The sequence below is a fragment of the Benincasa hispida genome, chromosome 5 (assembly GCF_027475165.1).
Source record: "Benincasa hispida cultivar pf3 chromosome 5, pf3_genome.v1.1, whole genome shotgun sequence".
NCBI classification, from domain to species: Eukaryota; Viridiplantae; Streptophyta; class Magnoliopsida; order Cucurbitales; family Cucurbitaceae; genus Benincasa; species Benincasa hispida.
In genome coordinates, this window is record NC_143482.1 from 56382646 (window position 1) to 56454734 (window position 72089).

General features: G+C 35.4%; 3 protein-coding genes, 2 long non-coding RNA genes and 1 pseudogene across 7 annotated transcripts; 3 read left to right on the top strand and 3 right to left on the bottom strand.

The window, feature by feature from the left end:
- Positions 1–36845: 36845 nt before the first annotated feature.
- LOC120077836 (pentatricopeptide repeat-containing protein At5g48910 pseudogene) lies at positions 36846–39288 on the top strand (annotated as a pseudogene). Its single transcript, XR_016529654.1, has one exon. The product of XR_016529654.1 is annotated as a pentatricopeptide repeat-containing protein At5g48910 pseudogene (transcript).
- Positions 39289–39428: 140 nt separating this feature from the next.
- Positions 39429–40815, bottom strand: LOC120077838 (chlorophyll a-b binding protein 151, chloroplastic). Its single transcript, XM_039031904.2, has 2 exons — positions 40616–40815; positions 39429–40209 (listed from the first exon to the last, which is right to left on the bottom strand). Exons 1-2 carry the CDS (start codon positions 40759–40761, stop codon positions 39558–39560), a joined length of 798 nt encoding a protein of 265 aa, XP_038887832.1. The 5' UTR covers positions 40762–40815; the 3' UTR covers positions 39429–39557.
- On the top strand, positions 40370–40829 carry LOC150036272 (uncharacterized). Its single transcript, XR_016529655.1, has 2 exons — positions 40370–40508; positions 40595–40829. It is a non-coding gene; the product is annotated as an uncharacterized LOC150036272 (long non-coding RNA).
- Positions 40830–42645: 1816 nt separating this feature from the next.
- Positions 42646–46382, bottom strand: LOC120078491 (calcium-transporting ATPase 12, plasma membrane-type-like). Its single transcript, XM_039032763.2, has 2 exons — positions 45857–46382; positions 42646–45465 (listed from the first exon to the last, which is right to left on the bottom strand). Exons 1-2 carry the CDS (start codon positions 46166–46168, stop codon positions 42814–42816), a joined length of 2964 nt encoding a protein of 987 aa, XP_038888691.1. The 5' UTR covers positions 46169–46382; the 3' UTR covers positions 42646–42813.
- A 4452-nt stretch (positions 46383–50834) lies between these two features.
- LOC120078490 (putative calcium-transporting ATPase 13, plasma membrane-type) lies at positions 50835–55310 on the bottom strand. Of its 2 annotated transcripts, none has more exons than XM_090313765.1 (3): positions 55180–55310; positions 54691–54950; positions 50835–53804 (listed from the first exon to the last, which is right to left on the bottom strand). In XM_090313765.1, the coding sequence occupies exons 2-3, from the start codon at positions 54934–54936 to the stop codon at positions 51054–51056; spliced, it is 2997 nt and encodes a 998-aa protein (XP_090169891.1). In that variant the 5' UTR covers positions 54937–54950; positions 55180–55310; the 3' UTR covers positions 50835–51053. The 2 variants fall into 2 exon arrangements, with proteins under 2 accessions (XP_090169891.1, XP_090169892.1); XM_090313766.1 differs by lacking the exon at positions 55180–55310 and adding an exon at positions 55057–55128.
- Positions 55311–64082: 8772 nt separating this feature from the next.
- LOC120078126 (uncharacterized) lies at positions 64083–66369 on the top strand. Its single transcript, XR_005481926.2, has 2 exons — positions 64083–64585; positions 66110–66369. It is a non-coding gene; the product is annotated as an uncharacterized LOC120078126 (long non-coding RNA).
- Positions 66370–72089: the final 5720 nt, after the last annotated feature.

Here is a 72089-nt window from a genome sequence, read left to right on the forward strand (position 1 = left end):
AGATTTTGTCTATGATACAATTGATCTTGATTTTGAAGGCGATGAGATTACACCTTTCAAACAGGGATCAGAGATTGATATTTATTTGTTGGAAGCGAATGTTAAGAACGAAGGTGATTTTGACATACTTCAATGGTGGAAGAGGAACAGTCATTGGTTTGAGGTTCTTTGTCGTAGGCTAGAGATATTTTGGCAATTTCAGTATCTACTATAGCATCTGAGTCGGCTTTTAGTATAGGAGGATGTGTTGTGATTCATCACGTTGTTCATTGGCTCCAAAAACAGTGGAAGCTCTCATTTGTACTCAAAATTGGCTAAATTCTAGTCCAATAGATCTTGAAGTTCAGCATGACATAGAAGAAGCTTTATTATTTGAAGAAGGTATTTATTCATCATTTGTATTTTGTAGTTGTAACTTGTTAGATCAAAATCTTAATGAGGTTGTTTTTCTCTTCTTAATCTTAATTATATAGAATTTAGAGCGGTTATGGACAATGGAAAAGACATTCAAGACCTTCTAGATTTTCCAAAGTTGTCCGTTAACAATTAAGCATTTATCATTTGATTTTATTATAATTGGGTTGTATTTGACAATTGACTTTATATTTTATTGTAATTGGGTTGTATTTGACAATTGACTTTATGTTATAATTTCTAGTTTGATTGTATTGTATGTGAGTGTGACTATGTGTCATGTGACATTTCTATTTGTGACGTACACTCTCGGCTCTCATATTAGTTTTGTTTTCAATTATATATGTAATATGTATTAAAGGTTCTTTAAGTAATTAAGCGAAGCGAGCAGTAACTGTAACACAATCCCAAACAATTTACATGTTAATTGTTAAATATTAAGGGTTATCAAATCAAATCGTATCAATATCTTATTTTTAATACCTCTAGGCTAGCTCTATTTCATAAGTATTAAAATAATAAAATGTGAAATAGTATCTTGAATTTTGACTCACAATCACAAATTAAAAGAGAAAACTAAACATGATTGATAAGGAAGTTAGTAAATAGTTGGTTTTTTTTTTATTATTAAAAATTACTATTTATAACGACTTCTACCTAATAGCCAAAAAAGTTTATAACGATTTATAATTTATAATTGCAATTTTCTTAGAATTTTAATAAATAAATATAATTTCTTTTAAATGAAGAAAAAAGGCAAAAACAAAAAAAATAAAAAAGTATAACTCTAACCCGATAAAACCGACCGACCGACCGACCGATCGTATTTTCGTTCATTTGTCAGGCGGGACCGGTTTGGATATATTCCAAACCGATCCTGGTCGGTTCGCGGTCGGTTTGGTCAAAAAATCGACTCCGACCGGCCGATGATCACCCCTACTTTTTAGTAAAGATTGGTACGTCTGCAACTCGTTGAGGAGAGTTGTAAGGTTATATTTCACTTTTTTAAGAATCACATTGCTAACAAAGTGCAGGAAGCTCTCCGACAAAGAATGCAAGATTATACTAACTTGGCTGCCCTCATCGATGGTAACCCCTCGTTTTCGGTGCCAGAGTCCCGGCCTAATGCGCTTACTGTAGGGAAAAGATAGATTAGGACAAGAGACTAAGTTACCTTATCCTCTTACAGGAGATCAAATAAAGAAACGCACAAAATTGCCATCCTTTAGGGGGACACTCCCAGGGTTCCTCGAGGTGATGTGCAGTAACTTTATTCAACCTAACGAGGGAGACCGAGCGATATGCTGTCGCACTTCCCGCTTCCACTTACTATGAACATTCTCTCCATCCACCTTGATATTAACCTACCTAAACACCAACCATTAAGGGGAAATGCCAAAGGTGCTGTGAGGCCGAGGATAGATCTCACGGTGTGGACTATTTAGGAGAAAAGTGAAAGGTTTAAGTGAAGCATCTTATGCCCCAAGTTCCTCCCACTTAATGTTCTACCTAGGGGTTCATTAACCTAGACAATCCGGCTACTGATTTTAGTTTAAGTCGTCTTTTTAAACTCTGCTCATAAACAACGCTTGTCTATGAAATATGAACAAGTTCAAGTAGTCACATTTAAACAGTTTAATGGATTGTCCTTAACTTGCATGCATGCATCAAATCTATCTAATTCAATTTCTTAGGTAAGTTCCCAGGTAGGGATGTTACGTTTCCATCAACTTAAATACCCCAGCCTAGACAGAACCCGTCTTAGACAAAAGGTCTCTAATAGATAGATTTGCTACACTTTAACCTTTTATTAGCCAATTTAATCCTATTAAACTGATTAAAAGATTAAAGCCTTGGGGTTGCTAATCATATTAGAACCGTGATCTTAAGTCTATGTGATCCAAGTTTTAAACATTTTAAAACCATGAATTAAACCTAAGTGAGCATGCATGTCTTTTTTATTTCTTTTAGTTCTAATTTCTATTTAACTCTTAAAAAGAAACAACTAAAAAACATTGCGCACAATGAGGCGTTTATAACATTTATAAAATAACCTATGTGTCATGCTTCATGCAATGTCCGGTCATTACTATATAACTTTTATATAACGCATAATAACCAAGCAAACATGCTATCATTCACCCTTATACTATAACAATTAAAATATAAAGATGATGCTTGTCAATGCTTTTTATGCATGCATAAATATAACTCCTATATTATATGATGCATGGACATGCTCTTACATAATTAAAATCATGCTTCTCTAAATTATAACGATTACAATAAAGAGATGATGCATGATCATTGCATAACCTAAGGTGGGATTTACTATATATGCATACCATATGACATATAAAACATACATCGCATGTATTAAACAAAGGATTAATGGATCGGGATGAGCCTTTACACAAAAAATCGGAATGAAAAACCCTATCTATTACATTTTTCATCGAGCAAACCGATTCACATGCGAACTGGGTCTTGAATCGCCAGGAGGTCTTCATCGTGTAGCAAACTCTAGTAGGTAGACGATCATTCAGCGTGCACTAGACGATAGGAACATAAGTAAACGATCGCATAGACGACGACGAGGCTGCAAAGCTGGTGATGGAAAATTAGAAGTCAAATTATTCAACAACTAAAATCCCTTGGATGCGATATGCGATGCATGTTCTTAAAATATGCATTGATAGTCATGCGTCGACGGTCATGCGTTGGAATGAATATGCGTTAATAAAGATATGCGATGACCATGTGTCCTGTCACAAGTTTTCTTGCGCTTACGCCAAGTATAACGTGAACGCAAGTTTCTCTGGTGATCCGAGGTCGAACTCAGGAACTTGTAGCAAAATAAATGAGGTAATGTGCATGCGGCGGTTAAATAAAAGAATGTTGGAGGGGTTGCTAAGTTAATCCTACTCCTATCTAACAGACAACGCAATGAGAATATGCATGAGAGGTAGAAACACGACAACTCTTGACATGAAACAAATGAATGGAAAAACAAATAAAAAGTGGAGATGTTTTCATTGCAATACTTAAGAGTGACTACAAGGGCAACCTTAGTCAATGCAAGCCATGCGATCAAGCAACACACATACAATAGTAAACCACCTCTCGGTGCGAATGCTACGGCTTCTAATGCTAAAACACATGTGATGTACATGCAAAGGTGCCTATAGGGCCTACACATAAGCCTCTAATTCTTGTCTATGCGATGATACACAAATAAGGTGACCACATATCATCATACCTATCTCTAGGGTGCATGCGATGCATGTTGACAAACAGAGCTTATCTCTAAGTCTCTATCTCTTGCTTATGTAGGTCTAATCTTACTCTTTCGAGTCTAGATTCTAACCTAGCTCTCTCGAGTCATTAGGTTCTTTCTTTATACTCTCTCTTGAGTAGCTCTAAATGGGTGTTGGGCACAACATAAAACAAGACAATCGCATGAACTTGGTTGACACAAGATTATTCCTATCTCTAGTGAACAATGCAAATATTGCTTAATGCGACCAACCACTTATCCTCCCGAGCAGTTGGTTGTTGCTGACTTTACTCATAGACAAGCAATGCGTTAGCCTATAGACAGGCGTTGCCGCAGTTTCACACTAAGAAATATAAGGTTACTCACACACTCACGCAACGCAAACCTCTCAGTGGATTGCTACATGCTTCATATCCATAATCCACATGACTAAGTATGTGATACCCAAGCAATTTCATCAAGTGTTGCAATGAAAGTAAATATGCTAGGGAAAGAAGATGGCGATGAAGTCGAAGGAAACAGAGAAATGCATTGAAAACAAATTGTATTAATTCCTTAATCACAAAATGTCATACAATACAATATAAGAAAAGAAAGGAAAATGAAATGACCAGCTAGAAGCAAAGACTTGCTTCCAGTGGATGCGCATCAAGGCTGCCGGTGGTGCTATGGATGGGCGATGGAGCTGACTTTCCCGAGATCTAGCTCCGGTCGAAGGCTCCGTGTAAAACCGGAATCCTAATTACGTTAAGTAAGAGTAAGTAATGAGATGTTTCCTAATGAGCTAAATGAAGCCTTGTCTTAGGAAGGATAGGAGATGGAAGCAAGAAGAAATAGGCTCTTGGGTAGCTAAGTGTAAAAGTAGGACAAAACTCGACTAGGCTAAGGAAGGTCATGTTTGATGATGGAATGCATAATAAGCATATGAATGAGACCATACTATTTAATGAGGTGTAGTGCTGAAGTAATATTGTGAGTGAAGTTAGCAAAAGGAAATTTGGTAAATCTTAGCCCTTCATCACCAATAGTGGGTCAGATGGCACAAGAAGGGTTCATGCTGGATTTTGGGCGGTAATATAAGCAAGAAGGTCGAATTCATTGGGTCAGTTTAGACAAATTACTTAGGCTATTTGTGTAATTTTAGTGGCATTCGAAAGCTCTGTAAGTCTATTTTCTGTGACTAGGCTGCTAGAAGGAAAACTCACCGGAATAAGGCCAGAGAGGCAAAATGAAGACGAAGGGTTTGTTTCTTGGGTGAATCTAGGCCATCAGTGAAGAATTGAAGCTCCAGGACGAATTACGAAGCATTTTGAGCTAAAAATTCGAGGTAATATTGTTAACTAAGTTATAAACAATTTGTAGAATAAAACTTTTTAAGATGAGGCCTGAAATTCGAGTTATATAATTTTGAAGTTTGAACTAGAAATTATTGAACAAGCAGGCAGCTTCTTGAATTAGAGCCAACGATGAAATTATTAATCTCCAGATTAAAAGACGGAGAATTTTGAGTTGAAATTTTAAATTAATGTTGCCAACTCAATTCTAAACATGTTTGTAGAAGGAAGTTTCTTCAAAAGAGGGCTGGAATTTGAGTTATGAATTTTTGAAATTGTAATAGAGGATCTGTGCATATGTAGATAACTGCTTGGGAAGAACAAGCAAACAGCTCATATGAAGAAGGAGGATCTCGCTTATGAAGGAAATCTCGCTAGAAATTAGGCTGAATCTCGCTAGAAATTGGACTGAACCTCACTGGTATCGCTGTAAAGTGAGTATCGCTAGTATCGCTTGTATCGCTGGTAAGGGAGTATCGCTAGGAAAAACTTGATCTCGCTCATGAGGAGAATCTCTGATGATGAAATTTCTGTTAGTAAATGAACTATTTGAGGTATTTTGCTAAGAATTCTAAGTAGTTTAACTGGAAATTATGTTCTTTCAGGCCAAGAAGAGCTAGGAGAGGCGTATAACCCATTAAGAGACCAACAAGCTGCGAGTGACTATGTGATGAATTAATGTTTTAACAATTTAGAAACCATGATTTCCTTGAAGTTATTTCTCATGCTAAGTGTTAGAAACTATGATATCTTTGAAGTTATTTCTCATGCTAAGTGTTTAAATGAAGTGCCAAGCAACGTGTTTGTGAAACTGATTCTCATGCTAAGTAAAGCATGTTTTCCATGGAATTGATATGATTTAAATATGCTATTTTGTCCAAATACTTTCAGCATGTTTAAGTAACTTCATTTTTATGATGAACTAGTATGATGATTTGAGCACTAAGCCTTAGTGTTCAATAAATGTTTACGACTAGTTTTACTTAAAACGTGATACCAAAGGACATTTGAGAAGGTATCCGCCCAACTAGATGCCGAAGGACATTTGAGAAGGTATCTGACCAACTTGGTACCAAAGGACATTCAAGAAGGTACCGGACCAACTTGATACCGAAGGACATTTGAGAAGGTATCTTAGCAGCTCAATATTGAAGGACGTTTGAAAAGGTATCTGAGCAGAAGTACCTAAGGATACTGAAGGACAATGAGAAGGTATCCTAGTCAGGTACATAAGGTAGAACGGTACTCAGTTATAACCATGTGCACGTATGTAATACAACGTCGAGGGACTGAGCAAAAGGGGTTCTCTCTGACTAAGGTTGATGTTGAGGGTTAGAACTAGTAGTTCACTCTCAACAAGGATAAAGGCAGTCGTATATTCTTCTTGGCTAGAAGGATAGTTTGAAATTTCTAATGCTTATGAATGTTTATCAACACATGATGTTTACTAATGTTTGATTTTTCCAAGTATGTTTTCCATGTCTAACGCATGCTAGTGGTTTTATATGCTAGTTCAATATGTTTTAAGCCAATTTATTTCACAAAGTATGAAACATGCGTTAGGGTTAAAGCTAAGATTGAATGAAGCTTAACGTACTATGTTTTAAATACCTCAGGTTGCCAAAGTACATGCGTTGGTATTTCTAAACATAATGGATAGGAATACTGAAGGTAGGGAAGATATCTGAATAAATGTACCTAAGGTGTTGACGGTACATAGTAAAATCCATGTGTATGTAAGTAGGTCTGAGTGAGAGGCCAAGGTATGGGTCTTTTGGCCGATAATAGACGTTGGGAGCTAGAGCATTGTATGCTCGTTCTCAACTAGGGAATAATGATGATTATTGATGTTTAAGAGTTGTTCAGCGTTTATGTTTTAAGGATGTTGCTTGAGATGCCATCGATATGTTTAAAGAGACGTAGAGATCTTTTCTAGCCACAGTTTAATGTGAACAGGATAGGTAGAGGTTTCATCTGGCCTTGGCTTCACGTTGGGAATTAGAGTTGTGAATGTTCATTCTCAGCTAAGATTCAGGTTTCAGATACATTGGTTTAAATGATTTTATATACACGTTTGCTTGGTATATTTTAAGTCCCAATATTATGTTTTCAAGCTTTCAGCTTAAGCATGAGATTTACGTTTTATCAAGTCACTCAATGGGCTTCTAGCTTACGTTTTCAAATGTTTTCTTTCAGGTAGTGGTCAGTTCCCAAAAGACTATTATGCTGCTGCTCTGCCACTCAAGACACAGGTTGAAGGAAGCGTAATTGAAGACTTATATTAGTTAGTACACATGTGCTGTCTAGTGACTAGTATTCTTGATGGGGCTTACTAGGTTGTATTATCTATGTAAACAATGCTGCGAAACCCTGTAAATGTAAATGTATTAAGTTCTAAGTTATTATGTATGTATTCAGGGTTTGAGCAAGATTTAATAGGTAAGATAGGCAGTAAGTGCCAACAAAAGGGTTGGTAACTGCTGCAGTCACCATTCCATCCAGGTTAGAAGGGTAATCTGGTACAGGGTGTGACAAGTTGGTATCAGAGCAAAAGATTTTTTGAAGAAAGGGAAAGGTTTATATATATAAGTCTGAGTTTTGAGTCCTTAGCATGTGTACTACCTAAGCAAGAAGAAGATGTCAAGTAAAAGTGACAAGCAGAGCAGACAGACAGACAACCCTGATCGTACCTTTAGAAGTTCTGAGGTTTGAGGGAATTCAAATGTTAGTGAACGAAAAGGTAAAGACCCAGTAAATCAGGAAACGACTTCAAACAGGGAGTTAAAGATTCCGCAAACAGGAACAGATCCTCAGTCAGAGGACAGAATATTTAACAAGATCGTCAAGAGGTTGGCAAAAAGTGTCGAATCCATTCTGGCAGATTCGGAAAGGAAGTATGGTATTGAGAATGACCTAATAGGTATTGATAAAGGACAGAGAGATACAAGTCAGCATAAGGTAGGAAGGAAGAAGCCAAGACTTGTGGTTAGTATGGATGAAAGATCAAGGTTTTGGCATCCTACCGAGCTGGTAGCTGGTACGGGGAAGGAACCCTTAGGTACGAATTGTGATAAGTATCATTGAGAGACGTGTTATAAAGGGAAAAACGTATGTTTCCAGTACGGATAAGCAGGACGTTTCAAGAAGGGATGCCCAGCTAGGTCGAGGAGTTCAGATAGAACATGGAATGACTTTACAGACGATAGATAAGCCTAGTGGCTCAGGAGCTGAAGAAGGGATTTAAGAGAAGAAAAACTAGAGAGGAAGCAGGACGATCTCAACGGTAGGGCAGGTTTTTACGAAGTGTCCTACCGGGAGGCAGAGAAGTCACCTAACGTTGTGAATGGTAAAGTAACTTTATGTACCAGTATATTTATGAAATAGTTATTTATGGTGCTATACCTCTATTGTTATCTAGCATGTTGCACTGCTTGTAAGGAAGGTTGTAATGGTATAAGAGTTTTACAGGCTCTGAAATAGTTGTTGATAAGTATAGTTATGAAGTGATTCCATTAGATTTTCTGGAATTGATGTCACTTTATAGCATGGATTTTCCGAATAAATGTTACAACCGTATGAATTGTTTTAAGGATGGATAATGTTCGAGAGATTTGGCAGGCAAGAGATAATACTTGTGGGAAGCAAAGGAATATTTTTAGGAAGCCTAATATCAACAGTGAAGGCTAGAAAACTGCTAAGTAAAAGATGTGAAGCCTATATAGCCCAGGTGACGGTTTCGTAGTGTGAGAAACTAAAACCTGAGGATGTACCAGTTGTACAAGAGTTCCTGGATGTTTTCCCTGAAAAGTTATCAGATTTACAATCTGACAAGGAAGTTGAGTTTACTATCGATTTAATTCCAGATACAACACCTATTTTTCAGGTACTATAAAGGGTGGTGCCAAAAGAACTTAAGGGGTTGAAAGTTCAAATACAAGAATTAATAAACAAGGGTTACAAACAGATCCAGTGTGTGACCTTGATGACATATTGGTGTATTCAAGCAGTGGGAAAGATCACGGGAACCATTTGAGGATAGTTTTGCAGACACTGCGAGAGAAGCAGTTGTATGCCACGTTCAGCAAATGTGATTACTGGTTAGACCAAGTTGTATTTCTCGATCATATGATTCCAGCAGCATAAGCGAGTGACTCTAGATGTTTTAGATGTTTTAAGTAACTTGCTAAAGCTTATGAAAAGCAATGTATGCTTCCTGAAAGCTATTTATGATAACTATTCTCAAATAGTTACCAAACAACACACCTTACATTAAAGTTGTATTTATGCTATGTTTTATAATGACTATGAGGATGCGTTAGTAAGGATTATTCTTGGGCAACTAAGTCATTGAGAGATAAGAATATGCAAATTGAGTATGAGCAGCCCGATAGTGAAGTACACGGAGAAGGTATATGGGCAGTAGTACCTAAGATATGATGGTACTTGAACTAGAATTGTACAATTAAGGGAAAAGTTGTGATTGATAGTGTCGAGAACACTCCATTTTAGCCATGAATTGATGTTAAGGGATTGAGTCTAAGAATGCAAGTTATGATTGTAGGAAGAGAACAAGAAGAGTTCCTTCCCAGTTAAGTAGTAACGCAATAAAGAATGATAAGGAGTGAGCAAAACGGCCACTCTAGACTAATAGACTGACATAGTCTAGTAAAATAGGAAAAGCACTACGTGATGTTGACTTGTCAACAAGTGAAATCTGGAAGACAGAGGCCGGCATGATTACTCATGTAAGCCTTTGTTCTTTTTTCTCTTGTTTATGCTTAGCATCAACCTAGATAAGTGAGCTTATGTACTTAAATGAATAACTTGGATTGTATGACCTAAGAAAGTTCTAATTCTATGTGTTGGAATTAAAGTTGGAAATTACTTAATAAATGCAAGTTTTTTTAGAAATGTACTAATACATGTTATTATTGGAACAATTTTTTCATGATTGGGCACTTGTATAGTGAACATGATTTGTTATTTGCTAAGGGTTACAAGGAAAGAAAGAACAAAATTTGTAGGAAATGCAAGTTGGCCAATAGGGGTATTGAAGTGTTTTTTTAAAAAAAAAAAAAAAAAAAAATTCTTGGATTAATTTGCTAAAATCTAAAATTAATTTAACTAGATAAGTCTTGTAAGGCTAAAAAGGATAAGGAAAATAAATAAAAATCCACGTATTAGGGAAAACAAGCAGCTGGGTAGAGGACTTTGATTAGAGGAAAAAGTGTGCAGCTTCGGCCAGAAATTTAAGTTATGAATAATGTGATGGTTCTCCCAAAATACTCGTGCAAAAGCTTCCATATTTAAACCAGATTAAAGCTTATTGTTTTTTTAGTATATTCTATGGTTGCTTGAGAGATTTGGGATAGGAAAACTGAAGAAATCGTGAAGAAAGTGAAGGTTGCCTAGAAAACTGGAAAATCCGAGTAAGGTATAGTCCAAGAGAGATTTTGAGCTATGGAATACGAGTTAAGAGTTGTAATTTTGAGGTTAGTTAGCTTAAAGGTTTCTTAACATATTTCATGAAGGAAGTATGTGTAAATTTTTGCTTTAAGTTAGGTTAAAAGTTGGTTAAAATGAAACCAGTATTTTCTCGAATAGGGCATGCCTCCTTCCATGCCAGCGCCCCTCAGCATGCCTCACCCCGTCCAGCCCTACCCACCCACGGCCAGCCTCGCCGACCCACGCCCACAGCCTGCGCCCATGCCCATTTCTAGTGCCCAATTGCTTGGTTTTTTAGCATTTTGGGTGTTGGTGAGCATTTTTGGATCCCAATTAATATTTTCTTGATATTTTGACCCTAGAATGAATACTTTTGGGTTCAAAACTGATTTTTGGGCCATTTTGGGTAATGTGAGGAAAGTGGACTTAAGGAGCAAAATGTGAATGTTTAGGTGTTAAAATGAGTTTAAGTGGTTACATTGAATCATATGGGCTGTTTAGGGTTGATTTGACCTCTTGTGAGTGTCTAGTAACCTTGGGACTTTATTTCAGGCCAAATTGAGTTTGGAAAGGCTTACAACCAAAGGAGCTCGCGCCAGTGATAGTGAGTGGTTTACTTTCGAATGTTTTGATATAGAAACTAATTATATATTATAGTAAGTTATGATTTATGAAATGTGATGACATGATATGTTTTACTTGGCTGATATTTCAAAAATGTTTAAAGCATGATTTCTAAACTCTCGATGGTTTTATACAATCTTGATTTATCAAAATGTAGTTTGAAATCAGAGTTTACATACTTGTGATTTGTATGGTTTTTATGAAAACCTCTTGATGGTTATTGAATGGTTGTGGAAATGGTTTCAAACTACTGATTCTTGTACCCGAGAGATGGTTATTTTCCTGTGCTACTTGAATGTGTTTTAGTAGCATCACTCAGGTAATCAGGGGGCTACCGGGGTCAGATGTGGCCAGAGTATCCCGGGAAGTCTAGAGGAACCTACGCCTGTAGCGCCACCCAGGCTATCAGGGGGCTACCACCGGGGTCAGATGTGGCCAGAGTATACCAGAGAGTCCAGAGTAACCTGGGCCTGTGGTGTGTATATATACTTAGCTTTGGGACAGCTCTGCGTGCACGTATGACCTTGTGATTTGGTTTACACGCGGAGGGAATTCTTTGTCCAGAGTAACCCATCGTTGTAAACGAGTATTTGGATACAGAGTTGGTGTGGTTTTCTAATAACGATTGAATGCTTTAAAATGTGCTTATGAGAGTTGATCATGCCACTGTTTTACTAGCACGTGTTTTAGATGCTATTGAATCTTTTATACTTGGCCAATGTTTTATTGAACAATTTAATTACTTTTATTGATGATTTAAAAAGCGATAACTTATGTTTATATTCGATTACCACTCACTGGGCATTAGCTCATGCTTTCGATATTTTATGTTTTTCCCCCCAGGTAGCGTTAAAGTTTTGGAAAACACTGAGCTGTTTATTGCCACACGACAAGAGTCTCCTACTACATTTTAGGCCTTGCACTATTGTAAATAGATTACATATCATGAACCCTACGTGTCATGATTTCTGGATTATGGGACAAGAGGAGTTGTTTTGTTGTGCAATGTCTGAAAGTGTTTCTGTTGTGTCTAAACTTTGTTCATGGTTTGTATATAACAGGAGATAGAAAGTTTATGAAACTTGCTTATGGATATCGTAATATGGAATATGTTGAATGGAAATTAAATGTACTAAAGGATTATTGTGTAACTGTTCAAATTTAAGCACAGGTAAAGTTAGTTAGTAAGATTCTAAATGTCATCGGGGGAGGTGATGTTTAGCATCTGCACACCTCTTTCTAGATTAGGTGGGTAATCTGGGAAGGGGTGTGAAAGCTTGGTATTAGAGCATGGTTTTGGGAGACCTGAGGGTTATGTGTTAGAGAGTCAGCATGTCTTAGGCTTGCATGTAGCAGGATATTCATGATTTTTACTGAATATGATGTCACATATTGTAATTTAGGGATTATGACTCGTCGTGACAGGAGGAAGAAACAACCAGTTGACGAAACTAGTAAAGCTCCTGGTGGTGCTATAAGTAGAACTGAGGAATCAGAATCTGGAACTAATCAACCCCAAGCAGGGATGAATTTTGGGGAACAGATGATGGCTAGGTTTGCTTAGGAACTTGCAGCCAGTGTGAGGGCCGTGCAAGATAACCCTAAGAAGAACTATGGGATAGAACGTTTGAAGGCCTTAGGTGCCACAACATTTTCAGGGACAGCTGATCCTGCAGATGCTGAGAAATGGATGGAAATGGTAGAAAAGTGTTTTGGTGTGATGAGATGCCCAGATGACAGAAAGGTGGGACTTGCCACCTTCTTACTTCAAGAAGTGGTAAATGACTGGTGGCGTATGACTTAGTTACGCCACGGAGATAGACAGATCAGCTAGGAGGAATTCAAAAGCTTCTTCTATGACAAGTTCTATCCAAGGTCATTTCGCAATATGAAACGGAATGAATTTTTGAAGTTAGTGCAGGGAACGATGTTAGTGGCAGAATATGAGAAAAAATATACAGAACTATCCAAATATGCTATATCAGTAATTGAGGATGAGAGGGACAGATGGAGAAGATTTGAGGATGGCTTGAAGGAAGATATTCGTACACCCATTACTGCAAGTGCTTAGTGGAATGACTTTGCTCGATTAGTTGAAACAGCAATGAGAGTTAAGAGGAGTATCTCTGAGAAGAGGATAGAGCGAGAAGCTGCAAAAAATGCTCACGCAGGTACCTCCTCGAGCCAACAACGTGACAGATTCAGTAGGAGGTTTACCCTGGGAGTTTCAAACAAGGAAGCTTTAAATCAGGATACAGTGGTTCTTTCAGTTCTAAATTAGGTAGAGGAGGAGGATTTTCGTCTGTTAACAATTCAAAACGACCATTTGAGTCCACATAAGGTTCACATGTGAGACCAACCAATGGTGCTTCTACAGATGTTGAGAGGAGACCTATTTATGCAGAATGTGACAGAGGTCACTGGGGTCCATGATTTGGAAAGAATGATGTATGCTTCAACTGTGGACAACCTGCATTTTCGTAGAAAGTGTCCTAAGTTGTGAGGAGAGGGCAATACTACTCAAAGAACCACTTCTTCAAATAGTTGATCAGCTAACTATGCCAACAGTTTCCAAAGGCTAGGGTTCGAGCGGTGCTAAGCAAAAGGCACCAGTAAGTCGCTCCCGTGCTCAAGGGAAAATTTTTGTGATGACCTAACAAGAAGCTGATGAAACACCAGATATCGTGACTAGTACGTTAATTATTTTTGATAAACCTGCTCATGTATTGATTGACCCTGGTGCTACGCATTCTTTTGTGTCATGTGTGTTTGTTGTGGGTATTAATAAAAAGTTAGAATGTTTGCCAGAAGAGTTATTAATTAGACGCCATTGGGTGAAACATTTGTGGCTAAAGATGTATATAAAGAATGTACAATACGTGTTAATGGAAGTGAATTGTCTACTGACATCATACCCCTAGATATCCAGGAATTTGATATAATTCTAGGGAAGTATTTCTTGTTGAAATATCATGCCTCTTTAGATTGTCATCGAAAGGAGGTAGTGTTTAAACAATCAGGAAAAGTCGAAGTGAATTTTAAAGGCGATAGACGAATCCTACCTGCATGTGTGATTTTTGTACTAAAGGCAGGTAAGATGTTAAGAAAGGGTTGTGTTGCTTATCTGGCTCATGTGATAGATAAACAAATTGATAAGAAGTTGAAATTAGAAGATATACCAGTGGTGCAAGAATTCCAAGATGTTTTTCCAGACGATCTGTCAGGATTACCACCTGATAAAGAGATAGAGTTTGTTATTAATTTAGTGCCTGGAACAGCTTCGATCTCCTAAATACCGTATAGAATGGCACCGACAGAATTGAAAGAGTTGAAAACTTAGCTGTAGGAACTGGTGGATAAAGGTTACATTAGACCCAGTGTTTCTCTATGGGGTGCTCCAGTATTATTCGTGAAGAAGAAGCATGGTACACTAAGATTATGTATTGATTACCGACAGTTAAGAAAACCTTATGTATACAGTTAAGGAAACCTTATGTATAATAGCTCAAAGTTTGAATTGTAACTGAGCTAGGGACTGGTACAGTTAAGGAAACCTTATGTATACTGTATGGTAAGCCATAGTTTGGGAAATGTAATAGTACAAAGAATGTCTTCTCCCAAGTATGAATAGAAAGGACATCCTAAGAAGAGTGCTCTCGGTCAGGTCGAAAAGTCTAGTTAACACAAATATTGATTTTAGAACTAGCAATCAATTCAAAGGTGTGTGACAACTGGAAAAGAATATTCCAGTGGTATTGCTGGGAAATGGGAAAGGACCACCCTAGTAATAAATGAATATTATGACTCAGTGGAGAATGGAAGAGTCACCAGAGGGTGTGATAAATACAGTGAACTATGGTGACCAAGTTGTCCATACATATTAGTATTACTTAATATGAACAGAGTTAATATCATAGTAGCGCAGCGGAAGTGTAGTAAAAAGGAGACAAGAAGAAAGAAAAGAAGAAGGTTGTAAAGTTTACGATCAAAGGATGTTATGAAACTAGTTATAAATAAGTCCGAGCAAATTTCGAGGACAAAATTTCTTTTAGGGGGGAAGAATTTGTAAAACCCGAATCCTTATTACGTTAAGTAAGAGTAAGTACTGAGATTTTTCCTAATGAGCTAAATGAAGCCTTGTCTTAGGAAGGATAGGAGATGGAAGTAAGAAGAAATAAGCTCTTGGGTAGCTAAGTGTAAAAGTAGGACAAAACTCGGCTAGGCTAAGGAAGGTCATGTTTGATGATGGAATGCATAATAAGCATATGAATGAGATCATACTATTTAATGAGGTGTAGTGCTGAAGTAATATTGTGAGTGAAGTTAGCAAAAGGAAATTTGGTAAATCTTAGCCCTTAATCACCAATAGTGGGCCAGATGGCACAAGGAGTGTTTATGTTGGATTTTGGGTAGTAATATAAGCAAGAAGGTTGAATTCATTGGGTCGGTTTGGACAAATTACTTAGGCTATTTGTGTAATTTCAGTGGCATTCGAAAGCGCTGTGAGTCTATTTTCTATGGCTGGGCTTCTGAAAGGAAAACTCATCGGAATAAGGCCGAAGAGGCAAAATGAAGATGAAGGGTTTGTTTCCCGGGTGAATCTAGGCCATCAGTGAAGAATTGAAGCTCCAAGATTAATTACGAAGCATTTTGAGCTAAAAATTCGAGGTAATATTGTTAACTAAGTTATAAACAACTTTGTAGAATTAAATTTTTTAAGATGAGGCCTAGAAATCGAGTTATATAATTTTGAATTTTGAATTGGAAATTATTGAACAAGTAGGCAACTACTTGAATTGGAGCCAATGATGAAGTTTTAAATCTCCAGATTAAACGACGGGGAATTTTGAGTTGAAATTTTAAGGTAATGTTGCTAACTCAATTTTAAACATGTTTGTAACAGAGGATTTGTGCATAAGTAGACAACTGCTTGGGAAGAACAAGGAAACTACTCATATGGAGAAAGAGGATCTCGCTTATGACGGGAATCTCGTTAGAAATTGGGCTAAATCTCGTTAGAAATTGGGCTGAATCTTACTGGTATCGCTGGTAAGGGAGTATCGCTAGGAAAAACTTGATCTCTTCATGAGGAGAATCTCGCTAGTAAAGTTATCTCTGATGATGAAATTTTTGTTAGTAAATGAACTATTTGAGGTATTTTGCTAAGAATTCTAAGTAGTTTAACCGAGAATTATGTTCTTTCAAGCAAAGAAGAGCTAGAAGAAGCGTATAATCCGTTAAGAGACCATCGAGCTGTGAGTAACTATGTGATGAATTGATGTTTTAACGATTTAGAAACCATGATTTCCTTGAAGTTATTTCTCATGCTAAGTGTTAGAAACTATGATATCTTTGAATTTATTTCTCATGCTAAGTGTTTAAATGAAGTGCCGAGCAACGTGTTTGTGAAACTGATTCTCATGCTAAGTAAAGTATGTTTTCCATGGAATTGATATGATTTAAATATGTTATTTTGTCCAAATACTTTCAGCATGTTTAAGTAACTTCATTTTTATGATGAACTAGTATGATGGATGAACTAATATGATGATTTGAGCACTAAGCCTTAGTGTTCAACTAAATGTTTATGACTAGTTTTACTTAAAACGCGATACCAAAGAACATTTGAGAAGGTGGATGCCCAACCAGATGCCAAGGACATTTGAGAAGGTATCTGACCAACTTGGTACCGAAGGACATTCGAGAAGGTATTGGACCAATTTGATACCGAAGGACATTTGAGAAGGTATCTTAGCAGCTCGATACTGAAGAATGTTTGAGAAGGTATCTGAGCAGAAGTACTTAAGGATACTGAAGGACAATGAGAAGGTATTCTAGTCAGGTACATAAGGTACGACGGTACTCAGTTATAACCACGTACACGTAGGAAATACAACGTCGAGGAATTGAGCAAAAGGGGTTCTCCCCGACTAAGGTTGATGTTGAGGGTTAGAACTAGTAGTTCACTCTCAACTAAGGATAAAGGCAGTCGTATATTCTTCTAGGCTAGAAGGATAGTTTGAAATTTCTAATACTTATGAATGTTTATCAACACATGATGTTTACTAATGTATGAGTTTTCCAAGTATGTTTTCCATGTCTAATGCATGCTAGTGGTTTTACATGCTAGTTCAATATGTTTTAAGCCAATTTATTTCACAAAGTTTGAAACATGTGTTAGGTTTAAAGCTAAGATTGAATGAAGCTTGACGTACTATGTTTTAAATACCTCAGGTTACCATAGTACATGCATTGGTATTTCTAAACATAATGGATAGGGATACTGAAGGTAGGGAAGGTATCTGAATAAATGTACCTAAGGTGTTGACAGTACATAGTAAACTTCATGTGTATGTAAGTAGGTCTGGGTGAGAGGCCGAGGTATGGGTCTTTTGGCCGATAATAGACGCTGGGAGCTAGAGCATTGTATGCTCGTTCTCAACTAGGGAATAATGATGATTATTGATGTTTAAGAGTTGTTATCAGTGTTTATGTTTTAAGGATGTTGCTTGAGATGCCATCGATATATTTAAAGAGATCAACGTAGGGATCTCTTCTAGCAACAGTTTAATGTGAACAGGATAAGTAGAGGTCTCATCTGGCCTTGGCTTGACGTTGGGAATTAGAGCTGTGAATGTTCATTCTCAACTAAGATTCAGGTTTCAGATACATTAGTTTAAATGATTTATGTACACGTTTGCTTGGTATATTTTAAGTCCCAATATTATGTTTTCAAGCTTTCAGCTTAAGCATGAGATTTACGTTTTATCAAGTCACTCACTGGGCTTCTAGCTCACGTTTTCAAATGTTTTCTTCCAGGTAGCAGTCAGTTCCCAAAAGACTATTCTGCTGTCGCTCTTCCATTCAAGACATAGGTTGAAGGTAGCGTAATTGAGGACCTGTATTAGTTAGTACACATGTGTCTGTCTAGTGACTAGTATTCTTGATGGGGCTCACTAGGTTGTATTATCTATGTAAACAATGCTGCGAAACCCTGTAAATGTAAATGTGTTAAGTTCTGAGTTATTATGTATGTATTCATGGTTTGAGCAAGATTTAACAGGTAAGATAGGCAGTAAGTGCCAGTAAAAGGGTTGGTAATGCTGCATTCACCATTCCATCCAGGTTAGGAGGATAATCTGGTATGGGGTGTGACACTCCGGTCGTCACTCGGAATAGATGAAGGAGGTGAAGAACTCTTAAGCGTCCTCTAACGCATTTTTTCTGGATCACAAGGATCCGCCCTAGGCAAACCTCAGGCGAAAATCTTGAATTCAACCTTGGGCGAAAACCCTGGATTACTTGAATTTTTGCTCATCGGCTTCTATTTATAGAGATTAGGTCGCCAATAGAATTAATGGACTGCTCTGAGTCTGACATTCGACACGTTATTCCTTTTCTGAACCTCTGCCACTAACGGCGTGGTAGGTGAAATGTCAACATCAACTTTTGATTTTCTCAAGGTAGATGCGTTGATGTGTTCATTCCACCAACCTTGCGTTGATCCCATTAGTATGCATTATCGCATAGCTGCAATCATTCAATGACCTCATTCGCTTAATACCACAACTCTACACGATGTTCGCAATTGCTTGACGAGCGCAACTCTCATGCAATGGACGCATACGGCTGGTTACCGCAACATCCATGCGTTGATCAACGTGTTCGCCTTTGCAATGGAGAGTTTCTCTGCATGCGGTCGTCTGATGGTCCAGTTTCCACATTTGCTTCCACTTCCTATTTTAGCTACAAAAATAGAACATTGAACACATAATAATGCACAATAACGGGTTAGTCGAGATTCATCATGCTGATCGACGCAAACTCACTTTCTCGTGAATGCCTAGCACAATGGCCGCACATTCTGCTTAACAACCTTCATAATTCTAAGTAAAAGGCCTAAGATGACATGCATTTCTACATGTCATCAGAAGCCTGATCGTCCATGCGATCTATAGCACGACGATAAGTAAACGATTTACCTTGAGTTACTAAGCGATCGTTTAGTCAGTTACTAAGCGATGAAGCTTGCTGACCTAAACGATCGTCTAGCACACTTTAAATGATACGCGAGCGTCTCATCGTCTAACCAATGCGTGCAACTTGGTAAATGATTTACCTTGCGATGCTAAGTGATCGTTTATTCAGTTACTAAGCAATGAAGCTTGCTGGCCTAAACGATCGTCTAGCGCGCGAGCATGAAATGATACTCAGCGTTACGTCCCGATCGTCAACCCGATACGACCAACTCTTGATCGCATATTCCATCGTTTAACCGATGCGTTCAACCACGATTGCATACTCCTTCATCTTTACGATGCGATGGACAGCGATTGCATAGAACTTCTTCTGCACGATGCGATCAACCATAGATCGTTTCCTTCCTCGAAGAGCCACAACCTTTGCCTAGAACTTCGATGAACGACTCAAAACTTCAAACAAATTTTGAATACAGAGTCGATAACGATTATTAATGCCCAAAAACGTAGGGGCCTTTACAAACAACCGCAAATGTAAAAGGATTTAAACAAATCGAGGCTATTCATCCCGAAAACATCCATTAATCCGGCATATCCACAGCAGATTTCACAAATAAAACAATGTAGAAATGCACCCACCATGAATATATATTTCATTTCGTTGCAACAGATGAAATCAGAGTATCAGAAACCTGGCTTTAATACCAATTGAAGGATCTCATACCGAGAGTTCCATGAGTGGGTTCAAATCGCTCCGATTTCACAATGACTGAAACACGAAAGACATAAATTCAACACATTCAGTTATGCACATTAAACCTAATTTTGGACATGCTCAGAATACAATAAATAACAGGGAAAGGGTTCATACCAGTTGAAGACTCTCTTCGAACGTCTGAACCCTAAGCAACGGAAACCCTCCAACGGTTCTACCAATACACGGCTATATGTCGATTGCAATATCACGATCAGTATAAACACGAACACTGCAGCGGGGACGAAACCACCACTAGTGAAACCCAGGTATCCTCGGAGTGAAAACCTAAAGAGTGGGCTTTGGTGAGTTTGGTAGAGGACGGAGGACAACGCGTCGTGCAGACGACAAGCAAGTGGGAGATAACACTGTGCTATCGTATAGTAGAGCTACACGATCGTGTAAGAAAAGCTGAATGACCATTTAGGAAAAATGTATACGATCGTTTTGAGAAAAACGTGTGGTAGACGATCGTTTAGACGGACGAGCTTCTATCGTATAGGCTCTCGCGATCGCTTTCATGAATCTTTTTGGGCGCTCAAAAATTTGAATGCTCGATCTGAAAAATGAAAACGATTTTCATTTTTAATCCGCTGATTACCATAACCAATGCAGCCCACTTCTCACGTTCGAACGTGGACAAATTAGTTAGTTATCAAATAATTAATCAATTAATTTAATTAATAAATATAATCATATTATATTTATATCCTATAGTTTGATATCACATATCTACTATAGTATTTTCTCCTCTACTTGATATAAATCATATTTATATCTAATTTCTTCAAAATTAATGTATCTCATACATTTAGCCAATTATATCATATATAATTAACCAGTCCAATTATATCATATATAATTGAACTTCCTCTTGTCAATTTGAACATTTCAAATTAACCCAAACACTGGTTCTTGACTTTATCCGAGATACCCAAGTGACCTAATGGACTTGTAACTCGAAGCTTCAATGGTACGTGAATAGCTGACTAAACTCTTCTTACCAAGGATGTATTTCTGTGTCCATCGGATATAACCAATCATGAGTACGATGACCCTTCACAGATGCTCGTAAGTACAGCTAGGCCAATTTATCGTTTTGCCCCTGTAGTTACATCTCACTTCTTAAGTACAACTGATTCCTCTAATGAACAATACAACATAGTCCAACTATGTGTGAACACCTCTCGGACCAAGAGAAGGTGTGTGACACCACATCGTTCAAGCCCCGAAATCAGCCCTTAAAGAAGCCATCTATCTATTTACCCTTGCCTCGGGGAAGGAGTGAATTTCATCTTGTGTAGTTGAGTTCCCAGCTCCCAAATCAGACGAATCACCAAAATGGTAGGTTTGAATCGGCGACCTGACCACTGCACCTATACAAATAAAAGGACTGCCCTCATGGCAGAAGTTCCCAACTCACTCAGGATTGAGGTCATGTTACCTATGGTCATCCTAGTGAAGTGAATTCTCTATCATGAACGGTGTTATATAACGAGACGTTAACACTTCGTGGTCAGGTCTTATACAAACTCTTTGTATAGGATGCCCCCCTTACATGTCCCTAACACGAATGATCAGGATCAGACCATCTGTGACAAGTCACAACACTTGTGACCATTCCACAAAGCGGGCCACGTTCATAGCGTTACCAGGATAAGGTTTTCCTCCTATATCCATATACTACAGACCATTTTGGTTATCACTCAAGACATGATCCACTTGTATGTCACCACATATATACTTGAGTCACATACAGATAACCAGGGATTTTATGTTTATTGGTTTGTGGTAAAGCAAACAAAACAAATAACCGAGCAAAATACAAAATGTGAGGTAAATATCATATATTAACAATACAAGTGTTCGTATACTGTTTACAAACTACAGGACACGAGACTTTAGGGCATCAACTCCAACCAATTTGTCTCATTAAAATGACAATCAGAAAATCGTGTAATAAATCAGCAATTCGTGTAATAAATCATCACTCCTTAGGGGTTCAAGATATTTAATAGCTGATAAGAAATCATATCCATGTATATTCCTAACCTCTTTTGAGGATCCTATTGGATCGATATGATAACCCTAGAGGGGGGTGAATAGGGTTTAATTAATTAATTTTTTTTCTAAATTAACCCAATTAAACTAATTAATACACTGTTTATAAATAATAAGAAAAATTCAAATTATGCAACAAATAAGATGACAAAAAATGTGATAATTTAATTCTATCAAATTTTAACAAATAAAGAAGAACAAACTAAAACATACAATAAATTGCTTAAATTAATTGCAAAAATAAAAAGGAAAGAGTTAGAGAAGAAGACACCGTAATTTTTATAGTGGTTCCGTCAAACTCGACCTACTCCAATCCCTAAGTGTCTCTTGGGAATTTGAATAAAATCTTTCTGACTCTTTCCACAGATTAGAGCCCAACCGTTACAGCACCGCTTCTTTTACAGGTTCAAGAACAAACCCGATCATTTCCACAGTTTAGGATCAAACCGTTACAAATGTTACAACTCTCACTAGATTGGATTTACAAGTTTAAGCACTCAACAAATTTATCCTCACAATACAATAACACTCTCTCAAGAATAAGATGAAAAAAAAAATAGGAATTTAGAGAGAGCAACAATGGAACTTTTGAGTTTTGGAGGATTATGAAATGTAAAATTTATTGGTTTAAAATTTGGAGAGGAAGATGGTTTATATAGAGATGAAAAAATTTTTAGAAACCACAATTAATTTGGACTATTAAATTTTGAAAAAAAAAAATCAATGGTGGAGATTTTAAACTAAACTAGTCGTTAGATACAAAAAAAATATAATATTAAATTCCTTTTCTTTTTAAAATTAATCCAAAAAAAAACATACCATGTGTAAAAAACAAGCCGTTAGACACAAACATAAAATAATATTAAATTCATTTTCCTTTTAATTAATTTTCTTTTTAAATTCATTCTCTTTAAAGTCAATCCAAAAATAAAAAACATACCATGTATAAAAAACTAGCCGTTAGACACAAACATAAAATAATATTAAATTTATTTTCCTTTTAAATTTCTTTTTAATTTCAATTTTTTTTAATTTTAAATCAATCCAAAAATCAAAAGTCCATCATATGTTAATCTCTTAATCAAAAATCAATGGTCTGGTTATGCCACGTCATCCACCACAGTATTTTCTCTATAGACTTGTTTCGGTCATATCGCTCCGATTTGAGTGATTCAAGAGGAGTTGGAATCATTGTTCCGAGCTCTACGCTATGGACATATTAAAACACTAAGATTTTCAGTAATTAAAAATTGAGTCATCAAAACATTGATTAATTAAATAATTAAAATTAATTAATTTGAGATTAAGAACCAAAAAGCCAACAGATCCATCTTAGTGTGCTGCGGTGGAGCAATTGGAACATATACTACACATCCAAAAATTCTCAGATGGAAAATATTTAGCTCATGACCATAAACTAATTGTAATGGCGAGTACTTATGATAAGTTACTGGCCTAATGCGTACAAGTGACGCTGTATGTAAAATAGCATGTCTCCATACAAATGAAGGAAACTTAGCTCTCATAAGTAATGGTTTTGCAATTAATTGAAAACGTTTTATAAATGATTCTGCTAAACTATTTTGTGTATGAACATGAGTTATAGGATGTTCAACACTTATCCCAATTGACATACAATAATTATCAAAAGTCTGGGATGTAAAATTTATCAACATTATCAAGAAGAATAGTCTTAATTGTATAATCAGGAAATTGTGCTCTTAACTTAATCACTTGAGCAAGTAATCTTGCAAATGCAAGATTTCAACATGATAATAAGCACACATGCGACCATCTACTAGATGCATCTATTAATACCATAAAATATCTAAATGATCCACTTGATGGGTTAATAGGTCCACATATATCACCATGAATTCGTTCTAAAAATGCAGATGATTCAATTCCCGCTTGAGCTGGTGATGGTCTAATTATTGATTTTTCTTGAGAGCAAGCATCACATGATAATTCATTAGATTGAAGAATCTTCTGGATCTTCAATGGGTGTCCATTTGAATTCTCAATAATTATTCTCATTATTATAGACTCTGGATGACCCAATCTATCATGCCAAATAGCAAATATATCTGGATTCATGAACTTCAGGTTCATTGTTGCATATGTTTCAATTACTCGTATATGAGTATAATACAATCCAGAAGATAAAGCAGACAACTTTTTCAATATATGTTTTTGAGATAGTAGAGATAGTATATATATATATATATTATCCAAAATATTCGATCAAGTTTGCAGAACATGATATTGTATTTACTTTTTCTTTCAGCATTGTCAATTGGGAAAAGTATTTTTTATTTGTAAGTATTGCATGTGTAGTTTCACTATCTGCTAGACATAGATGTTCTTTGCTCATTTTTTAATCACCCAACATATGAAAATGATCCATGTTTCTTTATTAAAAGAAACTAATTACAATAAGAAAAACAACACTTAAAATATACAAAAGTTACTTAAAAAATATGAAGATAGATTTAAAAAAAAAAAAACAACAACAACATTAATTCTAGATATTCTTAAAATCAAAAGAAACACTTAAAGTTCCATCAGCTATGCTAATCTTCTCTTTGGGAGATTCAAAGAAGTCTGCCACATCCAAATTTGTCATATGGGATGGGTCAAATATGTTATTATTCTGGTATGTAAAATTTGCTTCCATATTTTTTTCTTTTTCCTTCAGGAAGGCTTGATGTACGATAGGTAGGTGACTTGTTGGGGTTGATGCCCTAAATCTCGTAAGGTCCTGTAGTTTGTAATTTTATTGTACAAATATTTTATTTATTTGATAAAATATGAGATATTTTATTTGACATTTAGCAGCATTAAACCCATAAACCAATAAACCAACATCCAAAGTTATCATCTGTAGCTTAAATATGTATGTAGAGACATACATGTGGATCATGTTTAAGTGATAACCTAAATGGTATGTAGTAGATGAATAAGGTTGGATATCTTATCTTGGTGACACTACGAATACAACCCACTTTGTAGATGTTACAATTGTTATAAAGTGCTACAAAGGATCTGTTCCCGATCATTCATGTGGAGACATATGATGGAGGTATTCTATATAAAGGAATGTATAAGACCAAACCACGAAATGACTAGTCTCATTATATAACGTCATTCATAGTAGAGACTTACATTTCACCAGGATGACCATAGGTGACATGACCTAAATTCTGAGTGAGTTGTGAACTCCTGTCTATGAAAACGATCATTTGATTTGTATAGGTGAGAGTAGCCAGATCGCCGACTCAATAAGCCTAACATTTTGTAGATTCATTTGATTGAGGAGTTGGGAACACAGCTACACAAGACGGAATTCACTCTTTTTCCAATGTCCGGGAAAGTAGATAAATTACTCTTTTAAGTGCTGATTCTGGGGCTTGAACAATGTGGCGCCACACTCTCTCCTGTCTCGAGAGAAGTTTGGTCATAGTTGGACTATGATTTATTGTTCATTAGAGGGATCAGTGGTACTTAAGGAATTAGATGTAACTATAGGGGCAAAAGGTAATTTTGGTCTAGCTGTACTTACGAGCAATTTGTTAAGGGTCATCGCGATGTTGACTGGTTATATTCAATGGACACAGAAATATATTTGTAGTGTGAATAGTACAACTATGGTCTTTAATGGAGTGTCTGATAGTTAATGGATGTTGAATAATTTAATTAAAGGAGTTTAATTAATTATTCAAGTACCATTGGAGCTTTGAGCTACAGGTCCATAAGGTCCCCTTTGTAGCTCAACAGGGATTAATTGAGAATCAATTTTGAATTAATTTGAATTGTTCAAATTAATTGAGGTAATTAATTATATGTGATATAATTAATTTAATTTAATTATATATGATATAATTACTATAATGTATTTGATACATTATAATATAAAATTTATTTGAAAGGATATAAATATTTGAATTTGATTCAAATATTAATTATGTGAATTGGATTCATATAATTAATTTTAATATAAATGGGATTTATATTAAATATCATGTATTAATGAGAGAATTAAAAATTATAGGATATATTGTATTTGATACAATATAAAAACTATAGGTTATGTATTATATGCAATATAACATATAGTTTAATGTATATATTATATGATAAAGTAGTTATTATATAAATATATCTTATATTTTATTATATTTATTTAATATTAAAATTTGAATTTAATTATTAGAGTTGTAACTCTCTCCCCCTCTTTTCTCTCTTTTTCATACATGATAGGGAGTTAGGGACACCGATTTTTTTGCTTGATCTTTTTAACAAAAGAATTAAGAAAACAATTGGGGTTCTTTGTGTTTTTCTCCCAAACTCCTTTCCCTCTCAAATATCAATCTCTCTCTCTCCCAAAATTCCAAAAAGCCCACATAACTCTTTGGATTTTCATCCTAGAGAATATAGAGAAAATTTTCGTCGTGGTGACCATTTGGAGATTGATCATGTTCTGTTTGTAACAATCCGGAGAAAGGAATTTTCTTAAAGAAGTTTGTTCTTCAAAAGTAAGGGTTTCTCAAACCATATTCTTCCTCTTTCTTTAATTTTATTTTGCACGCTGTAATTTTTGTGTTTTTTGCATATGAAGGAACTCTTATTCAAGAGTACCTACGAGCGGAAGCAGATCTTTCCAATTCATTGTGACAGGATTACCATGTATACATTCAACATACAAATATGCATTCATAATGCTAAAGAGATCAAGAGATCGTACTAGATGAAGATTTCTTCTTCACAATGAGTCTAAAAACCCAACTGTCTACCTCGAATAATCACCACTCGGATAGAAGGAAACGGAGAAGACAACACCACTTAAAGCCCTCAGTATTCTTGGAGTGAGAATCCAAAGTGTGGGCTTTGTTCGGATTTGGTAGAGGGAAGGAGTAAGAGAGACCGTACACAACAATTAAGTGGGAGATGAGATCGTCTATCGCATAGACAAGATGCTTGATCATTTAGGTGAAGTATACGATCGTGTAGAAAAAAGTAAGCGATCGTCTAAATGATCGTGTAGGAAAAGGTAAGCAATCATCCAAACGATGGCGTAGGAAAAGGGTGAGCGGTCGTCCAAATGACCGCGTAGGAAAAGCTAAGTGATCGTCTATACAATCATTTAGTAAATACCGGGAGCTAAACGATCGCTTAGGAAAAAGGTAATGATCGTTTAGAAAATAGTGCGCGAAGGTGTAATCGGTAAGCGATCGCTTAGTAATATCGTATATGTAAGCGATCGTGCAGGCACTATCGTATAGGCATTGATTTTCTAAACGATGACACTCTCTTTAACACAACGTCTGTACCTATAACTCCTGCACACCGTCAGCTATTTATAATGCACTCATCCATTATTTTGAACAGAAGAGACGCTGTCCCATTTCCCTTATACCCATTCAATGAAAGTGATCTTATCATATTCATAACATATAAATTAATATCATATATTAATTATAATATTTTCCTCTACAAGATATAAATCATATTTATATCTAATTTCCTCCAAATTAATGTGTCTCATACATAAAGTTAATTATATCATATTTAATTAACTCGTTCAATTATATCACATATAATCGAACTCCCTCTTGTCAATTTGAACATTTCAAACTGACCCAAAAACTGATTCTTAACTTGTATCCAAGCTACTAGGGACCTTATAGACCTATGGCTCAAAGCACCAATGGTACGTGAATAGCTGACTAAACTCTTTAGTCACGATATCTACCATCCGTTAACTGCCAGACATTCCACTAAAGACTGACAGTTGAACTCTTCTTGCCATAGATATATTTTTATGTCCATTGGATATAACCAATCATCAATACGATGACTCTTCACAGATGCTCATAATTACAGCAAGCCAATTTAATTTTTTGCCCCTGTACTTACATCTTCCTTCTTAAGTACCACTGATCCCTCTAATGAACATTAAAACATAGTCCAACTCTTTGTGAACACCTCTCCAGCCATGAGAAGATGCGTGGCGCAATATCGTTCAAGTTTCGGGATCAGCCCTTAAGAGAGCAATCTATCTACTTACCCCTACTTTAGGGAAGGAGTAAACTCCATCTTGTGAAGCTGAGTTCCCAACTCCCAAATCAGACGAATCCCCAAAATGGTAGGTTTGAGTCGGCGTTATAGCCACTCGTACCCATGCAAATCAAAGGACCGCCCTTAATGGCAGGAGTTCCCAACTCACTCAGGATTGAGGTCATGATACCTATGGTCATCCTAATGAAGTAAAGTCTCAGTCATGAACGGTGTTATATGACAAGACATTAACACTTCGAGGTCAAGTCTTATACAAACTCTTTGTATAGGACGCCCCTAAACGAATGATTAGGATCAGACCTTCTGTGATAAGTCACAACATTTGTAACAATTCCACAAACCGGACCGCGTTCGTAGTGTTACCAGGATAAGGTTTCCCTCCTATATCCATATACTACAGACTATTTTTATTGTCACTTAAGACATGATCCACTTGTATTTCACTACATACATGCTTAAGTTACATAAAGACAACCAGGGATATTAAGTTTATTGGTTTGTGGTAAAATTAAAAAAAAATATATCTAAATGTGCAAAGTCAAGTAGTGAAGTAAATATCATTTATATTATATATCACAAGTGTTCGTACAAAGTTGTTTACAAACTACAGGACACGAGACTTTAGGGCACAAACCCCAACAGCATAATCATCTTTCTGTAATTTATGTTCTATGAAAATAAAAAATTTGGGACGATTCATGTTTCCGCTCAGGGCCTTCACAAGTTCCTACATGACCAATGCCCATACATTCTACATTGAAGCATTTATTTTCAATACTCTTTTGTAGAGTTTTTCCTTTGTGATAATTCTTTTGTGTGGTTCTTTTGAAATTTGAATGATTAGAACGACTACCATGAAAATAATAATAATTTCTTCCTCTGCCACGATCACGACCTCGACCTCGACCACGATTGTTAACATTCATAACATTCACTTCAGGGACTAATATTGTTCCAGTTAGTCGAGATTCATGGTTCTTCATCAATAACTCGTTAATTTGTTCGGCCATGAGAAGACATGAAATTAGTTTAGAATATTGTTTAAAACATTTTTCTTGATATTGCTGCTGCAGGAGCATATTTGAGACATGAAATGTAGAAAATGTCTTTTCTAACATATCAACATCAGTAATTTTCTCTCTGCATGACAACATTATTGAACTGATTTTAAATAATGCGGAATTGTAATCACTTACTGACTTAAAATCTTATAGCCTTAAATGCATCCACTCGTAACGAACTTTAGGAAGAATAACTGTTTTTTATGATCATACCTTTCTTTCAAATTTTTCCACAAGATACGGAGATTTTTTATTGTAAGATACTCCCAAGTTCATAACATCCAGGTGAATTTTCTTTTTCTTGACTAGATGTTGTATTTTCTTCTTTAATTGTTTCTCCCAAGTTCATAACATCCAGGTGAATTTCGACATCGAACGACCATGACAAATAATTATTGTCATTAATGTCAAGGACTACAAATTCAAATTTTGTACAGATTGTCATGACAACACTATCACAAAATATTGTATTTATAATAGAAAATTAATATGTACTAAATATGCAAAATAACATTTAATTTACTAATTATAATAAAGAGAAAAAACCGACCTACCTTCAGCGATGGAAGCAACAAGAGCTCGTGTTGATAACGTGCAGTGAAATTGAGGAGCATAATGAATATGGAGAATATAATATAATAATATATACTTAAATATAATAAATAAATATAAAGTATAACATGATATAATAATAAACTAAAATTATAAAATAAGTAAAACTATACAAATTGGGCAATGTAGAAATTATGTAGAATTTTGAGTGGATTAACTTGCTAGACAAAGTGATAAGTAGGATATGTCTTGCATGAAGGGAAATTTGTATGGATGACCCAATTTTTGGGTCCAAAATGTCAAATGACACATTTTTAAAAAATAATGTCAATCAACCCTCTGCTTACGTCATCACGGGATGAGATTACAAAAATGCCCCTCTAGTCTATACAAGTGTGCTCAAACTCAACGGTTGTCCCACTCTGCTTAAAATTATCGTGCAAGTGTCATTCAACCTCGCTCGACAAAACCATCGTCCATCTACTGCCGTAATCGAAGTTCTCTACTGTCGTAATCGAAGTTTTCTACTGGGTTAGTGAATTTAATTTTTGTCTTCCATGTTGTGTTGCATCTGTTTGGGTTGGTTTCGTTTGATTGGTTGTCACGTTCATAACTGGTTTCGGGGTTTAATCGGTCACGTCTGTTTTTTATTTTGGGTTTCGATGTGTTTTGCATTGGTTGAGGACAAAGAAGATATAGTTAGAGTCAGACAAGGTAGTGGACGAGTTTTGCGAGAGCGAGATGGGATAGAGCAATTCAAGCGAAAGCGAGATGGGCTAGAGTGAGATGAGCGAAAGCGAGATGGGCGAGAGCTAGCGAGAGCGAGATTAGCAAGACTTTAATAGTATGTTTTGTTAGTGATTTTTTAGTACGAACCTATTAACTGATAAATTGAATGTTCATACAATACAGGAGTAATTTAAGATGTCAAAATCTTTGAAAATTCATGAAGTTGATAGGTTTCTGGGCAAGTAACTTGCATGGCCCACGTTGTGAATGCCAACAAGATTGTAAAGCAAAAGCTTACTGGAAGGCAGTTAGAGATGTTCAAGAAAATAGTTTTTGGTCGCTTTCTAGACATTGAACTTGTATTCAATAGCCCACTAATCCACCATATGTTATTGAGGGAAGTGAAGAAGTCAGGAATGGACTCATTAGTTTCTTTGTCAGAGGAAAGGTCGTCACATTTTCGAAGGACGACTTTTTATTGATCACTGGTTTGTGGTAGTCTCCTACGCGAGTTGGACGGAGTGAGGAGTCCTCACAAGAACTTTTTACGAGGTACTTTGGTAGTCGGTCGACCTCAGACGCATTCCACTTGAATTTGCTTGAAGAAGAATACAAAAAATTGGTATTTGAAAATGACGATGATGCTGTAAAAATTACCCTAGTATATTACATAGAGGTTGCAATGATGGGTAAAAACAAGTAAAAGAATGTTGTAGATCGTACTCTATTTGACGATATTGAAGACATAGACTACTACAACAATCTTGATTGGGGTACAATTATTTGGCAGAGGACACTCGACGCCCTGAAGACCACACTTAACGACAAGGTTGGTTCATACAAGAGAGGGTGAGGGGAAATAAAAATTATGTTGTGAAGTACTCGCTTCGTGGATTTTCCCAAGCATTTCAGGTAGATGTTCCTTAACTTAACTTTATCTTTGGTTTAACATTAACATAATTATAAATTTGAGTTGTTTGGATTTAGGGGTGGACGTACAAGATCCTTTCATCAATTGCAGGGAACGTTGCCACTCGAAAGAGTAAGGTAGCCATTCTTCGTATATTATGGTAGTCGTGCTCCCACTCAGTGTCATTCAAAGAATTCGAGAGAGACATTTGTTAGTCTCAAAATGTAAGTGTAATCTATGTAGCCACAGTATGTTTATTCGGTAGTTAAATGTATACTAACTATCTTACTGGGTTCCTTAATGCAGACAAAAGTCAAAGAGGGTTTTGTCATGCCTGGTGCTGAGAAGGAGTTTCTGGACACCTTAATTGATAGACGGACCGTAAGACAAGCACACTCTGACATCCTTGAACTGTTGACTTACACCCTACCATCGCTTCTTCACTACTGTGACTTGAAACGTTGGAAGTCGGACATTGAAACGTCTCATTGGAAGTTATCCCGACCTACCTCTACGAATACACAGCACGGGTCGTTAGATTATGGAATATTTGTTGTAAAATTCTTAGAACATTCAGTGACTGGTAGTGCCCCATTTGTAATAACTCAGGATAAGATGACTGACTATAGGATGCAATTGGCATGTCAATTGTGGACGAACACTCCATATTATTGACGTACATGTATATTATGTATGTTGTATATATTATTGATGCAATTTTACTAACATGTTATTTAAATTGTTAGTGTAGAACTACCATGAATATAGAAGATTCATTCATGAATAGCCAACAAGTTAAATTAAACTTATAAAAGGAAGAGTGAGATAAGCGAGACATCTGAAAGGATTCATGAATAAACAAACTAGACGATCGTTTATAGTCTCTACACGTTCGCTTAGTAACAATAGACAATTGCTCACAAACACCCCGCGATCCCTTACAAGATACTACATGATCGCTTACTAACTACTACACGATCGCTTACCAAAATCTATACTATCACTTAACTCTGCTACACGATCGCTTAGTAGAAGTAGACGATGAGCGGCACACTACACAATTGTTTATCAAATGCTAAATGATCATTTATAAGTTTTACACGATCGCTAACAAATACTAGACGATCGCTTACAAACTCCTACACGATCACTTATAATTTATTACACGATCACTTACAGATTACAACACAATCACTTATAGATTACAACACGATCACAGGGCTCTGCTACACGATCGCTTAAAAGAAGTAAATGATAATTATTAATTACACTTATAAAAGGAAGAGCGAGATACACGAGAGCGAGATACGCGAGATGGGCTTACAAAATACTTTGTGATCGCTTACGAACTCCTACACGATCGCTTATAATTTATTACACGATCGCTTATAGGTTACAACATGATCGCTTACCAACTACTGCATGATTACAGGGCTCCGCTATACGATCGCTTAGAAGAAGTAAACGATAATCATTAATTACACTTATAAAAGGGAGAGCGAGATACGCGAGATGGGCTTACAAAGTAATTCGCGATCGCTTACAAACTCCTACACGATCGATTATACTTTATTACATGATCGCTTACAGATTACAATACGATCGCTTACAGATTACAACACGATCGCTTATCAACTACTACACAATCACAGGGCTCTGCTACACAATTGCTTAAAAGAAGTAAATGATAATCATTAATTACGCTTATAAAAGGGAGAGCGAGATACGTGAGATGAGCTTTTTTATCCAAATAAAAATGCTAATTTTATTTTATTTTTACAATCACTCAATTTTGATTCGGAACTTCTTTTTAAAAAATCTATTTTAGGCTCTAAATTTTAAACATAAAAATTATAATTTAAGCCAATTAACTTTCAAAAATATTTATTTTGTTTATATAAGTATAAGAGTTCAATTTTTAACATGTTTGGTTAATTTTCTACGCTTACAGATTACAACACAATCACTTACCAACTACTACACGATCACAGGGCTCCGCTACACGATCGCTTAGAAGAAGTAAACGATAATCATTAATTACACTTATAAAAGGGAGAGCGAGATGGGCGAGAACGAGATACGCGAGAGCGAGACGTTTCCAGAATGGTTCACAAATAGCCAATAATTTAATAACATTTATAAAAGGGAGAGCGAGATATTTGAAGAGATTCAAGAATAGACAAACTCTAGTAATTAAACTTATAAGCGAGATATTTTAAAAGCGATTACAAGTGATAGCAAGATTAGCGAGAGCGAGACGTTTCCTGAATGGTTCATGAATAGCCAACAATTTAATTAACATTTGAAGAGAGATGTGAATAGACAAGTGGCACATAGAAAATTATAATTTTGAGGATTAAAGTGACACATAGAATGTTATAGTTTTGAGGATACGTGAATAGACAAGTGGCACATAGACAATTACATAGACAAGTGGCACATAGACAATTACAAAGACAAGTGGCACATAGACAATTACAATCGACCGACATTTGAATAATTTGTATTAGAATCAATAGGTCGCCTAGACGTCAGCAGTTCACTACAGTTTTGCCAATTATGCCCATAGTTCCCATACCTACCGCGTTGTTCTCCTCTTGATGGTATTCTTTGTACTCTTCGTCGCCCGACCTGTACCACTCTTCTAGGAGGTGCAATATGCTTTTTCACATATTCCGGAGGTCTCTTCTATTCAGATATGTGTCCAAGTGGATTTACAGGATCTGCATAAGAAGCCATGAGGATGTCAACGCTATAGAATGGACTGCATAAACCATGGATGGGGATATTTCGTTCTCGCGCAGCCACAATCACATGCGAACATGGGATACTGAGTGAGTCAAATTCTTTGCATGTGCATTCCTTCGTATGGAGGTTTACAATATCGTCCAATTGATTGTCCCACACATGGATCCTATAACAGTCAATCGACTCAACTCGATATCGTCTGCCTTTGTCACACTCAATTGCTAATCAGTTTTCACAGTAGTCCGAGTGTGACGTCGTTCGAGATGCCCAATAATTTCTCCGTTCATAAAACCATGACTGGATGAGGCCTCGAATGTGTTCCAACAAGCACATTATGGGCAATTGTCGATATTCTTTGGTCAATGAATTGAAACACTCTGCACTATTGGACGCCATGTTATTGTATCTTCGTTCTGTTTGGTAAACACGCGCCCACCTTTCAAGACCAATATCCTCTAAATATTTCGATACTGCACCATTTTGAAAAGTACGTAGTTGGTCCCAGTGTGCTTGGAATCTGACATGCGAAATGCCCTGGCTGCATTTTTGAATATCCCAATAATCGTGCTATCTTTAAAGTTGGAAAGAATATTATTTTCTAAGTGGTAGGTGCACAATTCATGAAATGTTGTGGGAAAAACTGCACGAATGACATTGTCAATAGATACCAATCGATCGAATACAAACACCAAGTTAGGGGGTTCTCCAATGGCACACTTCAAGTTCGACATAAACCACTTCCAAGCTCGATCAGTTTCATTGTCCACTATGGCATATGCTGGTGATAAACTTGGTTGTTGCCATCCATGGAAACACCGACCAACATGGTCCCTTTGTATTTTCCTTTCAGATGCGATCCATCAACAATTATCTCAGGCCGACAACTTGAAAAACCTCTAATACAAGGTCCTAATGCCATAAACATGTACTTGAAATGGACATTATTTTCAAGTTCGATTTCAAACCTTGTACCTAGATTCTCCATCTTTAACGCTTCACCATATGTATTTAAAACAGCATACGACTCTTCTGAAGTACCCTTGGCTAGAGCATAAGTAGTTTCCCTTGCACGCCACGCCTTATCATAACTTATGTTTACGCCGTACTCTTTTCTCATATCCTCGACGATGTGACAAGGTTTATAAACATGTCCTATGCCTGTAAACTTGTCTTTGATTAGTTCATCAACTACCGTAGTTGTTGCTTGTCTATGGTCATGATTAAAATTTCAATAGAACATGTGTGCGACCGCATATACTTTATGATCTTAAATATGTCACACCCTGGAATTTTAACTGCACGAAGGCTCCACTTACAATTATCCTCTATACATTTAACAGTAAACAAAGACTTAGTTAACTTCCTTACTTTATATTCAAAATTATTGTTTATGCACAAAATAGACAATCTCATTTTTAAATCACTCTTACTCAAAAAAATTTAACCAATTTCAACATCTGTCTCAGATGAAGAGGTGTTAGGCATAATCAATTCCCCTCTACAACATGAAGACATAGAATTTAATCTTGCTGATCTCTTAGTAACAGTCACTGCAGGTCTATGCACCTCTGAAGGACCACAGTCCATAGAATTTAATCCTACTGATCTTTCATTATCGATCACGAAAGGATCATGCTCTTCTGAAGGACCACAATCCATAAAATTCAAACCTGCTGATCTCTCATTACCAGGCACAAGTCTATTACATTGAGTTTCTCTTTCCAAGTCTACTGCACGAATGCTGTCATTGTCTATTGATAATATTGATGGTTGAGTGTTCATAGACAATAGAATATCACCCTCTTTTCGATTAAGCTCATATGATGCCTCGTATTATCTGTCTACACCTATACCATCATCACTCATATTCACATTTTCGTCGTGGTATGATTTAGTGTTACATATAGTTGAACTGTAGAAAGATCGTCTTGGCAAAGAAGGAAGTAAACATCACCGTCATTCCGTATGTACTATGGAGGAGCTTCAAAGTCAAGCTTATATTTAACTCTCATAACAACATCAAACTCTGAGCAACTTACATTTTCAATCTTGTAAATTTGAGCTTTAAGTTCTTCGTACTTCAAGGTAATAGGCACAACGATTCCTGTTAGCTCGCTTCCAACATACAAATTTCGGTTCTCATCCTAATGACCTCCGTATCGAATTAGTACACATTGTGTCATCCTACAAAGCAATAGAAAATTTTTTATTAAGCAGATAGTAATACACATGGATCTCTCTCGCTGTCGCTCCCACGTGCTCTCGCTCTCGTGCCTCTCGCTGTCGCTCAATGTCGCTCTCTCCACCTTTCTCTTTGTCCCTCTTTCTCACACTCCTTTCATTATGCTATTTTACAATGTCTATTTGCGTACCTGTTTTGAGACCACGTTTCTATAAACACTAATGAGACCAAGTTTAAGAAAAGTATGTTCCGTTCTGAAAAACCCGTTCTGAAAACTCCGTTTGGTTCCGAAAAACTCCGTTCTGGAAAACCTCGTTCAATAAATCTCCGTTCAACAAAATGACAGTTCAAATAAAGTTTAAATTTTAAAGAATACACCATTTTGCTATGTGTTTAAGTTGTAGAAAAATTTCGTGAAAATTGTCAAATTAATCGTACAGTGACAAACAATTACATCACGATGGAAGATGAACAGATAGAGAGAGCGAGATTAGAGAAGTGAGAGCGAGACGGTTATCAGGGGCAATTTCTGTAATCTCATCCCATGATGACGTAAGCAAAGGGTCAATTGACATTATTTTTTAAAAAATGGATGTTTGACATTTTGGACCCAGAAATTGGATTATCCATATAAATTTCCCCATGAAGTTCACATTTTTAAACGTTTGTTTGTTTTAGTCTTCTTTTCTTCGTAAACGCGAGTTGAATCTTGATTAGCAGAGCTCTGCAAATTATTGGAAGGGATTTGATAAAACGTTGAATCTAATTTACATTGATCCTTATCTAGCACTTCATTCATCAATATCTCAATTGGGTATTCTCAAATCACAACCGAACTCCATTCTTTGATTTCTGGTTCGATTCTATCGAAATCTGATGCTAACTCTTACACTTTCACATTCTCTCCAACCATTTATCCCTCGCAACCTTCATTTTCCTCTTCAAAACTGCGAAACTGAACGAGAAGCAAAGCAACTCCACGCTCTCTCGCTCAAAGCAGGCTCTTTGAATCACCCTTCAGTATCTTCTCGTCTTTTGGCTCTCTATGCAGATCCCAGAATCAACAATCTCGAATATGCTCAGTCCCTTTTCGACTGGATTCAAAAACCCACTTTGGTTTCTTGGAATTTGCTCATCAAGTGCTACATCGAGGACCAACGTTCAAATGATGCCATTGCGTTGTTCTGCAAATTTCTCTGTGAGTTCTTGCCTGATTCTTTTACATTGCCTTGCGTCCTAAAGGGTTGTTCTCGATTGGGTGCACTACAGGAAGGGAAACAGATTCATGGGTTGGTATTGAAAATTGGGTTTGGTGTGGATAAGTTTGTTTTGAGTAGTTTAGTTAGTATGTATGCTAAATGTGGTGAGATTGAGCTGTGTAGGAAAGTGTTTGATCGAATGGAAGATAGAGATATAGTATCATGGAATTCTTTGATTGATGGATATGCTAGATGTGGTGAAATTGAACTGGCACTGAAGTTGATTGAAGAAATGCCAGAGAAAGATTCTATTTCATGGACTATTCTGGTTGATGGTCTTTCGAAAAGCGGGAAGCTCGAGGCTGCTAGAGACGTGTTTGATCAAATGCCTACTCGAAATTCTGTATCTTGGAATGCTATGATTAATGGCTACATGAAAGCTGGGGAGTTTAACACCGCACGGGAATTATTCGATCAGATGCCAGAGAGAAACCTCGTTACATGGAATTCAATGATCTCGGGATATGAGCTGAACAAGCAGTTTACACAAGCCTTGAAGCTGTTGGAGGCCATGTTGAGAGAAGATATATCACCCAATTATGTTACTATCCTCGGAGCTCTCTCTGCAGCTTCAGGATTGGTCAGTCTTGGTAAGGGAAGATGGGTTCATTCCTATATAGTGAAAAATGGTTTCAGAACAGAGGGTGTGCTCGGCACGTCGCTGATAGAAATGTACTCCAAGTGTGGCAGCGTTAGGAGTGCCCTCGGAGTTTTTCAGTCTATACCTGAAAAGAAATTAGGGCATTGGACGGCTATAATTGTAGGCTTGGGAATGCATGGGTTGGTAGAGCAAACTCTTGAGCTATTTGATGAAATGTGCAGAACTGGATTGCAGCCTCATGCTATTACTTTTATTGGAGTGTTGAATGCTTGCAGTCATGCAGGATTTGCAGAAGATGCACACCGGTACTTTAAAATGATGACGGATGATTATGGAATCAAGCCTTCTATCGAACACTATGGTTGCTTGATCGATGTTCTGTGTCGAGCTGGATATCTTGAAGAGGCAAAGGATACCATTGAGAGAATGCCCATGAAAGCAAACAAAGTAATTTGGATGAGTCTACTAAGTGGTTCAAGGAAACACGGAAACATAAGAATGGGGGAATATGCAGCTCATCATCTGATTGATTTAGCACCGGATACTACTGGATGTTATGTTATTCTTTCGAACATGTATGCCGCAGCTGGCTTGTGGGAAAAAGTTTGTCAAGTAAGAGAAATGATGAAGAAAAAAGGAATCAGAAAGGATCCAGGATGCAGTTCCATTGAGCATCAAGGTTCAGTTCATGAATTCATTGTGGGAGATAAGTCGCATCCTCAAACCAAAGAGATATACATCAAACTGTGTGAGATGAAAGAGAAATTAAGTTCAGCGGGACATGTTCCCGACACTACTCAAGTTCTGTTATGCCTTGAAGAGGATAATAAGAAAGAAGCAGAACTTGAAACCCATAGTGAGAGGTTGGCTATAGCTTTTGGTCTTCTTAATATCAATCATGGAAGTCCTATTCGCATCATAAAGAATCTTCGTATTTGCAACGATTGCCATGCTGTGACTAAACTTGTTTCTCATATTTATAACCGTGAGATCATTATCAGAGATGGTAGTCGATTCCATCACTTTAAAAGTGGATCTTGTTCTTGTAAAGATTTTTGGTGACTTCATCTCTTCTTAGTTGCTGGTAAATCTTTTCTTCCTGCTTGAGCAACTAGCATCGTGTTCATCTAATCCTTGTCCTCATGATTCCAGGTAAATTCTACCATTGCAAGTAGATATTTCTTGGAAGCTATACGAGGTTATCAGTTTGGTATAGAAGTTTCATAGTTTTAGTTTCTTTATGTCTCAAACAAAACAAAGGAAAATCCTTCCTTGTGATTTTGAAACTCTTCGTCAACCTCTTATCTTTCCTATGGATCAATCAATTTGTATATTTTTTGAAACCTGTAAATAGTATGTGCCATCTGCCGAGACGCATGCTGAATTCTATATGTGAAAACAACAACAAAGCACAGAGAACTTTGAACTTTAATGATACAAATTTAATTGTAGGAAGTTTCTACTAGAGAAATTACATCAACATGAGATTTTCAGGAAGAGTGAGATGCTTAAGTGTGGTAAAACAGAGAGTTGTTTCCTACAGGTTTCTTCATTTTCCGGGGACGAAGTTGGTGGCGTAAGCCCATGCATTGTTGGCAACAGGATCTGCAACATGGTCAAAGAGATTCTCAATAGGACCCTTTCCAGTGACGATAGCCTGGACAAAGAATCCGAACATGGAGAACATTGCCAGCCTTCCATTCTTTAGTTCCTTCACCTTCAACTCAGCAAATGCATCTGGGTCATCTGCCAATCCGAGTGGGTCAAAGGCACCTCCTGGGTAAATTGGGTCCAGTCCTTCACCAAGGGGACCACCACCAACCCGGTAACCTTCAACAAAGCCCATGAGCACAACCTGGCATGCCCAGATTGCAAGGATACTCTGAGCATGGATGAGGTTTGGGTTGCCAAGGTAATCTAGACCACCCTCAGAGAAGATCTGAGAACCAGCCTTGAACCAAACCGATTCACCAAACTGGACGCCATTCTTTGCAAGGATTTCTGGGAAGACACAACCTAATGCACCAAGCATCGCCCATCGGGAGTGGATCACCTCAAGCTCACGGTTCTTCGCAAAAGTCTCGGGATCTGCTGATAGACCGGCTGTGTCCCATCCATAGTCACCAGGGAACTCTCCAGTCAGGTAAGATGGTGTTTGTTCAGAGAATGGTCCCAAGTATTTTGGGCGATCTGGTCCGTACCTGATATGTCAAGAAAACATGCGATTTCAATTTGAAATGAAACTTAAAATATGTGTTCTTAGAATCACTAATACATGAAAATTTACTTCCCAATTGGATGAATCTTCCTACTTAAATGTGCTCACAATTCGATTCAGTAAATGTTTAAACAACTTTTTAATGGACTGTGCTGAATGAACTGATCTTTTTTATTTTAACTCATCATGCCCACTACAGGAAAACACCAGACAATTACTGCACAAGGTAAAAATGGTCCAAGAGACAACCTAGAGCATGAAAATGCAGAAGAAACCATCAAGGTACTAATTTTTTAACAGTTCTAAACTTCCTTTGATCCTGATACAGAGAAGAGACCTATACAAACAGCCACAATTAACTGCTATAGGGAAAATGGAAGGAACATTACCATATGCTTTGTGGAGCACTCTTGACTGTCCGCCGCATGGTGAAGCGGCCGCCACCGACAGCACCGACCCTTCGGACAAGCTCATTGGATTGCTTCAAGGCAGCCTGGCCAGTGAAGGCGGACTGTTGGATGGCAGAGGTGGCCATAAGTGTGTGAAGCTTTCTTAGAAGTTTGATGCAATGTCAAAGGAGAGGGCTGAAGTCTGGTTTTAGACGAGGATGATAGTAGTGGAAATGGAGGTTATATTGGGGATGGAATGATATAATGGATTAGGATTGCTACAAGTCAGCAGCATCCTATTGGTCCTTCTGCTTAAACCCAGATTTTCATGCAGATTATTTATGGCCTATTGTTAAGCCACGTGGCATCCAAGATATTGGTGGGGTCATCCACATAGCCACAAGTTTCTGTTGTACTAAATCAGCTACTCTTAATGGGCCGAGTGAACCAATGAGACTTGAAAGCCCAATACTCTGTTGAAATGGGCCAACTGACCTTTAGACTTTCTGTTACATGTAATTACAATTCTATCATATTTTTGTAATGTAAATACATAAGTAATTTTAACTCTTCCAAAATTACTTTTAAATATGTTTTATATATTGAGAAACAAATATCTAAGGCCTGTTTGATTTATATTTTTATGATTTACAAAATTCTGAAAATAGAAAATAATGTTGTATTTCATGTTTTCATACATGTATTTGGTAGTAGATTTAAAAATTGGATTTTAATTTAAACAATGGTCTAAAATACGTTTAATATTATATTTATAAATCATAAAATTAGTTACAATTATCCATTAAATATTAGTCGACGATAAACTATTATTAATTTATTTATGAACATATTTTATATTAAAAAATTTAGATAATTATTATTTTGTAATATTATATAATTTACAATACATTGCAGAATATATATTTTAATTTTAAAAATGAATCGAGTTTATAATATGATAATGTATTTCTAAATGTTCTTATGTTATTTAATATAATTATGTATTTTAAAATTTAAACTTCAAAATTTGGATACAACGAAAACATGAAAATGATTAGTACTGTTTTAGTCACAAAATTCGAGAACAATTATTAAAAAATTTGCCAAACACATATTTGTTGAGTTTAATGAATCTGAAAACATAAAAGAAAATCTAGATTGCCAACTAAACAAATCTTTAGCTTTCATAGTGAGAAAAAATGCAAATGTGATTTGACGCTACTACAAAAATTGTATTACTTGACGTTTTTTCATAGTCAAGTATTAGTGTTACTTGACGTTTTTAAAAATGTCAACTAATCCAGTGTCAAAAATAAGAGAAATTTTTTTATTGGCTAAAAGTATCAAGCTGTAATTTACTTGATATCGTCAAGTATATGGGAGTTCTTGATTTATTTTAAGTGTTGAGTATCTAAATTCTTGACATTTATTGACATTTATTATGGTCCAAGTTTTTCATAACTTGATAGTCTTTACTTGTCAAATGTAATTTATTTTTAACACCTAAAAACTAGCAAACTTAAAGAATACTTGACACGATTTGCTTGTCAAGCTTTTTTTTTTAATTTATTAAAATTATACTATTAGAATAATATGGTTTTTGTAATAGCGCGTTAATCTCATGTAATTTGATCTTATACTTGGATAAATGTTCTAAAATTTACAGAAAACTTAAATAACTATTAAAATGTCTACCTTTTGTACCATAGTTTTTTGTTTCTTATGAATTTAAAAAAAAAAAAAAAAAAAAAAAAAAAAAAAAAAAAGGAAAAAGATGCGTGTTCAATGAATTATAAAATTGTAATGTAAAATTAACATGGGTTTCAAATAAAAATGAGATTAAAGCTAGATATTAGCAATTTGATTTAATAGAGTTCTACATTACTTTTTGTGAAAATTAGTGAATGAATTGCAAAACTTATCCAATAAGGTTTGCAATTCTTCCACTAATTGAATTATAAAATACAATTATATGAAACAGAAAATTCATGGTGAAAATAGATAGGCTACATCAAGAAAAAATCATCAAATACACCAAAGAATTTATTTTATTTATTCAAGAGTGTAAAAATACAAGAAATAAACCCTCCATTTACAGGCCAGCATGAGCATGGCAACTTGACTTCTGTCAGAATCCCTCACCCTACTCTTGTTTAACTAACCTAGGTAAACAAAACAACACAAAACCATCATAATGTTCAATGAAGGACAAAGTGAAAGAATATGTAAGAAGCCCATCCAAGTGCCAATGCTAAAAGGAAACAAATAATCCATTGCACTGCACTTAGTTTCACACCATTAACAATGGTTCCATCAAACTCAATAACCATCACCTGCACAGCCAATACACTCACCACAGAAATCATAACCCAAAGAATGTGCAGCACAACATGAAAAACAGCTACTTCATTTGTTACCAATCCCATAGTGATAGCACCAAGAAGATTTGCTATTTGGCAAAGAATGAAAGTATTGAAAATCATTGTATTTCTCACATCTTCCTCCATATGAGGCATAATCTTCTGTCCCAAATACTCCAGCATCAAGAAAACAAGAGCTTGACATAGAACATGGATCACAATCTTCTTCAGAATAACTCTAGTTATCAAAGATTGCTCCCTATCGCTGCCTCCAACTCGGTTTCGAACTTCCGCATCATTCAATTCCATTACCATCATCAGGCTACCAAGAAGACACATAATCAAAGTCACCCATATAAGGTGAAATGTGGTTATGGGAGATTTTCCAGAGACCATGGTGCAGATCAAATTTATTAGAAGCCCAGAGATTAGAGCAGTGAGTTGAACTTGATAGAATTTTTGAATGTTGAGGTAATAGCTTCTGCCATATTTTAGTGTATGGTTCAAGGATGTAACATCTTCACAACTGAGATCAGAAACCAGTCTAGATACTTTAGTACTTCTGTTTTCTTGTACAATCCCAATATCAGCTTCTATTAAAGTTGGAACATCTCCTGATGTCAAACCTCCTAATAAAGCAACAGTTTCTCCCTTAGCTTTCAATTCTTTTACTAAGAGAAGCTTGTCTTCAGAGGTTGCCTTCCCCATAACAGTAATTGACTTCATTAGCTCATTTTTCTCCATTCCATCAATCTTCATTATTTCCCTAAATCTTTCACCTTCAATCTCCTGTTTGTTGGGGTCATATTGAACTCCAAGACCATCAGTCATGTTTATGGCCACAGAAAGCTCATCTTCTGATGTTAATATGATTCTTACACCAATATTTTCAAGATCTTTCAAGGCAAGTAGTATTTTTTCATGCGAGAACTTAAGACCCATTAACCCAAGCAGCTTTAACTCCCCTTCAAACACCTGGTGATCATTTGTCTGTTTACAAGCAAATGCAATGGGTCTTAAACCCCTTTCTTCCATTTCTCTGACCATTTTTTGAAAGACATCTTTTCTGTTTTCTATGTCATGAATTCTGCCTCTGATATCATAGTAATTTGAGCACATATTCAGAAGAGTTGATGCATTCCCATAAAAATGGTCATGAAAAAGATTTGCTTCAGTATCTCCTATACTTTTGTTCCTCAACACTCCAATGCCCTTTTCTGAGCTCAAAAATTTATGATCAATAAAGTCAAACCTCTGATCAGGAGATTCTTTATTGATTTTCAATCCTGATTTTTCCCAGAAATTGAGCAGATTATTCCTTAAAAGAACAGAAGTGTTGGGATCAAGGCATAAAACTCTGGCTGCTACCTCAAAGCCTTGATGAATATCAGGATGAAATTCCATACCAGGGTTGATCTTCTCTTCTCCAACAAAAAGCTCTCTAACCTCTACCTCGTGAAACGAAAACTCAGCAGTGACGTCAATACAGATTACAGAAACAAGGCCTAAAGTTCCACAAGCTGAGAGATTCCTACATTTTACTTTGTGAGATCTTCTCATCCTTTCTCTCCATAAAGAGAGGGAAATAGTGATTGCAAGAGGCATCCCATGCTGTATTCCTATTATCATGGTTAAGAGAACAGTTGCCACTAAGGAAACTCTGAACTTCCCAAACTCAAAGGACATCCTTTCAAAGGCATTTGCTACAAAGCCCACCGTTAATTTCCCCTTACTTTCAGGCTTATCATTGTAGTAATCATCATGCTTATGCTTTTCACATAGGAGACGGGTTAGAACAACAAGCAGCAGCATCAAAGACACTACAAGAGAGAACTTTTCAATAAATTCATACGGTTTGTTGATCCTAGATTGGAACAACGTCTCCTGTGAAGGATGAACAATCACATCAAGCAGCCCTTTTCGAAAAGCCGTGTCGTGATCGATAGACACCGCAATCATCTCTCCTTTGCCATATTCAACCACAGAACCAGAAAACAGAAATGGATTTCGATGAGGGTCAATGTGGGAGTTGATAGCTTCATCCAGAATCAGATTTTCACCTTTTATTAGCAACCCATCTGCAGGAACACGATCACCTTTCTTCAAATGGATAATCTCTCCCTCCTTAACATCAAATACCGAGACCCCTTGGAGTATTTCATGTCTTTTCACGGTCACTTCCACGTTGTTCTTAATCTTCAAAAGCTTCTTCTCCTGTCTTTTTTTCTGGTAAAAGCTTGACACCGAAGGGACAATTACAAGTAGGAAAACTGCAAGGAGTATCCCAACACCATCGTGCCATCCATGTTCAAGTCCCTGTTCTAAAGATCCAATGGCAAAAGACAAATCAGCAGCAATTACCAAGACCAAGATTGTGCAGCTGTTTAAGGAGTTGTACAAACAAGACCAAAATCCTTTTACAAACAGGATGAATGAGCCCCAGAATCCCAGCCCATGAACTGTTTGTGCTAAATCCCCAACCACACCAATCTGTATTAAAGAGAAACTAAATTCAATCACCAAACCAAACAAAAGCAGCAAAAAGAAACGATTACTTTGATAGATTGACCTAAAAAATTCAGCCAAAATAATATTTGATCTCGTTTTTAAAATAAGTTTTATAACCCTATTCAAACTTTAGTTTAATATTTACTTTTCTTCCCCCTCTCTCAACTCTTTCTTCCTCCCCTTTCTGCGATGATAACGGCCACATCTAGTGGAGTTGTTTCTTCTTCCTCAGGTAACGCTCGGTATTCTTTCAGATGTCGTACGACCCAAGTTCAGATTAGAAAGCTTTGTTTTGAAAAGACTATCAAATTTCATTTTGTCACAAAAAGTTTGGGTATTCGTACAAAAATTTCCAAGAAAAGAAATTGGTTACCGGTGGTTCCGATTCCGACTGCAGAAATGAGACAGCCTCCTGTACACCGCCGAAATCGTTTAGTGCTTCTAAATTCTTCTCTTTAACAAGCCGCTTAAGACGCTGCTTCTTAATTTCGCTTTCGGATTCTGAAGAGATTATGTTAATGACCGTATGAAGTGACGCCGGGGATCTGGTTCTGTTGAGGCAGAGTACGAAGCGTATGCTTAAAACAAGTTGCCTGAACTTGACGCCGGCCGGTTTGTATGAAGTGCCGACGTCGGAAACAACCAGAAGCGGCTGAGCACCACCATCATCAGTTCCTTGAAACATTGTTTTGATTCTACTGGAAAATCTCACGAATGGAAGAATATATTTATAGGCGTTCCTCGAACTATTTATAATAAATTACAATATAACAACTTTTCAAAAGAATTAAAATATTATAATCATGCTATTTTGAAAATGTAAAAAAAAAAAAAAAAAAAACAAAACAAAACAAAACGAAACGAAAAAATAGCAACATTAAAAAAAAAAAAAAAAGTGTGAGAGAAGTAAAACGGCCAATGCGCCTTAAGGACTTGAGGGACACTCACTAGTCAAAACAAAGAAAATCACACCTCATCCACCAAACATAAAATCATTTTTTTTCCTCCTGTCCCAATAAATTTAAAAAACGAGGTTTTTTTTTTTTTTAAACCACTTTTTTTTTTCATAAATTTTAAAGAATAGGTGCATTTAATTATTCATTTTAGATAGACCAATTTAATCCTTTAATTTTTAAGAATGAATTTAAGAGGCCTCGTTATTTTAAAAAATTATTAAATTTAAATAAAAAATTGATTAAATAGTGAGTTCGCAAGATGAGTTAAAAAAAAATATTTTAAAATAGGGACAATTACAATTTTAATTAAAAAAAAAATTGAAAATCGAGCACGTATCCCTAGGTTTTGTTTTTTTACAAACATGTCAAAAATCTTTTACTTGAAAATTTTATTGTTATCTTATTTCTATGTGATTGTCACACCTGTAATTACAAAAAAGTTGAAGTCAAAAATTTTTAAAATGTATTTATCATACAGTGCAATTTCCCTTAAAAATATTTTTCTCATCTCTATTCTCTCTCCTCCCTCTCCCCTCAAATAGTTCCCCTCTTTCTGTCTTTTATTAGAATTAAAAGTTTTTTTTTTAAATAGAAAACCTGGAAAAAAGAAAGGAACATCTTTCAAATTTTTATAAAATCTATACCATTTATAAATATTTTATGGAATGTCTTTAGAAGTAAAAAAAAGGTATTTGTATTTCTTTTTCCATTGTTTGCTCTACTTCAATGTAGACAGAAAGAAAACAATTCACAATTCACTTTTCTTTCTCTCTCTAGAATCACACTCCTTAATTGAGGGGAGAGAAAGAAGAGATAAGAAAAATATTTTTAAATAATTTATTTTCTAATTTATCTTGTCACCTCACCATTTAATCATTTTTTTTTTAAATTTAATGATCTTTTTTCAATGGAATGACCTTTTAAACTCGTTCTAAAAAATCGAGAACAACTAAATTGACTAATTTAAAATATAAAGGATTAAATATACCTATTATTTAAAATTCAAGTATCAAAAAAAATATATTTTTTAATTTTATTCTTATAAAAGGTTTTAAAAAATAAGAGAAATTTTTATAAATAGAAAAATAAAAAAAAAATATTTACACTTTATAGCAAAAAGTTCTAAAAGTATTTTATACTTTTGGAATTTTTTACTATAAAATGTTAAATATTTTTTATATTGAAACAGGTCCCTCAAAATAATTGTATATGAATTTCACTTTTAAAAAATTGTATATTAAATTTAATAGTATGTTTTCTTATAAAAAGTTATTAATAAATAGATAAACCCAAGTACCAAAATATTTTTCTCTTTTTTATTCTTATAAAAGGTTTCAAAACAATTGTATATTAATTTCACTTTTAAAAAATTGTATATTAAATTTAATAGTATGCTTTTTTTAAAAAAAAAAAAAAAGTTATTAATAAATTGATAAACTCAATTCTCAAAAAAAAAAAAAAAAAAAAAGGTTTCATTCATTGGTTGCCTTTAAATAGAACCATTAATAACTAATAACTAACCATTAAAGTGAGACTATAATAGGAATGCCTTTGAAAATGAAAGGTAAAATAGAATGATGAAAATTCTCCACCCATAACTTTCTTTATAGTATTAAATTTTTATTGATACGTCGAGATTTTTATGTTCCTATAAATTTGACATCGACATGTGAGTGAATCGATATTTCTATTGCATCGTAGAAAAATTCGTGAAATATAAAAAATTAAGCAAAAAAAATGTCATTAATGTAGATATAATATAAATTGTGACGTTCTAAAGATGTAAGATAAAATCCGTCTTATTCTTTTTTATTTTTGATTTAAAAATAAATAATAAGCAATGAGGGGATTTTGGAATATATATATATTTGTGGGCGGAGAAGGAGAAAAGTTCCCACTAACCGAGTAACTTGCAAACCAGCGCTTAGTCCTCTTTTTCTTTTTTTCTTTTTCCACCCCACCCCGCCCCCCTTTTTTTCGATATTTTCTCTCCTCTTTTAATTTTTTAATTTTTCAATTTTTCAATTTTCCTCTTCCGAAAGGGACACGAGGAGAGATCGAGATCAGAGAGAAAACACACAGCCACGTGACAGTGACAGCACGCTTTTACTCTATGGGTTCCACACTTTTTTTTTTTTTTAACCATTATTTATCCAACTATAGTTTTTATTTATTTACGTTTTCGTTTTTTTATTTTTATTTTTATTTTTATTTTTCAAAATTATAAATTTTTTTTATTTCTTTTGAATTCTCAACCAAATTTCAAAAATAAAAAATAAGTTTTTAAAAGTCTTTTTTTCAAATATTGGCTTGCTTTTTAAACTAATAGTAAAAAGTAGATAACTATGGAAGAAATTTAAAGGAATAAGTAATGTCTGTAATCTTAATTTTTAAAAATAAAAATAAAAAAATCAAATGATTACCAAACAATACTTTATTTTTTAATCATGTAAAATACATTTGCAAATGATTCATTTACTTATGACAGCATGTCTTTGGGTTCGCCTCTTATGCCTATGCCTATGTCTATGATGCCTTTGTGCACTTCTATCCCAATAGAAAGGACTGAGTGGGCCCAATAGACTATATTCATATTTTCCTTTCATGTTTTTCAGGATAAAGACTGGCATATGACCGTGACCTGGTCATTTGGATGGATTATTGCTTCCGCACTTAGGTTTCATGTACTAGAATCTGGTTTAGGAGTCAGACATTTTACAATCTTATGAAATATTCATTGATTTTATTTATTAATTTATTTAATTGTTATTTATTTTAAAGTTGGATTAGGGGTATCCCGGACAGTATTTTTTTAGGTTTTCTCTTCTTTGCTTATTTGAGCATAACTTAATTAAATAAAAATTTTATCTCTTTTATTTTTTTAATTTATTCTTTGAGAAAATGTATTGCCAAGCCTATGCGTCCTAGAAACATACTAAAAATTTGGATCGTTACATAAATAATAGACATGTTAACTTGTTTAAAAATCATAAAATATTTATTTACTAATTTAAATTCATTTTTAAAAATTTTTTTATATAATTTTTCTTAAAATATCCATTGACATCGTCATTTTATCAATATTTTCATCGAAATTTCTGTAAAATTATGACCTCGATATTTTCATTGAAATCGACATTTTAAACCTTGATTATAGACTAGTTTTTATAATTAACTAGCTGATGAAATTCTCTAATTGTTGGTGAGTTCATGATAAAGTTATATAATTCTATGTAGATGTAGGTCATATACATTCCCGTTATTTCTCATAGTTTAAAGTCCCAATAAATGGAACAATCAACCCTTCATATAATCATAGTATTAAATTTTCGTCGAAATGTCGATATTTCTACATTTCTATGGGTTCGACATCGACATTAGGTATAAATTGATATTTTTATTATATCGTAGAAAAACCCATGAAACATAAAAAATAATCATCAAAATACCATAAATATAAATATAATATAAATAATAGATATATTAACTTATTTGAAAATTATATAATGTTTATTTATTAATTTAAATTTGTTTTTTTTATAATTTTTCCAAAAATATTCATAAAAATCAATATCTTATTGATATTTCCATCAAGATTTCCATAAAAATTAAGACCACGATATATTTATCCACATCAGCATTGACATTTTAAATATGGCATGTAATTAATGCAAATTTTGGTAATATATATATTTTTTTTTGGACAGATTTGATTGTGGTCTATAAATATTGTTGTGTTTTGTGAAATTGATAGTGGGGCAGAATTTTAAGGTAGGTTAAAAGAAATTATTATAAAATAGTTAAAATCATATTTGTCATTTTCAAAATGAGTTTAATTGTTTAAAATCAATTTGAGTGTATGAAAGATACATTTGGAAGTGTAAAATTAAATATTGAATTGATTTTGAGTGATTAAATGCTCGTTTCGAAGTAATTCTAAACATAAAAAAATAATTTTAATAATTTCAAAATTATTTGTAAATATGTACTTTTAGTGGTTTTAGCCAAACACAAAGTTTGAGATTAATGTCTATTTGATTCCTAAAATTAAAAAAAAAAAAAAAAAAAAAAAAAAAAAAAAAAAACATTTTCTGCCTCTAAAGTTTTAAAAATAGTTGCAAATAGTCCGTGTGGTTAGTTGATTAATGCTCCATAAATCTTTTTCTTTTCTCCAATATTTAATAATAATAATAATAACAATAATAAATAATCATTTCACACCCATTAGTTAACTGGCTTCAAGAATCTTTTAGAATCATTTTATTTATTTTAAGACTCAAAAGTGTTTATTTTGAAATTTTAAAAACTAAATAAATATCAACTTCAAATTAAAGGTATAAAAAAAGGTTTATTTTACTATTTTACTTTCGAACTCAAAGTAGTAAATAGCTTAGATTCGGATAAATTATAATATTTCTATTACTACAAAAGAATAAATGGATATTAAATAAAATGATGGTACAAGGGTGTTTTTCTGTTTTTCTAAGCTAAAACAGATCATTATTCTTGTACATTACAAATGGGAAAAGGAATGAAAATATGAAACTTACAACTCAAAAAACATAAACTATGCATATTGCACTAAAAACTGAACTGCACAGTTTCTTCTGAATGCTATAAAAACAAATGGAAACCAAATGAAATTGAGAATACAAACATCAAAGCTGCAAAGAACAACAGTGTAATGTTGAAATCAACATACTCAAATTCAGTGAGCAAAGTGGCAAGTACTGGCAAGAATTTGTTCTTGGCCCATTCAACTGTCAAAGGCAGTGATGCAAAAATGCAACAAATGCCCCAATTAACAGCATTTAGTTTAACACCATTGACAATCTTTCCAGCAAACTCAATCACCATCACTTGCACAGTCAATACACCCACCAAAGAAATCCCAAACCATTGGCTTTGCAGCATAGCCTTAAACACTTCTACCCACTTTGTTACCAATCCCATTGCAGCCATCAAATTGAAGATCTGCCAAAGAATGAAAGTATTAAAAATCATTGTATGCCTCACATCCTCCTCCATTTGGGGCATTATCTTCTGTCCTAAATACTCTAGCACCAAGAAAACAAGAGCTTGACATAGGACATGAATCGCAATCTTCTTCAGAATGAATCTAGATATCAGAGATTGGTTCCTATCGCGACCTCGAACACGGTTTCGGACTTCCTCATCATTCAATTTCATTACCATCATCAGGCTGCCAAGAAGGCATATAATAAAAGTCACCCATATAAGGTGTATTGCAGTTATGGGAGATTTTCCAGAAACTATGTTGCAGACCAAGAGTATTAGCAGCCCAGAGACTGAGGTAGTAAACTGAATCTGGTAGAATTTTCTAATATTAAGGTAAATGCATCTACCACATTTCAGTATTTCGTTCAAGGATGGAGTCGGCGCAATAGTGATATCGGAAGCTGTTCGACATACTTCAGTGCTCCAATTTTCATCTGTGATCCCTACATCAGCTTCCCTCAAAGTTGGAGCATCACTTGTTGTCCAACCTCCTAAGAAAGCAACAACATGACCACTAGCTTTCAATTCTTGTAGTAAGAGAAGCTTGTCTTCAGGAGTGGCCTTCCCCATGAGAGTTATTGATTTTATCAGCTCATCTTTCTCTATTTCAGTACTGTTCATTGTTTTCCTAAATTCCTCACCTTCAATCACCTGGTGGGAACCACACTGAATTCCAAAATCAACTGCCATGGCTGTTGCTGCAGAAAGTTCACCTTCTGATGTTAATATGATCCTTACACCAACATCTTTGAGATCTTTCAAAGTCATTTTTATTTTTTGAAGTGAGTACTTGAGACCCACAAATCCCAGCAACTTCAACCCTCCTTCAAAATGCTGGTGGTGAGTTGTCTGTTTACAAGCAAAGGCAATAGGCCTTAATCCTTTAGTCTTCATATCACTGATCACTTTCACAAAGAAATCTCTCTGATTTTCCATGTCATGTATTCTCCCACTGATATCATAGTACTGAGAACACATATTCAAAACAGTTGGTGCATCCCCATTGAAGTGCAAATGAAGATTTGCTTCAAAGTTCCCACTTTTTCTCATCAACACTCCAATACTCTTTTTTGAACTGAAAAATTTAGGATCAACAATGTCAAGATTCTGATCAAGAGATTGTATATTGATTTTCAATCCTGAATAATCCCAGAAACAGACCAGATTACTCCATAAATCAACAGAAATGTTGGAATAAAAACGTAAAACTCTGGCTGCTAGCTCAAAAACTTCAAGAAAATCAGGATGAAATTCCATACCAGGATAGATCTTTTCTTCCCCAATCCAAAACTCATCAACCTCTATCTCGTCACATGATAGCCCACCAGCACTAGTGATGTCAATACAAACTACTGAAACAAGGCCCAAAGTTCCACAAGCTGACAGATTCTGAGACCTCCCTCCATAAGATCTTCTAATCTTTTCTCCCCACCAAAAGAGGGAAACTGAGATTGAAAAAGGTATCCCATGTTGTATTCCTATTACCATGGCCAAGAGAGCCGTTAACAAGAAAGAAACTTCCCACCTAAACTTAAGAAACATTCCTTCTAAAACATTCTCTATGATTCCCACTGTGACTTTCCCCTTGGTTGCAACCTTATCATTGTAGTATTTGTCATGTTTTCCAGATAAAAGACGTGAAAGAGTTACAATGAGAATAGTTACAGACAACATAAGAGAGAACATTCCTACAAATTCATATGGTTTGTTAATAAGAGATTGAAAGAACGTTTCCTCTGAAGGATGCGAAGTCGCATCGATCAACGCCTTTCCAAAAGCTATATCAGCACCAGTAGATACAGCAATCATGACCCCATGACCATATTCAACCACAGAACCGCAAAATAGGAATGGATTTTGATTAGGGTCAATTTTTTGGTTTATAAAATCATCTACGAGCAGATATTTGCCTCTTATCATCAACCCATCTGCAGGAATACGATCACCCTTCTTCAGATGTATTATGTCTCCCTCCTTGATATCAGAAACAGAGACATTATGTCTTAAATCGCCTCTTTCCACAATCACTTCCAACTTGCTCTTAATCTTTTGCGCCTTCTCCTCTACTCTTCCCCGGTAAAAGTCGAAAACCGAAGGGAAAAATATAAGTAGGAAAACTGCAATGAGTATCCCCAAACCATCATGCCATCCATGTTTACCTTGTTCCAATGACTCAATTGCAAGAGTCAAACCAGCAGCGACTAATAGCAGCATTATGCTATAGCTGTTCAGGGACAGCCATAAAGAGTGCCAGAACTCGTTTGAAAATAAAAATATAGAATCCCAAAAGCGTCGATCAGGAGCTGAGGCAACTAATAGTTCCATTAAGCCATCATTTGCTGTTCCCTATAGACGCAAGTAACTAAATTCAAACTCCAAAACACATAATCACAAATCACAATTTCAGTATCATTTACAATTAGATTAAAGAACCTTTAATTAGGAGAAGCATAATTCAAATGCCAAAGCCTCATTCCAAAAACACTGAATCAAAAATCACAAACCACAATTGTATGTTTGGAAAAAGTTACAATATGACAACCATTTAAAGTAGTTTTTTTTAAAAAAAGAGAAATACTTGAAATCAATTTTTAGAAGTGTTTTAGCACCTCCCTCCACCAGCCACCATCGAAAACCTATTCCAGACAATCATCTCCAACGACATCCACCTCCACTGACCATCACCAGTGGCCACCACCGACGCCAACTACAAGAAGCACCACCAATGAACACCATTGGCAACCTAGTCCAGCAAAATTTTGACAACCATAACAAATGGACACCACTGATGGCCTCTGATGACGACCACCACCAATTTTGGTGGTCACCTACATGACCAACTTTGGTGACCATCACTAGTGGCCACCACCAAAGGCCAACTCCGACAACCATCACTCCAATTTCACGGCCACCTCCAATGATCGACTCTAGCGACCACCGGCAACCAACTTAATTCAAATTAATCACAAGAATTATAATTCAAATTCCAAACAAAGCCTGGGTCCAAAAATACACGTCACAATTTCACTATCATTTACAATCACAGTACCCTTAAATCATGAGAAACAAAATTGAATTCCAAAAACACATGAATATAAATCACAAATCACAACTTCACAACTTCACTACCATTTACAATTACAGAACCCTTTAATCACGAGAAACAAACTTCAAATTCCAAGCAATCGTAATTGAGAACAAGAAGCAGGAACAAGATATTGATCAAAGTTACCTGGGACTCGGAAGGCAAAAATGTGGCCTCCGCCTCGTGAAGACCGCCAAAATCGCATAGTGCCTTAAAATCCTTATGTTTAACAATCCACTTAAGTCTCTGCTTCTTCATTTCCCTTTCATCTTCCTCATTTATTTCAACAGCTGTGAATGATTGGGTAGAGGAGGTTCTAGCAACAACCAAAAGTGGTCGAAATCCATCATCAAATTCAGAAGCAGCAACTTCGTCATTGTTTCCCTGAGACATTGTACTGAACTCTACTGAAAACAAAAACAAGAATTAGGTAAAAACTATCAAATGCAAACGATCAAACAAGAAATGTATCGATCAAAATTGCGAAGAAAATTAAAGAATCGTGCTACTTACTTGAAACTTAATTCTTGAACGAAAAACAACAATAAAACAGAGATTGAAAACTAACCAAATGCAAGATCGTTTATACTTCGAGAAGCAATTGAATTTATAGAAAAAAAGAGTTGAAACAATTACACTTAATTCCTTCCGCTGCAAGTTACAGATTTCTGACTTTCTTCCCTCCATTTGTTTTTTAATTCAGTGATGACTGACTTCTAAGTTCTATCTTCTGCCGTCCTTTTTTCTATATATATTTTTTAATATGTACTTTAGCTCTTTTACATTTCATTAAATTTTAAATTAGTTGCCTGATTTAGCTTGAAATTGATCTTTCAAATTTTCAAATTAGTTTTTTTTTTTTCAGTATGATCCAAATTTTGGGAGAAAAATGTGGTTTGCCTGTTTTTTGAAAATGATTTTATTTTAACCTTTTGTTGACCAAGCTAAAAGCATCTCACTCTCATTCTCTTTCCTCTATTGCTTCCTTTCTTCACTCACATATCACTCTCTTTTCTCTCGTTGTCTCACTCTCGCTCTTGCACTCTAGTTACGTCGGAATTGGTTGAATTATTGTCCTCTCCCATGATCAGAACTATTCATGTGGATTTATCGGAATTGGTGCTTGGTTTTGCCGAAATTGACCGCATTCAAGAAGGAAAAGAAGGAAATAGAAAAGAAAAAAGGATAGAAATTTTGAAGAAATAACAAATTCGTATCTTCACTTGTCTATCACATCCGCAGAAGATTGATTAACATTGTTTTTAAAAAAAAGTGGGTCATTTTTCATGTTGGGCCTCTAAAATAGGTCATTTATGCAATTTTCTTGAGGATGAAGTTTTTTTTTTTTTAAATGTTGTCTTTTTATCACATAGATGTATTTATGTTTTTTTAGTACAATAAGAGATAGGAGGATTTGAACTTCAAACATTTTGGTAGTTAATATATTCGTATAGTAGTTGAGCTATACTCATTTTAGTAGATGTGTGTTGTGTTTTCTTAAACCTTAATAAGAGTTTACATGATATGTCTTAAATCATTGTAAATTTTAACTACATGATAAAATAATTAAATATTAAGATTAATTGATAAATACATTATTGATAACCCCAATCAAAATGTCAGATGTTCAAATTTTCACCACAATATATTATTAAACTAAAATTAATAATCACACAATTAAAAAATTTACGATATTTCACTAAAAACTATATCGCATAGAATAATCACCAAACAATACAAATATTAATTATTAGTAAAGAAAAAATTTTAAAGAATTAAAATAATAGGAAATGAATTGAGAAATGTAGAATGACGATTTAAACTTTCAAGAAATGGATGCTTTTGTTTAGACGTTGGATTATATTATATGGCGAAAAAGAAAAGAAGAAGAAGAAGAAAATAATAGTAATAATACTAATAATAATAATAGGGGTTGGAAATCGTCAAATAAATCATGCATGGACTATGGAAATTAAATCAACCATAATATCGAAATGATTAATTAAATAGTTAAGACATTCCAATTTCAATGGGACTCGACCGATGGTCCCCACGTGATTGTGAACCACGTGCCATAATAAAAAATTATTATTATTATTATTATTATTATTATTATTATTATTTAGTTGAGAAACACATATATTTATATATTTATTCTACGATAGCCATTAAATAAAAATGGCATAAAATATTATCTTCGTAACTAAATGTTTAAAAATAATTTTCGTAAGTTCAATAAATATTAATACAAGTTCTTATTATTGTACTAACAAAAGTTCTTATTATTAATCTGCTTTTTCTTTTTAATCTAGAAAATGGTTTGTTTGAGATTAATTTTTATTTAATTTTCCAATCTAAAAAATGGTTTGTTTGACACATGTTCTTAAAATTTATAAACAGATTAATAAATTTTTCTTTTATTTTAAAAAGTTAAGATTAAGTAATGGGAGGAACTAGCTTTTGCAATTAGTATATGAATTTAATTTAGATATTTGAAAGTACAAGACTCAATTAGAATTATGGTATTAAATTTTTCATCAACATGTCAACATTTTTATCGATATTTTTACATACTTATAAGTTCGATATCAACATAAAAAGTTAATCAATATTTTCGTTATATTTTTAAAAACATCTAAGAAACAAAAATGTCATTTTTGCAAATTATAAAATATAACTAATAGATATTTAACTTATTTAAAAAATGTAATATGTTTATTTATTAGGGCTATTGTTAAATATAGAAAAATAAACTAAAATATTTATTAAATATGACAAAATTCTAGAACTATTAATGATAAACGTTGATAGACACTGATAGACTTCTATTAGTGTCTATCAGTGATATTGATAGACACAGATAGAAGTCTATCATTGTCTATCAACGTCTATCATTGATAATTCGAAAAATTTGCTATATTTTGTAAATATTTTCAATAGTTTTACCGTTTGAAATAATTTTCCTATTTATTAATTAATTTTATATTTTTTCTTTCATAACTTTTCATCGACATTGATATTTTATTGATATTATCGACATTTATGTATTGAGTTCTCAACATTTCTGTCGACTTTTGTTTTCTTGAGTCGAATGTTCAAATCTTTAATCTAGCAAAGTTGTTCAATAGAAGCCAACACAAAGATAACTCAATTGACATAAAACTTGTACGACCTCAAGATTAGAAAGGTTTGATCCTCTCATCTCACGTATTTTATAAAAAAATAATAAAAAATAAAAGTTACTAGAAGGGGAAAAATGACAAAGGAAGAGTTGGATGATTGCTACTTAACTCTAATTTATTAATTTTGGATATTTGAATGAAATATTTCCCTTAAAAAGTCTAAGTCCGAGTTGTATTCTTAGTCAGCAATAGTTAGTCCCCACGTCAGCTGTAAATTGTTAATTAGTTTGACGTGTTAATTTCATTTAAGAGAAAAGTAATCAAGTAGAATTATTTATCCTTTTTTCCACGTAGCTATTGATATCGTATAATCGCCAATGGATGATATATATTAATAATTTTTTAAGACTATTTTTAAAATAGAAAAATGAATTAAAATATTTATAAATATTACAAAATTTCACTATCTATCTAAGATTGATCACGATAGACTATTGTCTGTGTCTATCTGTGTCGTGATATACACAAATAGTAGTCTATCACGTACAATCGCAGATAGACAGTGATATTTTGCTATTATGTGTAAATATTTTCAATAATTTTATCATTTAAATAATTTTTCTAGATTTTTTTAGCATGATAACAGTAGAGATTGAGAATGGGGGTTAGAGTTGTGAGACCGAACTTCTAATATCAATAAAAAGAGTGTAGGCCAACTAATTAAGTAATTTTGAAATAGACAAAATAATAATAATAATAAAACCACTATAGTTACAATTCTTTTTATTATAATTATAATTTTTTTATGATAATTACAGTTTACTATATGATTATGTATTAAAAAAAATTAATTTACTAATATTTAAAAACATTTTATTCACTTTCATTTATATTGGATATTAAGAAAAAGGATAATTTGTACGGATGACCCGATATTTGGGTCCAAAATAACAAATGACCTCTTTATAAAAAAAAAAAAATATATCAAATGACCCTTTGCTGACATCATCGTCATACTAGATTACGGGAATTTTTCCCTCACGATTGTTGGAAATGTCCTAGAACTCGCAGTTCGTAAATTTCGTGTACATTCTATTTATCAATAACATATTATTGAGTATCTTATTCGATAAAGTTGTTGATATTGCATTCTATTATGAAAATCCAATAAACATATCCATGGCTATAGTATGAATACTTTAACTCTATGTGGTGACATAAACAAGATCAAATTAATAGTATATAGCTTAAATAATCTATAAGTATATGGATGAAACTGGGTATCTCATCCTGGTAACACTATTGGATACGACCTATTTTGTATATAGGTAATACAAATGATGTGATCCACAGATCATTCATGTAGAGACATGTGAGTGGAGACATCCTATGCGATGAGTTTGCATAAAGACTGGATCTCGAAATAGTCACTTTTCTTTATAACGACCGTTTACTGTTAAAACTGACTATTTCATACTAAAGTAACCTAGGATAACTCGATCTTAATCCTGAGCTACCTGTGAACTCCTGTATATTCAGGATTATCCTTTGATCTACATGGGTGAGAGTAGTCCAACAACACTACTCAATAAGCCTTCCATTTGAGGATAAGACCAGATAGATAGCTAGGGACATAGCCTTGCGAGATGAAATTCACTCCTACTCGTCTTAGGGTTAACAGATAGGTTGTTCTCTTAAGTGTTGATTCCTGGTCTTAAACAATCGGGGCCCTGCCCTCTTGTGATAAAGAGGGACATAATTCATAAGTGGTATTATAAATCAGCTGTTCATTATAAGGTCAATGAGAGCTTAAGGAACAAGATGTATTTACAAGGATAAAACGATAATTTTGATCCAGTTTTAAATACGAACGACCTGTGAAGGATCGACTTACTGATTATGGTTAACATGGACAGAAACACATCTACAATGAGGAGATTGCAACTATCGAGCTATAGTAGTGTGCCTTGATTGTTAACGAAAAGTAATTAAATCGATTTAAAGAGTTTAACCAATTGATTACAAATCGTTGGAGCTCATGATTTGTAGGTCCAGTAGGTCCCTGTACTAGCTCATAAATTGGAATAATGAATTGAGTGTTTATTCGATGAATTTTGAATTTAGGGTTATGAATTTGAAATGATCAAATTCGATTTCAGGGTTTTCAATTGATTATATACGATGCAATTAAAACGTTTAATTTAGTTGAAATTAAAATGAGATTGGAGAATCAATTAATATTTAAATATTGATTACATGAAATTGAATCATATTGGTGGAATTGGTATTTTATTAATTTAATATTAAGATATTAAATTAATTAAAAAATGAAATTAGTTTTATTTAAATTAATTTTATAAAACTAAATTTTAAATAAAATAGTTTTATTTAAAAGAAAAATTAATTTCATGGAAATTGATTAGAGTTAGTGGAATTTTCCCAAAAATTGAAAAAATCCACTAACATTGGGTGGTTAAGCACCCAAATCCACCATTAGATCTTCAATCAATTCTAAGTAGGAGCTGCCCTACATGCAACCATGGTTTAATGCATGAAATCAGTCTATAAAATGAAGCTTCATGCATGGAATTGAGAAAAAAAAAGGCTGAGAACTTTATCTAAGTTGCACAAAACTAAGAACCCTACTACACCCTCTCAAGTTCATCCTCAATTCAGCTTAATTAGAGTGTTTCCACCACACATTCCTTCTTGAGCATAGTGGAGAAGATCTTGTTGGTGGTCTATCTGAAGAATCAAACTCAAATTTGTGGAAATTCTGCTGAATTCATGGAGAGAACTACAAAGGTATTGTCTTGTTCAAATTCTTTTATGAAAACCTCATGAGTAGAACGTTTAAAACTCAAATTAAGTGTAGTTTAAGTGCTTATTGATTCTAAATTCTTCCGTTGCATGTTATATTACTCCTTCAACAATATGGTTTCGCTCTCGCTCTTCCTTTTTGATGTGATTATTGTTGGGGATGCCCTAAACTCTCGTTGGGTCCTGTAGTTTGTAAACACTTGTATTGAACAAATGCTTGTGATGTAATAATATGAGATATTTTCTTCACTGTTGTCTATGAAGCATGAGATGTTTTATTTGCTTTATCACAAAATCAATAAACTAAAATCCTTGGTTGTCGTTGTAACTTAAGCATGTATGTGGAGGCATACAAGTGGATCATGTCTTAAGTGATAACCAAAATGGTCTATAGTATATGGATATAGGAGGGATACCTTATCCTAGTGATACTACGGATGCAGTTCGCTTTGTAGATTGTTACAAATGTTGTGACGTGCTACAGATGGTCTAATCCTGATCATTCATGTGGATACATGCGAGCGGGGGTATCCTATACAAAGGATTTTGTATAAGATCGGACCACGAAGTGTATAGTCACGTTATATAACGTCATTCATAACAGAGACTTCACTTCACTAGGATGACCATAGGTAACATAACTTTAATCCTAGTGAGTTGGGAACTCCTACCTTTGAGGGCAATCCTTTGATTTGCATGGGTGCGAGTGGCCAGATTGTCGACTCAAACTTACCACTTTGGGGATTCGTCTGATTGTGAAGCTGGAAACTCAGCTACACAAGATGGAATTCACTCCTTCCTCGAAGCAGGGGCAAGTAGATAGATTGCTCTCTTAAGGGTTGATTCCGGGGCTTGAACGATGTGGCACCATGCACCTTCTCATGGCTCGAGATGTGTCCACTTATAATAGAACTGTGATTTATTGTTCATTAGAGGGATCAATGGTACTTAAGGAGTTAGATGTAACTACATGGGCAAAATGGTAAATTGGCCCAGCTATACTTACGAGCATCTGTGAAGGGTTATCGTGTTGTTGACTAGTTATATCCGATGGACACATAAATATATCTGTGGTGAGAAGAGTGCAGCTGTCGGTCTTTAGTGGAGTGCCCGACAGTTAACGGATGGTGGATCTCATGGCTAAAGAGTTTAGTCAGCTATTCATGTACCGTTGGAGCTGAAAGCTACTGGTCCATAAGGTCCCCTTGGTAACTCAATAGATTCTAGTTGAGAATCAGTTTTTGGGTCACTTTGAAGTGTTCAAATTGACAAGAGGGAGTTTGATTATATATGCTATGATTAAACTGGTTCAATTATATATGATATAGTTGATGTGATGTATGAGATACATTAATTGGAGGAATTTGATGTAAATATGATTTATATCAAGTAAAGGAGAAAAGAACTATGGTTTAAATGTTGCATATGATGTGATATTAAAACTATAGGTTATAAATATAATATGATAAGTTAGTTATTATATTTATTTATAATTAAAACAATCATGAGATAATTGTTGGTGGTTTCTCCATAACCGTGCGTGAAAGTGGGAGGTTTTATTCAGTTTTCATAACTGAAGGATAAAATGAAAAACATTTTCATTTTGGAATGGAATCGTTGCATCGCTTCTTTTGAGTACACAACCTATCGTTTAGCTCATGAGAGACTACACGATAGCTTTAAGTGTTTGTCTAAACGATCGTATACACGCGCTGTTGACTAAACGATTGGGTAAGATTTTACTAAGCGATCGCGTGCATAAGCGAGCTTCTCTAAACAATCGTCTAAACGATCAAATCTGTTTTACTAAACGATTGTGTACCTTTACTAAACAATCAAGCACAAGTCTATGCGATAGACACTTTCCCTTTCCCACTTGCTTGGTCATATAGTGCGATCGTGTATTCCTCCTTCCCTCTACCAAATCCAACATAGCCCATGCCTTCTGGATTTTCACTCTGAGAATACCAAACTCGTTGAGTGGTGGTGTTTGAGAGGCTTCTTGTTTGTGGAGAAGGTTGTTCGTGATTGACCCGACGATACACTAGACGATTGGGTTGGTGTTCGTAGCAACAGCGAGAGGTGTTGGTCCAAGGCTTCATGAGAGCGAGAGAAAGTTAGAAGAAGAGTTCTTCAAAAGGTATATCTCTCGTCCCTTTTTATTTATTTATGGAAGCATGCCGTAATTTGTTCTGAAATGCATCACTCGTTTGTATATTTGTGAATGCTTGTAATTCTTTCACCATGAATTTGGTACGATCTTGCTTCCGCTCATAGGTTCTCTTTGATAAGAGTTCCTTCAATTGCTTGTCAGTGTATGAATGATTTGACAATTTTCATGAAATAATCTGTTCGAAACCTAAAATTGTTAATACCCTAAACATACAATGGTGAATTCTTTAAAATCTATACTTCATTTCAACTGTGCTTTTGTTGAACGGGGTTCACTTCAACAGTGTTTTGTTGAACGGAGTTTTATTGAATGAGGTTTTCCAGAACGGGGTTTTTCAAACCAGAACGAATTTTTTCTAGAATGTTGTTTCATTGAAGCTGTGTGATTTATCAAAAAAGGTATGTAAATAGCATAATAAAAGGAGTGAGAAAGTGAGAGTGAGAGATCATTACCAAGGGTTTATAGCGACAATGAGAAAGAGCGAGAGTGAGTAAAGGCGACAACGAGAAAGGGCAACAACGAGAGAGAGTGAGGGTGAGAGTGTGAGAGAGCGAAGTAGCATTGAAATTGTGTATTGGACTGATATTCATCTGCTTGTACAACTTAATGACAAATGTTCTCTTGCTTTGTAGGATGACAGAAAAGTGTACTTGTTCTATATGCAGGTGATTGGGATGAGAAACAAAGGTTGTACATTGGAGGTGAGCTGACAGGAATCATTGTGCCTATTACATTGAAGCTAACATTTACAGGGTTACAAATGTAAGTTCTTCAGATTTTGATGTCATCATGAGAGTTAAATATAAGTTTGACTATGAAACCCCTCTATAGTATATACGGAACGACGGTGATATTCGCTTCCTTCTTTTTAGGGAAGTTCTTTCTAGATTTCAACTATTTGTAACGCTAAAATTGAACCATGACGAAAATGTGAATATGAGTTATGATTATTATACAGGTGAAGATAGACGACACGAGGTGCCATATGAGTTTAATCGAGAAGAGGACAATATTCCATTGGATGGGAGTGAATCGAACACGAACAACCTGAAGAAAATTGATCACGAGGATTTCCATGAGCAGTGAAAAGATCATTCCAAATTACAATCATGTATGAACTTTACAAATTACAGTCATAAATAGAAACAAATGGTTATGCATTCATTACAGAGATTACAACATGATAAAACAAAAATCAAGGAGAAATCTACACACATTGGTGTGTGCTGTAACACCCCGCATTTTTTTAGTAATAATACAATTTTAGTAATTTTTATTATTTGACGGAATTTTTAGAATTTTGGACTTCAAGTGTAATTGCGAGAATTTAATTGTTGATGTTGAAATCATTCAATTTGGAAACTAATAGCAGAAATTAATTTCATTTTGGGAAGGGAATAAATTTAATAATATAAAGTGGAATAAGGAAAAGAATAAAATATAGTTATTTTATTTCCTTTTTAGTTATTATTATTATTATTATTATTATATAAAATAAAACCTAATTTCCCTCTCCTTCATCGCGTCTGCCCCCCTAAAAAACTTCCCTTCCCACCGCCATCACCCATCGCCAGCCGCTCGTCCAGACCATCGCCATCCAGCTGATTGCTCACTTGCCCTCGCGTCGGTCGTCTCTCCCAGCCGCACCATATGTCCACTACCGTTGACCAAAGCCACCAACCGCCCCTTTCCAGTCTCGAGCGTCTGCCGTCCCTCGCACCCCCTCACCTGCACGCCGCCGTTCTTCGCATCGAGCACGGATTCGAAGGCCAGCAGCTTCCATTCGACGAGCCGCTGCCGCAGGTCCCAGATCGGCCGTATCCGCTCGGCTGGAGTTGCAGTGCATCACCGGTTCTGTGCAAGCCCAGTCCGTTTTCATAGCCACTGTTGTCTTGGTTGTCGGATTTGGATAGATTGATTGGTTGAGGTAAGATTTGAGTAGTGTTGTTGCAGTTTCTTAAGGATTTTGGAATACCCACTAACTGATGGTGTGTGTGGTTTATTCAAGTGAGTAAATGGATGTTTGAAATTTATTTGGAAAACTCAAAGGTTGATGTAAATTGGGTGTTTTGGAATTAAGCCTAAAGATTTAAAAATCGATGTTTTTGCTTTGAATTTGAAGGTTGTGTTTCTGTGATTATGGGAATTGCTTCAAGTTGCTATTGGTGTTTGGTTTCTTGATTTAGTTGTGGGATTTCGACTAATCTTACTACTGGAATCGCCTTTGTATCGGGAGATAAATTTATGATTTATTTTGAGGATTTTAAGACTAGTTACAAGGATAATTTCAACCGTTATGAGATTAATGGACTGTTTAGATGAGGATTCGACATTTGCTGATTCATATAGTTATGCGATTTATTATGAGAATGTGTAAATCGTACTATATATTATGAAATCTCGAATACTTGATTGTTTACATAGTTTAGTGCGTGAAAGTGATGTACTAGTGTAGATCATTAACACTAGATTAATTACGTATGTTGAGGTTAATTAACATGACCTTGATCAGGATATTTTAGAGGACTCATGATTATGTGAATGTTATATGTAATATGAAATTAGATGCAATCTCTTTTCCTTTCCAGACTATGTGACTGCATGAAAGTGATGCACGTCCAAGGGCGCTAGTACATGAAAGAGATGTACTAGGGCTGGTGTGTATGAAAGTGATATGTACCTAGAGGGTACTGGGGTGTACGTAAGAGGTGCACGCTCAGTGGGTTATGTGTATACGAAAGAGGTGTATACATAACCATGTGTATGAAAGAGGTACGCATACCTACATTTATAGAGAGGATCTGGGTTGTACGAAAGAGGTACATACTCAGTGGGTTATGTGTATACGAAAGAGGTGTATACATAACCAGGTGTACGAAAGAGGTACATACTCAGTGGGTTATGTGTATATGAAAGAGGTGTATACATAACCAGGTGTACGAAAGAGGTACATACTCAATGGGTTATGTGTATACGAAAGAGGTGTATACATAACTAGGTGTACGAAAGAGGTACATACTTAGTGGGTTAGGTGTATACTTAACCAGGTGTACGAAAGAGGTACACATTCAGTGGGATATGTGTATATGTAACCATGTGTACGAAAGAGGTACACATAAAATGGGCTATGTGTATACGAAAGAGGTGCATGCATAACTATGCGTACGTAAGAGATTGTGTTTCCTTCGGGATTCACCAGAGGGTGTGTTTCCTTCGGGATTCACTAGAGGTTGTGGGTCCTATGGGGCTTATTAGAGGTAGTGGGCATACTTAACTACAGTAGGATAGAAATAAGTTTTTCATGTATGTATGTGTCCCATGAGGACTAGAGCAGTTTATATGTTCCACTAGAGGTAGGCATCTAGAGGACATAGATGTCTAGCCTAACCCTAGTAGTGGGGTTACTTACTGAGTATTTTTATACTCACCCTTTCTCATGTTTATGTTTCAGGTAAGAGTAGGGACGCTCTGGTGAATGACAAGTGGAATCCATGATCGAGCCACTAGGACCAGTTTTATGCTTCTGCTCATGATGTTTAGATTCCTTTCATGTTTTTCCACTTTCAGTCTTCATGTTTGAAACTTACTGATTAGTATTCGTTTCCAAACTTTTACAGTTTTCTACACTCATTAAATTTCTAATTATGATTTATGGGTACCCTGTTATTTGACTTTTATTTAGTTTTAATGAAAGTATTTTATTTGACTTTATTTATTTAGCATTTATTTTGTTGTGAAAATGTATCATTTTAAATTCTATGCATGCATGTGTATAGTAACGGCCTAGCTCGAGTCCTAGAGAGTCGAGTCGTTACATGTGCCCTCAAGGGAGCAATCTCTCTACTTATCCCTGCTTTGGGAAGGAGTGAATTCTATCTTGTGGATTGAGTTCATAACTCCCAAATCAGACAAGTCCCAAAAAAGGTAAGCATGTTGAGTTGGCAATTTGGCCACTCTTACTCATACTAATCAAAGAACCACCCTCAAAGGTAAGAGTTCCCAAAACACTCAGGATTGAGGTCGTGTCACCTATGGTCGTTTAGGTGAGATGTAAGTCTCTAGTATCAACAGCGTTATATATAGAGTTTAGTCATCTCGTGGTCCGGTCTTATACAAACTCTTTGTATAGGACACCCCCGCTCGCACGTCTCCACATGAATGGTCAAGATCTACCATTTGTAGTAGTTTACAACACTTACAAACCTCTACAAAACAAGCCGTATCTGTAGTGTCACCAGGATCAGGCATCCCACCTTAATCCTTATACTACATACCTATTTAGGTTATCACTTAAGGCATGATCTACTTGTATATCACATATACATACTTAAGTTCATATAAGATAACCAAGGAACTTTGTTTATTGGATATGAGTAAATGCCAGAATGAAATAACATTTATTTTATTCATCAAATAATGTGTATCATTACAAACAACGAGACTTCGGGAGAATTAGGACACCAATCCCAACAATCTCCCACTTATCCTAATAACTCTGGAGACTAATGTACAATATATAATAAACTAGGGCATACCCCAGTATCATCTCTCACTTACCCTAGACAAGATGTCGCATGTCCTGCAAACCCAGACTCTCCAGGTGACCCTCGAACACTTTAGCCGTGAGGGCCTTTGTAAATGATCAGTAATGTTGTGCTTTGACGCGATCTTCGTGACTATCACATCACCACAATGCATAATCTCCCTAATCAGATGATATTTTCGTTCGATATACTTACCCCGACGATGACTCCGAGGCTCCTTTGAATTTCCCATAGCCCCGCTGTTATCACAATACAGAGTGATAGTAAATTCATATTTGGAACAACTTCCAAATCTGAAAGGAATTTTCTTAGCCAAATAGCCTTCTTAGCTGCTTCACAAGCGGCTACGTATCCGACTTCCATAGTGGAGTCAGCGATGCATCCTTGCTTGATGCTTCGCAAGACTACAACCCCTCCATTCAAAGTAGACACTGACTCCGATGTCGATTTTTGAGAATCTCTATCGGTCTGAAAGTTAGAGTCCATGTATCCTATAAGGATCAGATTCTTATCTCCATACACGAGCATGTAGTCCTTCGTTCTTCAAAGATACTTGAGTATCGTCTTGACCGCCTTTCAGTGATCAAATCCTGGATTGGACTGATACCGACCGACAATCCCTATTGCATAGAAAATGTCGGGTCTGGTACACAACATTGCATACATCAAGCTTTCTACAGCAGAAGCATAGGGAATCCGTCTCATTTCCTCAACCTCTTGAGGTGTCTTAGGACATTGATCCTTAGACAAAACGATTCCATGCCGGAAGGGTAACAAACCCCTCTTGGAATCCTACATCCTGTACCTGATTAATATTTTATCAATGTACGATGCCTGAGACAGGTTTAACCGTTTGTTCTTACAATCCTGAATGATCTCAATCCCTAGAACATACTGTACCTCACCCAAATCTTTCATTTGGAACTAGGCAGCTAGCCATTTCTTAATGTCAGTCAGATACCCTACATCATTCCCAATAAGTAGGATATCATCCACATACATTACCAGGAAAGATACTAAGCTGTTGATGATCTTCTTGTATACACAAGACTCACCAACGTTATAATCAAAGCCAAACGACTTAACAGCAATGTCAAATATGATGTTCCAAGATCTAGATGCTTGTTTGAGCCCATAAATGGACCTATTAAGCTTGCAAACTCTTTGCTCTTGATCTGGAACTATGAACCCCTCTGGTTGAGTCATATAGATGGTCTCCTCAAGATTACCATTAAAAAAGGCAGTCTTGACATCCATTTTCCATTAATCATAATCATAAAATGAGGTTATGGACAAGAAAATCCGGATAGAGTTGAACATGACAACAGGTGAGAAAGTTTTCTCATAGTCAACTCCCTCAACCTGGATATAACCCTTTGCCACGAGTCTAGCCTTAAAGGTTTGCACCTTTCCATCTACACCTCTCTTTCGCTTAAAGATCCACTTACACCCAATAGGTCTTACCCCATCAGGGGAATTAACAAGCTCTCAGATGTTATTAAACTACATAGACTCCATTTCCTGGTTCATGGCCTTAACCCATTCATCATTGTCAACATCTTCCATTACTTTCTTAAAAGACAACAAATCCTCAACCCCATCATTCGTAATGAAGTTTTGGGCTTCAGTCAAACCCATGTAGCGATCTGGTGGGTTCATAACCCTCTCACTACGTCAAGGTAGTCTTAACTCTTGAGCTGGTTGACTAGATGTTCCGACCTCAACAACTCTTGTTGATCTGTCAGCCTATTCAACAACTCTTGTTGAACCCTCAACAGTCTCAGTCTCATTAGAGATCTCACGCAAAACGAGCTTACTCCATGGCTTATGATCTCTCATGTGGTCTTCTTCCAATAAGATAGCATTTGTAGAAAAAAAACACTTTATTCTCACTCGGATCATAGAAATATCCACCTCTCGTTTCCTTGGGGTGGCCTACAAATAGGTAAACCTTCGAACGCGGTTCCAACTTCTTTGGGTCATGTGCCGGAATGCCCCAAATCCTAAAGTGGTGTAAACTACCTTTACGGCCTCTCCATAACTCAAAAGGTGTTTCAGAAACACTTTTTGAGGGAACGTTGTTCAAGATATAACATGCAGTCTCCACTGCAAAACCCCAAAACAAGTCTAAAAGATGAGCATAACTCATCATAGACCGAACCATGTCCAACAAGGTTCTATTTCTCCTTTCTGATACACCATTCTGCTCAGGTGTACCAGGGGCTGAAAGTTGGGACGCAATCCCATGTTCTATCATATAGTTCTGGAATTGGAGGTCCATATACTCTCCACCACTATCAGATCGTAGTGTTTTTATCTTTTTACCTAACAAGTTTTCAACTTCAGCCTTATACTCCTTGAACCTGTCAAGGGCTTCAGACGTTACATTAGGTAGAGATACCTGAACCTTGAATAATCATCTATGAAAGAGATGAAATATCCATACCCATTTCGAGCTCTAACATTCATCGAACCACGAAGGTCTGAATGTACAAGCTCCAAGGCTTCCTTGGCTCTGTAACCTTTTTTAGTAAAAGGTCGTTTAGTCATCTTACCTTCGAGGCATGATTCACATGCCGGCAAGGAGTTTTCTTTTAAACTCTTTAAAAGTCCACTTTTTCCCAACTTCTCAATCCTATTGAGGTTGATATGACCTAACCTTGGATGCCAAAAATGAGCGTTATCTTTAGGAGAAACCTTTTGCCTTTTAGTTGTTGTTGCCGTACTGAACATTTCAGTGTTAAATAAGGCTTTTATGACTAACGGCCTTAGTACATATAAGTTATTTTCCATTGAACCATAACCAATCTCCATTCCATTCTTGAAAATAAACACTTTATTCTCAGAAAATGAGACGAAATAGCCTTGTTCAATGAGACAAGAAACTAAGATTAAGTTCCTCTTAATATGAAGAACTATAAAAATATTATCCAGTAACAAATAACATTTCTTGTCAACAAATAACTTTAGCTTGCCTACAGCAACAGCTGAAACAACCTCACTAGTACCGACTCATAGAGTCATCTCTCCTTGTAGCAACGTTTTCCAGGAACTGAATCCTTGGTAAGAGGAACTGACATGATTGGTAGCACCCGAATCAAGGATCCAGGCAGAATCATCATTCTCTACCAAACACGTCTCCAAGACCAATAAATCAGATTTACTGTCTTGTTTCCTCTTTTGAAGAGTAGTGAGATTGAGGTCGTTTGCCACGAAATATGTTTTGCACGATTCTTTCCACTATATGTAGTCTGTTATATTAAAAGTAATAAATAGAAATACTAACGAGTTGTTAAAAAGAAAAAACACATTGACCTACATTAGGTTTTAAGCAAATACTCGTTGTAAAACAAAACAACATCCAATAAAGCTTTAGCAAAACTAATATGAACCCCATGTGACATTTAGTTTCGCAATGACGCTTCAAAGGTTTAGGACAAAAGCCGTCGAAGGGAGGTCAGTTATCCCTCCTCTGAACTGAGAAGTTCTCAACCAGTAATTAATACTAGAAAAACTCTTGCTCCTATAATCATTAGTCATCATTGATTTGACCAAGAGATCATTAACTTACTTAACAATCTCCCGTAAGTGTAACCTGCCATTTTAGGCCCTAGAGGTCCGCCCCAAAAATCCAATCCGAAGGGAAAAATCCGATTGGGGAAAAACCTAAAGCAACCCTATCCATTTCTGGAGTTCACCTTGATCTTGACCAACTGCATAAAACCCATCTGAAGAGGGATGCTCCTAGGGCGCCGAGGGTGTACAGAATGATCTCACGGTGTGAACTAATGGCAGAGACCATAGGACGTGTTGACACACACCCTTCACCCACTTACTATAAACACTCTCTCCGTTCACCTTGATATTGACTCATGCAAATACCATCCGAAGGGGGATGCTCCCAGGGCACCACGAGGCCAAGCATGAATCTCACGTTGTGAACATACAGGGAGAAACATGAGTGGAATCATAGATATATCAGATACATCTATTCCTCCCACTGAGTATTTTATAACCTAGGGTTTAGCTTACTTAGAAAAAAACACGACTAAGGATTTTAACTAAGTGACTTCTAGGTTTGCCTAAGAGTAACTTTTACCTTGGATAGTGAAACAACTTTTGATCATCATCCATTAAACTCTTTAATAGAGTCTTTGATCAAATTGTTGCATGCTTGTTGAAAATCTATCTAATTCACCTTTCCAGGTAGATTCCCAGGTAGGGGTGTTATGTTTCTATCAACTTAAGAACGCTAGCCTAGCCAGAACCCACCTTAGACAAAAGGCCCCTTATAGATAGATTTAAAACAAATTTAATCTTTTATGCCAACCAATTTAATCCTATTAAACCGATTTTAAAAGATTAACCTAGGTTGCTAAACACTTTAGCACCACTTGAACTTAGATCTATCTCAATCCAATTTTAAAACCCTTTTAAAAAACTTAAGTTCACCCTAAGTCCGCATGCAACTCTGAATTATAGATTTTAGGTCTAATTTCCTTTATAAAACTTATAAACGGAAACAACCATAACCACAATGCTAAGCTAACACATACAAGGCATTCATAACGTTTATAAACAGCCTAAGTGTCATGCTCAATGCATTTTCCATTCATTGCTACTTCTTTTATATAACACTTATACAAAAACAGCAATGAAACAAGCAAAACATGCTTCCATTTACCCTTAGACTATAACACTTATAATAAAAAGATGATGCATGATAATGCTCATTACATGCAAAATATAATTCTTATATTTCATGATGCATATGAATGCTTTCAAGTAACTTCTTCATGCTCGATTATAACAATTATAATACATGATGTATGAATAATTGCACAACCTAAGGTGGGTTTTAAACTGTATGTCAAACATTTTGGCATA

Excerpts from the sequence above, each read along its gene's own strand:
- LOC120077838 (XM_039031904.2), bottom strand. The coding sequence starts at position 40,761 with ATGGCCACCTCTGCCATCCAACAGTCCGCCTTCACTGGCCAGGCTGCC. Across the intron at positions 40,210-40,615 it reads AGTGCTCCACAAAGCATATG|GTACGGACCAGATCGCCCAA; the intron begins GTAATGTTCCTT and ends TTGACATATCAG.
- LOC120078491 (XM_039032763.2), bottom strand. The coding sequence starts at position 46,168 with ATGTTTCAAGGAACTGATGATGGTGGTGCTCAGCCGCTTCTGGTTGTT. Across the intron at positions 45,466-45,856 it reads AGTCGGAATCGGAACCACCG|ATTGGTGTGGTTGGGGATTT; the intron begins GTAACCAATTTC and ends TCTTTAATACAG.
- LOC120078490 (XM_090313765.1), bottom strand. The coding sequence starts at position 54,936 with ATGTCTCAGGGAAACAATGACGAAGTTGCTGCTTCTGAATTTGATGAT. Across the intron at positions 53,805-54,690 it reads TTTTGCCTTCCGAGTCCCAG|GGAACAGCAAATGATGGCTT; the intron begins GTAACTTTGATC and ends TTGCGTCTATAG.